The sequence below is a fragment of the Fundulus heteroclitus genome, chromosome 23 (assembly GCF_011125445.2).
Source record: "Fundulus heteroclitus isolate FHET01 chromosome 23, MU-UCD_Fhet_4.1, whole genome shotgun sequence".
NCBI lineage: Eukaryota > Metazoa > Chordata > Actinopteri > Cyprinodontiformes > Fundulidae > Fundulus > Fundulus heteroclitus.
The window spans coordinates 1,516,059-1,588,147 of NC_046383.1; positions in this window are offsets into that span (position 1 = coordinate 1,516,059).

The following is a 72,089-nucleotide window of genomic DNA, read 5'->3' on the forward strand; positions in this document are numbered from 1 at the left end:
AGCAGCCTTACTGATTCAAGTCGATGTCTTTGCCTCTCTGCTGAACCCAGGGTTGCCATGTCTCATTATCCCATACTCACTAATGGAAAGAGAAAACAAATAATTCATCTGCCCTGATGGTAACATGGGGCGTAACAGATCTTCTCTGCAAGGATCTGAGCAGCTGGTGTGTCAAAAGATGCAAACTTAGAAATCAAATTTGTCAACTGACAGTCAAACACAGGCTGCAGTTGTACAAGTTTTGTTTTACTGGCCAATTTTTGTTTTAGTCTTTACTATAAAGGAAAGTAAGATTTGCTGGACAGCCATTGCGGCATCGGAATAGTCTGGGAATCAATACAACTATGCAAACATAGGGCAACAGTTAGCAATGGTTGACTGGAAAATTATTTGCAGTATCATCAGCGCTAACTCACAGTTAGAGTGAGCTGAAACCGTAGGTGCTTTTTGACATGCGTGGTAAAGCCAGTTGCACAGGGAAGCATGAGATAATAGGCAGCCCTAAACCATTTTTGTATTGATTTTATAAGTGTATAGCCTCACTTTGTGAGGAGAACAAGGAGACGCGTGTTGTGAGGAACTGTCCTCCATTCTATCCCACCCCAGAATTTCCTTTATCATATTATTTGGTTGAAGGATAGAAGAAGCTACCGCCAGATTCCACATCCTCCGAATTGACTGTTTCGTTCACGTATGTACACTTCTGACCGACGGAGCAACTACGTTATTTTAATTAATGAGAACTGTTCCACATTCTCCATGACTACTCTGAAGGTCGCCGTCAGCGGACACGCTCTCCGTAGTTCACCTTCAAAATACGGAACAAGTCAAATTTTCTGCTCCGCTGTGGTCCGTTGGGCACTGGCTGGGTCAAGCTCCACAACTGCGATTATAGCAAACAGGAAATAGATCATAAAAACCTGGTTAGTCAAAGTTAAATGGTGTAAATAGAGATAGCTAAACACAAAATATTTTTTTAAAATATTCAAAATAAAATTAACAGTTTTATTTAAATATTGGATGCAAACCACTCTTTTTGTACTAAATACGGAAGCAGATTTGTCATTTAAAGGTATACTATGCAACCGGGGTTGATTTTCCAGCGAGGTTCCCCCCAGAGGGCGAAAGTAAAAGTGCACTGTTGTAAAGATGCTCAAGCCGTGGCCGCCGCCGCTGCTGCCGCCGCCGCCGCGGTAGCGTCTCGCCAACATAAAAAAAAAAAAATAAATAATAATAATAATAATAAAACTCGATATGCTTGCATGTTTATTTGACGTTAACACGCGGTTCTTTGTTGTTGCTTTCGCGCGTGCATATAGTGAATGGCAGGGCAAAAACACATGGAGTTCTCGCCGTAAAGCAAGACCGACTCTCGCGGTCTTGCAGGAGACTTCTGAGCCTGTGTGTGCGGGCCGAGGGCTCCTGCAATTGCAAGTACGGTATTTCCCCCACAGAGCACCAGGGCGGCCGAGAAAACCTTTGTTCGACATGAAATGACTCATTTAATCATCCAAAACGGTATGGAACACATTAATTAAATGAAAAATGTTGCATAGTATGCCTTTAAACATTTAATTTGAAATGTGGTAATCGTCTCCGAATAGATTTGCATACTGCTTGTAATGACGACGATCGCACATGCTCTCCTTGGGCTCCAAGAAACTTCGGAGCAGAGCTAGGCGGAGTGACCGCGGATGGAGTAGGCTATAAAGCAGGTGGGTTAGACCGAGGACACTATCAGAAATGCATGTGTCTGTGACTTCATTGAGCCTTGTATGTTGCCCTTAAATTTAGGTGGGGAGGATTACAGACTTTAGGACACAAAATTCAGAGTCAAAGTCATGATATGTCAACTCCAGCACATGTCATATGCATCAAGTGATTTATATGCTCGTAGCGCCTCTCTTGTGTACACACTAGGTTTTTCCAGCAAATATTTATAAATATCCAGTCACTGAAAATTAGACCACTTGCTTATATTGTGCTTCCATTTAGTACCTGTCTGGGGATCTGGAAGTCAGTTTCTATTTGTTAGAGTTAGTTTTTAATATATTCTTCATAATCTTTTGTGGATAATGCACTGACATACATTGATAACACTGGGCTAGCCACCATTGGTCCGTTGCCAGGCTGCACATGCAGCCATCTCTGTTTACAAACAGTAAATGGATCTATTGGAAGAATTAATTTTCCTTGTTCTTGTTAGCGAGGCTAAACATGTTTGGATAAATATTAAATAAATACAAATTAAATTCAGCTTAATTTACAAAAATAAATGTATTGACTGACATATTACCTGTTTTGACACAGTAGGAAAAAAGCTAATTACTTTAATTTGACAGTCTCTGCCTCTGGCAGAGGAGTTTAAGTATCCTGGTGTATTTTTCACAAGACATAAAAGGATGGAAAATGAGATGGACAGACAGATGGGGCTGAATCTGCAGCAATGTAAATAGTAAATATTTACTGGGAGTTTCACACATTGTGGCCTAAGCTGAGCACTCATGATTACCAACTCCCTGGTTTAGATATGAGGATCCAAGCAAGTGGAAGCGTTCTCCAACCACATGAACTCAGTAGACAGTATCATCAAGTTTACCAAAGAAAAAAACTGTTGCCATTTCTGGGCGGTGATGCGCAAAGTGAGTAAGATGGGAAAGTCAAATTTACTGGAAGCCTACACACAGTGGTGGGCACAATCACGCTTGTACAAAAACAGATAACTCTGGAACTAACTTGATGTGCGTCGGATTGGTTTTCACAATAAGTTAAGAAATTGTTTGCTTAACAGCGTCCATTTTATTGGGCTTGAATAATTATAAGTACGATAACATTCACAAGACATGCATTGCCATTTATGTTACTGTCCTGGCTCTTAATGCACATCTACACAGATTTCCCTAAGCAGTAGTAGTCAAGGCTCCACAAAAAAAAACATTACTAATAGCTGTGCTGTTTTCTGCTTGCCTTTCTTCTTCTTCTCATGATGCGGTCAGCTCCCATTGCTCAAAAACCGCATTAGGTTGAAGGAGACTGGACTCAGAGCTGAGCATGTACAAAATAGGAAAAACGTGTTTCTACACAGCATTCTGAAAAGCAGCCGGCGCCGGCATGTCAGTATTTAAATAAATCGTTGCTTGTGGATTATTTAAAGTGTTTTTGTATATCCAAAGTAAACAAAATAAGAGTATTAAGCTAATAACGAAGTCTCATCTTTAAAATATGCTGTCAGGCATTGAGATAAACAAACTTGATGATAAACCCTTACATCACTTGACATTATTAAAATGTCAACATGGTGAAGAGTTTGCTTTGACTCAATGGATGCGGTCCTCTCGGAGTCGATTTGAAGTGACCTGCAAAATAACGGTTCTGTAGGTTACAGCTCACATCTATCGTGTGCATGCTTTCCCTCACAAAAAATACCAACAGCGTATTTGGAATCCGACCGTTGTATTCACAAGCCATTAAAGTGTAAAACCACAAATCTTTACAAGCTTTGCTTTCTTGACCCTAACGTACGTTATCAGTGTAGTTTGTTGTTTCACCAGTTAGATGTTATCTCTTGAACATGTATCAAATGTAATGTCTTAGGACCAGCTGTTACCCAGGAAAAGAATAATGCTGAAACAAATAAATAATAAACTGAATGGAGAAAACACCAGCTGTGAATCTAATCCACAGATTGCTGTCCAATCAATTTCATTTTTTTTTTTTTTTACCAAGATAAATGTATAGGGATGCTTTTCTCTATAATATCTTGTATAGAAATGTTGCACTAATAGTGATCTGCTTTAGGGCCAAAGATGATCTTTCTGGTTGAGAAGAATTATTAAAAGCTGGATTAAATAGATTACAGAGATTGAAGAACTAAGATAAATTGTTTGACTGGTTTACAATCTATCTAGGCAATATGGATGAGAATTATGCAAAGGGATTAATGGAACTAAAATAATATCAACATTTTAAGAAGGGTTCAATATTAGGAATTAAAGTTAGAATAAATGTCTGCATCCTTTATATCCACTGATATGTAGGGGTCCAAGGCTTTGACTGGCCAATTTTAGTATGTGGATTTGTCTTGATCAAAACCATTTGAAAGTTGCTCTCTCTGTATGTTTAGGGTTGTTGTCTGTTAAAGGTTAACCTCCTACTTCCCCGCTGAGGAAAAGCAACCGCACAACCCCCCCCGCCGTCATGTTTTCCTGAGGGGTCACCCTTTTTCGTGAGGTGCAGTGTTAATATTCTGCCCTGCATAACGTTTTCAGTCGTTGTGTTTTTTTGTCATCTGACCCTTGCACTTTCTTCCACCTCCTTGCTGTGTCCCCACATGGCCTTTAACAAGCTAAAAATAAAACTGAGGGTTCCACAACCAGCAGATTCCCCCACCTGAGCAGTGGGACTCTGTAGCTCTTCTAGTTATCACTGATGCTCGAATATAAAATCTGGATGAATTTGTTGAGAAATTTTAAGAAGGGTCAGGTTATAAAACACTGTCTCATGTCTTGAACTGATAGACCGGGCGAGGAGAGCAGCAATCAGAGACGCTGCCAACAAGCCTAAAAGTGGCTTAAATCTAAAAATCCACCACTGTTCAATTATTTTCATTTGTAAAAAATAAATGGAAATGCAATTTACATTAAGCCACAATGTTTTATTAGATGACATTGAAGTTAGACATCTTCATTTATGTTTGTGGATTTTTAATTAAAAGTAATTTATCAATAGTTGTTCTAGCTGTTTTTTTTTTAGAATAATAACAAAAGGTTAGGTTCTCTTACAGAAGGGAAATGCAATTCATCAGCTGAGTAATCAGAGGTGAGCAGACACCTATGACTGTAAGTGGCTGACCTTTCAGTAAAAAAAATGTGTGGTGACAGCATTAGGCACCCAAGTCAAATATCAAACACTTGTGAACAAGGACTTATTCTATTTCTGCTTCTGAGCCATCCATGTGGGAAAACAGCGACTTGAAGGAAAGATACACACACCATCGCGCCTTTGCCTTCAGACTGAAATGTTCCACCGCAGAAGAAGCTAATTTATTTTCACAGCCTCAAAGACAATTGCTTCCTGAGCTCGGTGTTGGCTCCATTGTTCCGCCGTGTTTGTGTGTTCAATCATGTTTGTACACTTCATTGCCTGAGCTTAGTGTGCGCACTCTTGGGCAAATCATACAGTCTAATGAATGGAAATCCAAGTCCTGTTGTAAAAAGGCACTGAAATATGAGCTTTTCTCTCAATGTAATTCTGTGGCAGGTGATGAACTGGTATCAAAATTCATGAGTTTGATGATCCTTCGGCCCTCAAAGTAAAGATCCACAAGGAGTTTTTGACTGATGATTACAAAATGAAGTAAACCGTAAGCTTTCAAAGTGATAAAAAATGTGCATCAAAGCCTGTACCTCACAGAATGATAAAACAGTAATCAAACGGTCTTATGTGAGCTTAGATTATCAAAGCTGTCACTTTGGGCTACACATTTGCATAAAACAAAACTTAAATGAGAAGCAAAGACAAACAATTTTTTTTTTTTTTTGCAAGAACTTACCAACTTCACCTGCAGTCCTGGTATTAGCCTGATCTGGCATACTCCCCCTGTAGAGCATAGGTGTATAAAAAATATGTATTTTCAAAATAAAACTTTATAAATGACCTCTGGTTAGCACTGCCAACAAACACTATGTATGCACTTGAATCCTGTCATGAGCTCTTTTGTGTGTTTTTTTTTGTCTTCTGTTTTGTAACTGTGGTTTATCTTTGGTGGACTTTCTCTCTCACCCAGCAACAGTGGTTACAGCAAAAAGATAAGAACCTGTGTCTCTGCCACAACACCTCAGATTCAGTTTGCTGAATCAACCCCGAAACATGCTGTCAAGATCAGCTGAAGCCTGCCAAAGGAAACATTTACAACAGCCTGGAGGGACCATTGGGAACCACAACTCAATACTGAGAAGAAAGAAAAGTAAATTCATCTTTGTTACGACAAAAGTCTGACTGACTTGAAATCCAAGTGCATGAAACTTAATTCACTTCAGCTGACGACAGTTACATCGATTCTGTTTAGTTTATTTCAATAAAATAATGTTACTGCAAATACTGCTGCAAGATAAACAGTTCATACTCACACTCACCAGCCACTTTTTTGGTGTATCACTTGCTGCTGTAGCCCATTTACTCTAAGGTTCGACTTGTTCAGAGATAGCAGCTACCTTGGTTGCAACAACTGGTTATTTGAGCTACAGTTACCTTCCTTATAGAGTGCTTTTTATTCTGTGATATCAAGGTATTTTCATCCAAACCAACAGCTATGCCACATTCAGCCACTTTCTCACCCATTCTGATGCTTGTTTGAGTCTCATCAAGTCATCTAGAAGTCTATATGCATTGAGTTGCTGTAAAGTGATTGGCTGATTAGTTTGTTCACTATTTCTGTTGACAAGCAATTAACCAGGTATACCTAAAGTGACTAGTGAGTCTGTATACAAGTAAATACAAATATGAACTGTTAGTTGAGGGTGTAAAGTCGAACTTTCTAAACATCAGCAAAGAAGTCCCGCAGCATGTAAACAGCATTGAAATGGGTTTGGGATAATGGCACAGAAGGTGAGTGATGGCCTTTTCAGAACAATAGACCAGCTGTCTAATGGTGGTTAGCTGCGGTAGCTTATAGTAGAGGGGCGCACCAGGTTAGATGATGACTAACTAGCTATTGACGGTTGGCTTTGGTAGTTTATAACTGAGGGCTCAGGATGGCGGACCGAACTAGACAATAGGCTATCCCGCTAACAACAATTAGCTTCGGAAGCTGCTAGCTGAGGGACTTGCTTCAGTAGGCAGCAAGAGGATAATGGGGAGGCCTGAGTCAGGGCAATGGCTAACTGGCTAACCACAGTTAGCTTCAACACACCATGAGGGAAGGTGAAGGGGCGGACCAAGTCTGCAACATGGATAGCTCTCTTTTACTTTAGTTGACCCTCCTGTGGGAATCAGTCTGGATCAGTCCTCGTAAAGGAGTGTGACACAGCTGAGGCATGAGGCTGGCAGGGCTCCTCATCGTGTCCCACCCGGGCTTTAGTGGTGGGCGGACGACTGTGCATTGGCTCTTCTGGTCTGCACAGAACCAAAGGTTGTGGTAACAGTCTGTATGATTTGCTCGGTTAAAGCAAAAGGATGTTGCTTCGTCAATCGACTTAGGAAGGAGTAAGACTTCTTCGTCTTCTCCTTAAGTTTTAAATCCGGACCTCTCTGCTATAACAACAACAGACGGAAAAAGGGATACCTTGCTGATTAAGTCTGTGTAGCTCCAAGCTTAAAGCTCCTAAGCTCTCCTTCAAAGGGTAAAAGGGTGATGCAGTTACTTTGTCCAGCAAAGTTGCGCTATCATGGGGTCCACCGCATGGTCAGGCATGGAGCGCTCAGCTGAGATTGGGAGTTTCCTCCTACCTAAATTGTCCCCTACCAACAGTGGTTACAACCCCCGCTCTTCTCATCGACTTCTCCTCACTGTGCCGAGGTCCTTCACAGATCTGGGAAAAACTTCTTTCTCCATTACTGCCACCATGGGCATGGAACAATATTCAAATATATTTTAGGGAAAATATAAGATTCCCTAAAGCTTCAGGATTACATTTCCCTGAGTGCATTTAAAACTATTCTAAATAGGGGTTCGACTGAAGAGTGTAAGTGTTATTCTTGAGCTGAACTGTGAATTGTTTTATCTGTGTGTAGATGTTTTTATAGGAAATGTTTCTGGTGCCTCTTGGCCAGTTCTCTCTCAAAAAAGAGATTTTATCTCAAGGGATTTCTTGGTAAAATAAAGGTAAAATAAAATAAATAAATAAACCCACCAAGTCATAGACAGACTCAAGATCTCCTCAATTCAGAAAGCTTGGGTTCATGCAGTCCAATTCAGATTCTATTGCGTATACCACTAGATGGTGATGAGAGAAAAAGAGTGGGTGTGGTGGAAAAATTGGCCCACTATGCTGCTGGACTTGAACTACAAGTTGCGAATAAAACTGATAAAGGGAATTATTGCATAACTGCTGTTCCTTCTTTGTGCTGACTTCCCAAAATAACAGACTCAATCCAATAATAGCTCAAATAGATTATAATGTAATGAAATCCAAGAAAATAAGATCACAAAGCACCACGAGTAAAAGCTAGGCATGGAAAAGATCTGCAAAAAGGAAGCATTTCTTAACGAAGCACTATCTGGGTTGTGTTGCTGTGATTTATTTCCATATCATATGTATCCTAAAGGATAGAACATGAGTATACCAACATTATTAAACTATATTGTATCAAATTAGCAGACATAAGCCTCTAGCTGTGAAACTGCAGCGAGTGTGTCTACTGATGCCGTTCTGTGTCTTTCATGTATGCTTGGGTTCCCATTAGTGTGCCTCAGCTACACCAGGAACAGTGAAATGCACTGTGAGGCAAGGGATGCCAGAAGCTGTGCAGGCTTGTTAGGTAATAAAAGGTAATAAAGTTCATTTAGAAGTAGATGTTTGTGTGTTCTCCTACTGTCTCTGTAGACAACAGTGATGTGAGATCTTCAGAGCAGAGTTATACGAGAGAAGTCCAGGGTGTACATAACTGTCTTCTTTATTACAACCTCACAGCAGTTATTTACGTATCGATGTGTTATTGTTAAGAAAAGTGATAATCTGTAGAGTCTATTGAACATGTGCAATGCACTGGCAAATCTGTTCTGCAGCACAGTCAGGGCTGGGTTCAATAACCCTGTTGAGAGGTTTGCGCAGTCACCTCTCAGCCGGAAGGTGTCCGTTTTCAAATCTCAGCCAGGAAGTTTTTGTGGATGGTTTACATACTCTCCTTGAGCGTGTGTAGGTTTCCTCCAGGTGCTTCTGCTGTCTACGAACATGTACTTTAGGTTAAATGAAGATTTTATATTGGCATAGGTGACAATTTTACTGATGACAATAGTAGCTCCAAAAACCCACGACAAAGCAGTGACAGAACAAAAGGTTTCCTTTGGTTATTGTACTTCTTTGGTTAGAACTTGTTAGAACTGATCGGTCCCTCTGCTTTTGCTTTTGTTAAAATCTCATTTATTTGGACCCTTTTCAAATTAGTCTTAGTATGTCTGAGACATGGACTGCAGTACTAAGACTAACTATTTTAAACGGTTTATTCTTTTGTTTCTCTGTTTGAGTAAAGTTCCTTCATCCAGACAAGGGTCGTAGTGAATGTTCATGCTTAACAATAACTAGTTTATGTTCGGTTTTCACAAAATGAACCCGCATTTGTTCATGTTCATATTTCAGCACCAAAACATGTTGAGCTAAATCATGGTCCTAAGATGAACTAATTTTCATTCATTCATATTTTGTTGTGGGGTGGACTTTGCCATCTGTTTAATTCTCTACGTTTTTGTTTGCGCATATTGACTGCATTTTAAAATGTCTAATTACTTAATACTGTTGCTCTTATTGACATGTTTCTCACTTTAATTGACAGAAACCAGAAACAAAGTGCTGAATGATGACAGCTGAGCTGTGGGCATGTCAACTTTTTCAAGTTAAAAAGAGCATTGTGAAGCTCAAAATTCTTCATATCATTAACGCCACTCATTAACATGCATGTGCACAACACAGAGCAAAAGAAAGCAGAAAAGCTCAGAAAAGTCCATTCCATGCAAACATAGGGGAACCTCATCAAGATTCTAACATTTTAAAATACAAGGGAAGATTATTTTAACCTTAGGTAATGATACTCCGAAAATGGAGCTCTTGAAAATCATAAATTTTCAAGACGCTTCAGAAACCCAGTATCTGCGTTTATGAGAGATGCTAATGCAGTAGAAATGCCTCAATTTGAGCATTTGGTAACTGTGATTTTCTGCATATTTTCAATAACTTGCACCCTGTTTTAGGATTACCTTAACACCTGTTGCGCCTGTTCCATCTGCATCTGCTCACTGAATCGTATCTCTAAGAACAAGGAGCTGTGGTTAAATGTCACTTTCTGATGCATCATCTGCTCAGCCACAGATGTGTGAGGCATGCTTGTTTGAACATTTTGAGGTAATTATCCTCTTTGAACTGCTAGACGTTGTTATGGATATTAATAATTATCTATTAAGTGAGCACACCACTCATGAAAACAAATGATGCATCGTTTGTCTTTAAGTTATTTAATTCAAAGGCATGAGCGTTTGAATGTCTCTGTCCCCTAACGCAGTCAGGAAACAGAGCAATGAGAAAAAGAACACACTAACTTTTATACATTCTGGTTTAACAAAGAAAGTGGGAGTTATCGTCAGAGGAGTGCAGCCACTGGTACGATCCAGTTCCTATCTAACTCAACTCCTCTCTGTGTCCTTGGATGTGGAAACACAATAGTGAATCTGTGAGCATGAGAGCTTCTTTCACACGGGAAATATGCAGGTGCATCCAGACAAGATATGATCAGAGTTACATACATCAATAAAATTTTCACAACAATCCTCTCTTCTGATGCTGAAATCATCACATAATAAAGAAAATTTTCAAACACTGAGCCTGTAATAGTAAAAAAAAAAAAGGAAATTGTGTAAAAAAACATAAGCAAAGTTAAAGATAAAGAATATAAAATATTTAAAAAAATAATTAGAAGGAAAATGTTAAAACATACATCTTACTGAATTTTAAAATACTAGAATGCTGAACATCAGTATCAACTCCCCGTCTGGCTTAGAGTTATTACATCATTATAGCATTTTAAGTAATGTAAAATCCATCTTCATCAGTACTGTCATCATCTTTTAATTCAGAAACATCATACTTCTCCAAATTATGGTCAGTATAAACAGAAAGCATGTCTGCATCATTATTGATTTTCAGCATAGTGGCATAAGTCATTTTCATTACCGTTCTCTTAACAATTGGAATAATACAACATGAAAGAAAAATCAAAATCAAAAAGAAAATACATAGAATTCCTCCAATCTTTATTAACCAGGAGGTCCAACCACCAGAAACGAGCCAAGACACAGGATCCCAGGATGAACCAGTATTTTCTTCCTGCTGGATTGTCAGCAACTGTTGTAATTTATCATGGATATTGGTCATGTTGTTAGACACATCAGGAATAAAAGTGCAGCATTGTTTCCCAATTATGTGACAAACACCTCCTTTCTCAGCTAGTAGGTAATCTAGAGCCAGTCTGTTTTGCAAGGTCATTGTTCTGATAGCCTGTTGTTCCTTTGTCAGAGAGTAGAAACCTTTTTCAGTTAAAGCAGTGAGATTTTCTAACTCAACAGACAAGTCATTGATTCTATGTGCTGCATTAGCAACACCATAATGAGAAAATAAAATACCCAAGATCCGTTTTGCTGTTTAAGCCTCGCCTTCTGTTCCAGTAACAGGTAAATTGAATCATACATAGTAATGGCAGGTAGTAAATGAGCTAAAAAGTACACTCCAGACCAATCAGCAGGCAGATGCAAATATGATCTAATTCCACACATCCAAACCATGTTCTTAAGACATGAAAATACATCTCTGCTGGGAAAATTTTAAGTTACCTGTACCATGCAGTTTACTTCCATCTGGCAAAGCTGTAAGATTAAGGGTTAAAACATAGCGTGCTGGAAATGAAGATCATGGAATTGTATAAGGGTCAGATCTAAACACACATGACTTGGAGGAGTGACTTCTATGGGTCATTGAACATGAAGCAGGTATGATTACTTTACAATCTACTGTCATTCCCTGAAAATCAGGTGCGGATTCTTACTGCACTAAACAGATGTCTGGATCGCTTATGGGATTTCTACTACCTTGAAACCTGTAAAGAGTTTCTGTTATGGCACAAGTTAAATTAGTCACATCAAAAAACGTACGTATCCTTTCGGTCTTATGGTGTAATTTTTTACCCACTAAAAATGGTCTCCACCAACCTGTTAGATTGATGACTAGGGAAAAAGGTTGCTAGAATATAGGCAGTGTCAACAGAAACAGGTAACAACAATGGTTGTTTGTCAAGAGCATGTAGAATCAAAGATAAGCATAACAACTGTCATTTCTCGTTTTCCGTGCAGTCTGATGTATAAGTTGTCACTAGATGTTATGAGCATGATCATGAAAGTCACTGAAGTGATGGGTCTCTCTTTGAGTCAGCCGATGGGTATGATTGGTGTGATTACTTAGTTTAGTCACAAATTGTTCGTGTTGTACCTTTTCTTCAGTGAGCACAGGAGTGATAAAAATGAGTGTGATGCCAATCACCAGTTCTAAAAACTTCAGTCTTCCGTACCGCTGCATGTTGATCTTGGCTGTGGAGTGGATTGTCCTTTCTTCTGGTACTCAGTACTTTTTTTTTTTTTTTTTTTTTTTTTTTTTTTATAAACAGAAACGAAAAACTAAATAAAAATCCTGCTGCCTCTCCAGAGTGGCTCTGCGCTTCACGCTGCCCTGTTACCGGCCTGGCACAGGTGGGCGGTCGTTGGAACCCTTTGTAGGCAAAGGGTTCGGATCCAGACGCTGCTCAGGTGGTGTTCCTTTGAACACTTTGCACTGTGTGGCATGGATCCAGGTGTTCCTTCCTTGGACCTTTACGGCAGTGTGGGTCACCAGCAGGATCTGGAACGGACCAGTCCAACGCTTGTCTCTCCAGTGGCTCCTTCTGGTGTCTCGGATCAGCACCCACTGTCCTGGCTGGAATTGGTGCAGGATTTTATCAGCCACTGGGGTTAATGCAGCTCTCACGGCCTGATGGGAAAGAGAAAAAGAACGTGACAGAACCTTACAATATTCTAACATTGAATATTTAAAATGAGCAGTTATTATTGTGGATAAGTTAGTATTGGTTCCTCCTCCCCTGTGCTTGCAAAAAGGATTTCAAAGGACTTAGATTAGCTCTGGATCTATTTCTCATTAGCATGTACAAGTGAACAAGAGGGAGAGCTTTTGGCCAAGATAAATATGTGTCTTCACAACATTTAGCCAGTTTGCTTTTTATGGTGAACCTTTTTTTTTTTTCTACAGCTACTCCTGATTTGGATGATAAGCACAATATGTTTTTAATTAAGGTTGAGTGGTGACCTAGTGGTTAGGGCAGTGCGCCTGCACCCAGAGAAGGATGCAAGTACCCGGTTCGATACCCACAGCCTGCACTCTGGGTCCCTGAGGAAGACCCCCAACCCCAGCCTGCTCCCCAGGCGCCGCACAGTGGCAGCCCACAGCTCCCCAAGGGGATGGGTTAAGATGCAGAAGTGAATTTATCCACTGTGAGATCAATAATGTTCAATTATTATTATTATTATTAATTAGAAACTCAGAAGTTTGCTGATTTCCTGCAGAGATTTGTTTACTAAATATGTCCCATTATCACTGGAAATTAACTCCTGGACCCCCCAGCATGGAAAAGATCTCCATTAATAAGGCTTTAGCGACGGCACTGCTGTCTGCGTGTTTCATTGCAAAAGCTTCAACATACATGGAAAACATGTCCACGACCACTAGACAATATTTATTTCATTCAACGGGTGTCAGCTTAATCAAATCCATTATCAGATGTGGGAATGGAAATTGTAGAGGCGTATGTGCAGTTTGTGGCTGTGCAGGAACCCTAGACGGGTTGTAAGAAGCACAGATCAAATACTTTTTGCAGTAATTTTTCAGCTACCACTGAAAACCCATTTGTGTACCAATATTTTTTAACCATATCCAGCATCGCCTCTCTTGACGCATGATCCAATTCATGTGTCCATACCACAGTTTTTCCTTCCACCAACTTACAAGCCTCACTTAAAGCGATGAGTTGAGCTGTTTGAGCAGAATAGGAGTGCTGTAAAGGACCTGAATGTAAAACACCTGAGTCAGAACACACAGCAAACCCATCTCAGTTCAAACCTGGAGCAGAACGGGAGGAGGAGCCTTCAACATATAATACGAGGTCGGTGTTAGACAAAGGAATGTATTGTAAGTCAGGACGAGGGGTACAAACAACATTTAAGACAGCTGCGCATTCATGACTTTACTCATCCTCCTCTGTAGGCAGAAGTGTGGCTGTGTTTAAAATACTGCATCGTTTTACAGTGAGGTTAGGCATGTCCAATAAAATTTAGGAAAGTTTAAGCCACCTTGCTGCTGATAAATAAGAAGTCTTTTGTTCCAGGAGGATGATAGAAACAGAATGTGGAACAAAAACTGTCAGAGAGTTGTAGCCAACAATGTCACGTGACGCTAACACTGTTTTCTCAGCAATGTCACGCAAACAACCAGGTAAACCAGCTGCAACAGCGTGAAGTTTACTGGAAAAATAGGCCACAGCTCGCAATTTGTCACCATGAGATTGCAACAAAACAGATGACATGAAACCAGATTTTTATCCATCATTTAAATAAATGGTTTGTCAGAGTTTGGCAAAGCCAGCACCGGTGCAGAGGACAAGGTGCTTTCAGAGCAGAGAAAGCCAGTTCTGCCTCAGACGTCCATGTGATTCTACCAGCAGCTGCTAGTCCCCGTCCGTGTATTAAAGCAGCCAACGGAGATTCAAGCTTGGAGTAGTTTGAAATGTGAGCTCTGCAGTAACCTGTCATACCCAGAAATGAAATAATTTGTTTCTTTGTGATTTGTTTTAGGATTTTTAGAGCCACTTTGATCCGCTGAGGTGACTAATTTTTGCTTTTATGTTAAAGAACATGGCCCAAAAATGTGACTTTCTCCTGCACAAACTGCATTTAGATTTTGACACTTTATGGCCTTTTTTAAAGAGATGTTAAAGCTATTTCAACATGTCTGTCCTGCATTGATTAGCTGATTTGGTACAGATTAACAATTCATCAATGTATTAAATGAGAAACTTTCCACAAGTCAAAGTCAAGTCCGTCAGACACAAAGGAAGTACTATGTAAGTCATTTGAATCATTATGTCACTGTCAGGTGTCACAGCATTTACTGCTGAGACAAAATGTAAGGCACAGGAGCAGCTGGAAGCTTCCATTCGTATGCATACAAAGATTTATCTAGGGCCCAAAGTACTGCAGTAAAGTCAGAGTCCTGAGTGTGAACCGTCAGTCCGTCAGAGGTTGAAATGATAATGTACAAACTACACATCAAAGCTCTATCCATAAGATTTAAAAGGACACAGACGAGACACCAAAAAAAAAAAGAAAAAAATTGCTTCAGCTTCACTCCCTGCGGAGTGAAACACTTTAAAAGAAACAGAAAAACTTTTCCTAACTGAAGCTGAGACAGAATAAACATAACAGCCACTGAGCTTTGGCTGTTACTTGATACATTTAGCAGATAAGAGTGAGTTGCACCCGAGTCAACAACAAAATAAATTTCTTCACCTATTACTAGCGTAGAAAACGCTTTTTTTTTTTTTTTTTTTTTTTAAAGGAAGGGGTCTCTGTGTGGAGATGCGTGCCTGTTGTAACAGCTGTGGCACAATCTAAGTGTGTGATTGCCTCTGTGAGCAAACTATGTGGATCAGTAGAAGCAGGTACCATTTCAGCATTCAAACACAGGTGTAGCGGTGTGTGTGTGTGTGTGAAGCCTCACGCCCCTTGGCAGGTCCCTTCTCAACGAGGTTGGCCTCCGGATCCAGGGTCCGATCCCCCACCTGTCAGTTACCGGCACCAGGCTGCTGCGGTCCCTGCGGGCAGTCGTTCTTCCAATGTTCCAATTGTCCACAGTTGCGACATGCATCAGAACGAGACCACTGTCCACAACTACAGCCTCTGCCCTTGTGTGCATGGCCACATCCACGATGGTTAGATCTTCCTCGTTGAGATCCATCAGAAAACAGGATTAGGGCAACCTTGTGTCTCTTCTTTTTCTTTCCTCCACTGATGACATTACTGCTGAGCAGAGCACGTTTCTTTGAATCAGCCAGATGCAAAACTTGACTCCAGTCTCCAGACAAAGTTCACTTTCTGCAGCCACCTTTCTCCTTCCTCTCTGGGATTAGGGAGGAGGGCAGCGATGGCCTGGATGTCAGCTGCAGTCCCCGGTCTAAGCATGGGGTTCATTCGCTCCTGTCACCTCCAGCATGGAGAATTGATGAATCTGTCCTTGGTTTACTCGCTGTTTCCCATTTCTCTGGCATGTGAAAAACAGAGAGGTGCGAATAAAGTCCAGTTCTGGCTTTGAGATGACTCTTGTGTCTGCTCTGCCTTGGGAGTGACTGGGTCTGATGAGGGAGGGATCATCCCGTAGTTTTCCACCCGCTGCTCCGTCAGAGCCGCCCTGCTTGCTGAGCTCGCCTCGCTCTGCAGCCTTGCCTCGGTCCGCATGCTGTTGAACAGGTTGATGTCTTCTCGGAGGGGGACAGGAGTCCAGATCCGGGTCAGCCACCTGGAGGGCCTGCAGCTCCACCTGCAATGGAGCATATGGAAAGGAGGGTGAAGCACCACATGTCTATATGTCATTTTAAACAAGGGGTCATCAGCAGCACAACCAGTATTGTCATGTCTGTTACCATGTCACCAGAAAAATATTTTCCCCTGCCCTCTGTTTCAGTTCAGAATTTAGTTTTAGCATTCATTGCAGCACTTTATTCATTTTTCCCGCAGATCTAAATCCCTGTTTATATATATATATATATATATATATATACATACATATATATATATATATAGATATATATATATATACATATATATATATATATAGATAGATAGATAGATAGATAGATAGATAGATAGATAGATAGATAGATATATATATATATATATCATATACACATATATATATATATTATATAATATTTATTAATGATAGATGATATGCATAGATAGATGATAAGTACGATCGATAGCTAGATAGCTGATAGATAGATGATGAATGCTATTCATTCTCTACTCTCTATATATATCTATCTATTATATATTCTCTCTCTTCTATATTATATCTATCATCCTTATCTTCTATATATCTCAATATATATTATATAGATATTTTTATTTTACTTTTTACCTCGTCTCTCTCCCTCAACTGTTTAACCTTATTTGACTGATTTAACTTATAACTGACCTATAAACCTATTATACTTATAAACTTATAATAACTTATTATAACTTATCTTACCAAATTAAAGCACATTCAACACAATCATCTCCACTTTTCCCCCCATAATTTTATGTATTGGAGAGTCTGGAGGAGGGGGAGACACCCCCGAGGCCTTTGAGGTTCCGGAACCCATTTTTTACCACAGGCGGCACGTCTGCCTGTCCTGGCTTTCTCCTTTATGAGGTGTAGAAATGCTAAGACCACCCGCAAAACCCTTTGTCTTGCTTGGTCCTATTGTTACCAATAGACCGGGTCCTATTGTTGCCAATAGACCAGCCCTGTTCTCCAGACAGGGTCAGGCCCTCGCGCTGATGTTCCCACTCCACCAACTCTGCAAAATTAAACAAGTATTAGGAGATGATGGTTAATGTACAATAAAATGGTTTAGAGCAGTGTCTCACTCAGAAATTATGACAGAATTTTCTTTGATTCGGATCCGATCAGCCAGGAGCTGCAGGCAGGTTCCAGGACTCCCCTTTTTTTTTTTTCAATGTAGGTGGACTGAAGATAGGTCTTCAGGCTGGCCAAGCATCCTTATCCCTCACCATGCAGTCCTCCTGGCATGTCGGATCCTGCCGACAACGCCAAATTGTTATGGATATTAATAATTATCTATTAAGTGAGCACACCACTCATGAAAACAAATGATGCATCGTTTGTCTTTAAGTTATTTAATTCAAAGGCATGAGCGTTTGAATGTCTCTGTCCCCTAACGCAGTCAGGAAACAGAGCAATGAGAAAAAGAACACACTAACTTTTATACATTCTGGTTTAACAAAGAAAGTGGGAGTTATCGTCAGAGGAGTGCAGCCACTGGTACGATCCAGTTCCTATCTAACTCAACTCCTCTCTGTGTCCTTGGATGTGGAAACACAATAGTGAATCTGTGAGCATGAGAGCTTCTTTCACACGGGAAATATGCAGGTGCATCCAGACAAGATATGATCAGAGTTACATACATCAATAAAATTTTCACAACAACGTCTTGCTCCTTTGGCATATTTAGTTTAAAAATTATTCATAAATGACTTTAACCTGCTTTATATGTGTCCTTATTTGGATCCTCAAAGTTTTCATTTAAAATCATGCTGCATACCCAAGTTAAATAATGTTGAATCCTTATATCGCCTGAACTCATGGTAGAAAAAACAAAACATTGTGGCTGCCATGCAACATGTAAGATAAATTATCATTGCTTGGTTCCATTATTGAATCTGACTGTCATGTCATCAGGGATATGCTTAACATTTAAATCACTACATGTTTGTAAGAGTGCTGAAAGTAATTAAGTAAATAAGTTTACATTGAATGTACTAGGTGCTTATAAATAGGAAACTATCCAACTATTCAAAAGATAAATGAGCTTTGAAATATTACAAACAATTGAACACATTATGGCAGTAGATTTGACATATTACAAAATAAAAAAAACTTAGGTTTTGATCTGATGTTTTCCTTTGACCGTTTTTAAATCAGTTTTAATGTAAGTTCAGTTTTTCTTCTCTAAACAGATATTCTGAGTTGGGCATTAATCATGGGCCCCATCTGTGTTATAACTTCTGAAGCCCCATTTGGGACTGGAATTTGTTACACATGACTGCAGCGTTTCAGTCTGCATCATCTGTAAAAGAGAAAGTGTGTTAGTACTCAGGATATGTTGGCCCTGTATAGAGAGGCAACATTTGTTGACTGTAAGTGACACACCAAAAATAAAAAAAAATAAAAAATGCTGTTGCCAGCAGGACTTCATTCGCTGCATTTGGGTCTTGCAATTAAGGCTACTGATAGTCTCAAGTTTTTATCCGTGGACAGTTGAGGTTGTATGACACACAAAATGACTTGGTACAATTATGAAATACCGCATGACCTTTGATGGTAATATACAGTGTTGAAGCTCACCTGCATATGTGTTTTACTTTGTTTTATTTTGTTTTACTCCAGTTTTATGGAATCAATTTAAACTTGTATTTGTTGATTTTGAACCCATCACCCGAAAAGGTAAGAACAGACTAATTTGAATGGTAAGGATGTGCAGCAAAATTATAAGAATAAGTTGTGTAGTGCTCTCCCCACTATACAGAACTAGAATCACAATCAACACCAAAGCTATCCTTTCTTTCTCAAACTACCACCTATACCATAATTACATGTTGCCGCCTTGTGCTAGCAGAAACATTGTAACAAAGTGCAATACAGAAGGTACAAATGTTAATTAGTCCCTGTTGGTGTCAGCTTCATTAGACCTGATAGTCCCAAATAGTATCATATGTTGTGGTTATTCTTGGATTCTTGTAATTCTCTCAGCTGTTTTTGTATTATTATTATTTTTTTAATTTTTCTTTTTCCATTTGTTCTGTGCTTGCTGAAAAATATGTTGGTGAAGATTATCAGTCATCCAGGTCATGATCAATCCAAAAAAGGTTCAAGAAGCTATAAAGCTTTGTACTCCACACTACTCCAGATATTTAGAATTGAGAAAGCTTCCTGGATGGAAAGCGAAACGTCTTCAGCTTCAAAATAGAAGTCCAGTTGTTTTATTTTTGAACCTTTTTTTGGCTTGCAGAAAAAACTATTTGCCCCATGGCAATTATAAAGTTTGTCTTGGTATAAACTTATTAAAAATAAAAATGTCAATGTATAAGTATTTATAATAATAGATTTAGGGGACAACCTAAGGACAAGATGTTTTACTGCAGCAGCACACAACAATGGTGTTTACTATTTGGGGACATAGCTGAGCTACATTAACTTTAGAGATGTATTCAACCCTGATGTCGATTTGCATCATTAAAATCATTTGTGTCTGTAGTGCAATAAATATCACAAGCTTGTGACCCTCCAGCTGTCTTTGTCATAATCTCAGGCATCCACATGGTGGATCTTATGAAGCTGGTGTCAAGTTTCATTTAAGTTATTTTTTCAGACGATGAAGTGATAATGAAATATTGATTTCATGCAGCTTAGTTCTGATATTTCACAACTGAGACACATCCACAGTATAACAAATTTTCCTGTTTTAATATATATTATCTTTGCTAAAAACACAGTTGGGGATCTTTTAAATATGAAACAGGAGTCACTTGATTTTTTTTCTGTATCAGGAATCAGGAGTTCAGTTTCTGATATCGTCAATAAAAACACTAATACCTTGACTTTGTCAGCCTGTGAACAATAGTAAATAAACCCTTCACCTTGTCCCTTCTGATCTCTTTCCAGCAGCTTCTGCAATGGCTGTGCATATTTTGTTTAAATTAATGTTTTAATGTTTAAAACGTTCAAAGAATAAGGCAAGCAGCATGTGACTCCACCTCTGACAATGCGGTTATGTTTTCTGTACTTCCAGAATCATTACAGTTCTTAAACAATTTTAACCATTTGAAATCTGAATCTGTTTGTCAGCAGAAATGTCAGCATATCAACCTATGCTTTTTGGGCATATCACTTAAATTCTGGTCGGCACCTCATTAAGACATGCCTGTGGTCTGATAAAGGGATTGAATTCACTGGGATTTATAGATTAATACAGATTAGTATCATCAGGATAGCAGCAAAAAAATAAACCTATGCTATCTGATTATATATATATATATATATATATATATATATATATATATATATATATATATATATATATATATATATATATATATATATATATATACACACCTACAGCATGCTTGAGCCTTTTTAAGAGAATATTGTGTCCGTTTTTATCAAATGCACCACAAAGACCTAACAGGACAAGTTTGGACACAAGTCCATTATCTGAGACAATGGGAATGTGTGTGATTTTCATCAGAGCTGTTTGACTGCTATGACGAGCTCTGAAACCTGCCTGAAATGCTTGAAACTTTCATTTAAGGTAAATCTTATAGATAGAGTGGCTTAGATTATCCTGAGCTATCTCTTTAGTTATGCTGTCACACACTTAAAATTTAAACCTGCCTCATGCTGTTCCCTTAATCCCTGCAGCACATTCAAGTCTTTCTAAGAGAATATTGTGATTGACTGTATCAAATGCTGCACTGAGATCTAACAGGACAAGTACAGACACATGTCCATTATCTGAGGGCATGAGAATATCATTAGTGACCTTCACCAAAGCTGTTTCAGTGCTGTGATGAGCTCCAAAGTGTTTTTACTGTGTAAATGCACAAATAGTGGATTAGTAAAGGTTAAAATAGAATGTTAGATATAGGTGTATAAGTCATCTTGATCAAGAGAATGATTTCTTATACAGGTTTAATAACAGCTACCTTAAACGCCTGTGGTATATATCAACTTACTGTACTAAGGATAGGTTAATCACATCTAAAATAGGGTCCGTATTCAAAGGGAACACTTCCTTTAAATAATTTAGTTGGGACTGGGTCCAACACACAAGTTGAAGTTTTAGACGAAGGTAACATTGACTTTGGTATCTTTTTGTAACAATCTACTGAATTGACTTTTTTTGTAAAGTGCTTTCAGATGACATGCATTGAAGATGTACAGTTAAACTGAATTGAATTACATCTAACAATTTTGTTAAAGATCAGAAAAAGGCCTGTTATGAACAAATACAATTATTGTCAGTGCTTCTTAACAAAGCTTTAGAGCATCAAGAAGCACTATGTCATATTTGCACTTGTCTTATTCTTCTGTATTTACAAAAATAGAATTACACTGAAGCATTTAAGATGGTTGGTGGAAAATTAAACCCCACCTACCAAGAAGATCAGTAAGAGTTGAGCCAGTGTGAGACCAAAGCTGATCTTGGGTTCACATAGTAATACAAAGTAGAATATACCACATTTAGCTTGTTGGCATTAAATGGGATCTGTTTACAGTTAACACATCTCTCTTGTGCTAGACATTAAAGCAGTTTTTCAGAGATTTACTAGTATTCTACCAGTTTCACCAGGCATATGAAGGCATCTGTATTTTGGCTCACAATGATTTTGCTTTTTTCAGTGTTCAACCCACGCACATAGCCATCTGCGGTATCAGAACTCAGAACCAATAACACTGCTGGAAGCCCCAACCAGTGAACTGTAGTTATTGATTGTTCAGGGATCACCGCAGGCCTCGGGAAGGTAATTGCATGATGGCCTCTTATGCCTGCAGGGAGGGATAGGGGCCATGGTAGAAATGGTCACATTGTCTCCTTAATGAACACCAGCAGGATTCCTCACATGTCTAACAGTACACACTGGTGCAGTGTTAAACTTCCCTGCTTTGATAAGGCATTAAAAGTATATCCCAGCTGCTTACTGAAGCAAATTGAGAAAGACAGGGGTTTGTCTTTCAGTGCACAGAAAAACTTAAAGCTTGGGTCACTGCCCTCAAGAAGAGAGATCAGATTTGATTTATGATCAGCTGAAGGTTTTGTCGCTTCAGGGCTGCTGAGAGCTACAAAGATAATTGAATCTGGCATCTTCTCAAAGGTTGTAAAGCTACTGCCAAATATCTGAACACTGCAAACATAGGCTAAACTAACTCTGACTCATGTTTGATACATTTAGCAGAAATGTCGGTGCCAAGATAGAGGAGTCTGTACTGTGGAAGCACACAAACTATGAAAACACACAAATTCATCATATTAAGTCAAAGAACAAACACAGACATGGACACAAAACACGTACCAAGCTGTATCCTATGAGAGATTATCCATAAATTGGTTAAAAGGTTAATCAGTTTCTGATATAATATAATGGTAACCTTCATTCTCCATTATATTAAAAGGTAAATTACTTGAATTCAGAAATACCTCAAAGGGCCATAACAACAAATTAAAATCTTCAGAGGTTTTTGGGGTATAATATGATCTGTTGTGCACTGAGGATGATGTGTAAATGTCAAAATTGAATACCATAGGATCTGCTCAGGGGCGGTCATCTTTGTCTCTTTGCTCAAATACGGTCAGATCTGTAAACTGGTTATTTTTCTACGTAGGTTGTCTTTTTACGTAATTCATATTCTCCAATCAGAGCACACTATCAAGCAAACAGACCCCCCTCCCCTCCTTCCCCCCCGCTGATACACCAGCCTAGAGTCGCACTGGCAGGTCTGACTGCTCCACTTGAGAGGAGGAAGGCGGAGGAGTGACAGCCTCAGATTAGTCTCCCTGTATCGGCTTGAACAAGAGGCAGTCACCACAGAAGCCGCAGAGCGTGAATATCCCATATTCAACCTCATACTAACTTCACCGCGGTTACTAAAAAGGAGAGCTGACATGTCCGAGGGTCCTCAAAATGCATAAAGGTTCCTCATACTCCCAAAGGACGAGAGAATCACAGAAGAGTGGCTGAAGTTCATTTATGGGAACTTTACTGAACACTGTTTACAGTAAGGGAATTCAAGTTGGGGTTTTCAAAGTAAATGCATATAAAAAAAAAAAAAAAATGTCTACTAACACTGAAGGCTCCGACCACAATGCTGTCATTACCCGTACGTTTATTTCATTTCTAAATGCTGTAAAATGTAAGGAAGGTGTGTTTGCAACTGAAAAATCCAGCTGACTAACTGAAGCTAAACCGTTACCAGCTGCATGATCTTCCTGCTGCTGCCCGGGACAGTGAGCTCTGCCGCTGTCACCGCGGTGAAGAGTTGACAGTCAGCTGCATAACGTTTCTGTGCAGAAGCCTCCGACTGGTGGCACTATCTGTTGTATGGCAGTCTGATAAAGAGGATGCTCAGGGTTGTCTGTAATGTTCTTCATTTTATAAAACATCCTTTGTACAATAACGTCCAGAGGTTCTAGAGGAGTCCCGAGAACAGAACCAGCTTTCTTTATTAGCTTGTTGAGGTTTTTTAGGTTACTTGATTTGATACTCCTATCCTTGCAGATGATGACAGCAGAGATCACTCTCTGCACAACAAACTCTTAAATTGTATATAGCATCTTGCTGCAAACACTGAAGGACCTAATCTTCCTTAAAAAGTACAGTCTGCCAAAGAAAAAAGAGGGTAACTATTACCATTTAAATCAGAATTTGCAACTATTTGATTGAGTAATCCAGCCATACGGAACAATTTTGACACTTGGTGTGCTTTTGCTGTTTTGCCTTTTCCCTTTTTTTCTCTATCTGCTGTCACTTTCTCTGCTCTGTCCTTTTTCTCCTATCAAGCTCAGTGGTGCTCAGCTGCTTACAAAGCTCAGGCCCTCCCTCCATACTTAAACTCTTTTAAAAAAAACTTTAGTTTATGAAGACTTATCACTGAGAGGGTGAGTTCACCTGGCCCCTTTTACAAAGTTAGCGTCGATCAGGGTTTATGCTAAGCTGTCTCTGTAGTTATGCTGTTGTAGGCTTAAACTGTTGAAGGACATACATTTAGTCTCACTGGTATTTTCTCCTACTACTCTCAACTTACCAAAAATTCACTGGCCAGGTTTTTCAGTGCCTATCCATGTCTCTTTCATGAACACAATCTTTAATAAAGCTCCTGGAGCCATTAACTATGTTAACCTCTTTGGTATCGAGCCAATAGTACTACGGATGTTTCTCTGCTAGACAATCCCACTAATGAAGCTACTGCTGTCATTACTCTGTGTACTCGATATTTAGTCAGCATAGAAAGTACTGCTGGACAGTGCTTATGAGGGTATTCTTCTGCTCTGCATCTTTAACTATGAAGACGACACACTGCTCTACATCACCATATCACCAGGTGAACCCATTCAAGCGCTGAGTAAATGCTTGGAAAGTATAAGAAAGTAAAGCACATAAACCCAGTTCTAAAGTTCTTACACTGGCTCCTTGTAGCTCAGAGAATAGAGTTTAAAATACTTCTGTTACTCTATTAACACCTAAATACATCACAGACTTGTCAGAGTATCAACCCTCCAGACCACTAAGGACTTTTTTCTCCAGCCTACTCTGCATACCCAGAACCAGAACCAAACATGGAGAAGCAGCATTTAGTTCCTATGCTCCACTTATCTGGAACTAACTCCCAAAACACTGGAAAATTGTTGAAACCCTGAGTTCCTTCGAGGTTAAAATGCCATTTGTTTAGAGTTGCCTTTGAATGTTAAATTTGTAGTTTCAACTTGTCTTATATCTTGACCTTCTGCTTCTATTCCACTGCAATACAGTTTCCTTTAAAATGTTTAATTTTCTTATGTTCTGTTCATGTACAGCACTTTGAATTGTGTTGTTACTTGTTACTGTGCTATGCAATTAAAGTCATTGCCTTGCCTTTAACCCCTTTCCATACTAAGCTGAATTGTGGTTTGCTGTAGGGGTGAGGTGCTTTATAAGTAAAATTAACTGAGTATACTAGTAAACAATTAATAGCTTGACAAAATTACTGTATAACATATAGTTCCTATTTCTTATTTTAAAAATATATATATCGTTGCCTGGTCTTTCAGCTTATTTATATACAGTTCAATATTTATTCAGTTACCTGCACTCAGGCCGTGGGTTGATATTTTTTTCATGTTATACACATTAAAAGAGGACAGATGAAGAGAAAACTGCCTTCTCTGCATTAACTCTGCATATAGGAGAGAGTCTTGTGGCTTTTGCCCTGTGAAAATGCTGAGTGAGTTAATAAGAAGTGTGTTCCCAGAAGCTGAAGGTGGCCCACCCTGTCTCATGGATTTGGTAAGTGTAAGAGCTTGACATTTATGCAGACCTTGAAATATGCTTTTGGCTTGGTTATAATCACAGTCATTAAGGGAAGGCAAGATAATGATCCCTCTATAGTAAACCAAATCCCAGAATCTGCATGAAAGCCGACTTTGTTTTGCATGATCTGTCGAGGTGTCCTGCTTCCTTTTTGTTTTATTTCATCATAAAAATCCACTTCAAAGTGGTAAAGAAAACTGCAGAAGATGTGAGGATACAGCAATAGTTTGGTTATTGTTTAAAACACAGCATATACACTGAAAAGACAGACTTTAGGACACTGAATCGATGAGCCGTAGGGGGTGAGACAAGAAGCCGCAACATTAAAATATTGGCAAAACATCTCAAGGCCAAAATCAGACTGTCTGCTCTGCAGTTCATGCATGACTTTCTGTTGCATTTTTGTTTTCTTCCTTGATGTTCTGACAACATACTAAATGAAGCTTCATGCACCACGTGTCACCTACTGAGAAAGTACTTCTACATTTTAAGCCCTTAAATTTTTAACCCTTAAATAATGAAATTTATTGTTTTTAAATGATTGGTGCTGTAACTTACAGTATTATTGGCAATGGAAAACCTTGTGAAAAATGTTTATAGATGTAGGGAGAGTAATTCACCTAATTTAGTTGATGTTAAAAACCCAGTTGTTCTCTCTGGCATGTGTGCATTATTTACACACTTTGCTGTGTCTCTGACATCTTCCCTGTTGTTTGATTTAAAAAAAAAGATATAAGACCTGAGCTAAAAGCTGTCTAAATGTATTCAGAGATAAATGGAACGTAATGAGGTTTGCAAAACAAGTTTATTTATAAAGCACATTTCCATAACAAGACGATTCAAAGTGTTGTTGTACAACTAAACTATTAAATGTGCATTTTAAGCTGAGTGGGATCATGTGGCAGGTAAGAATTTGCAGCACCCAAACCACCAATAGGTTAAAATTACATTGATCTGGAAATCTGCACCACCCTTCAAATTAGTTTTTTAGAGAATCCATCCTTATTTGCTTGATCTTAACTAAAGTCCTTCCAGGTACATCCCATTGTTATTGTTTCAATCATATCCAAATTATTCATATACTCAAAGATAACAAATTAAACTCTTCGATTCAGGGGGATTCGAGTCATGGCAATTCCTGATCAACAATGTCTGTTCTGTAAGCGTGAAAAAAGCTAAATACTGAGCCACTACCCATTACAGCAAGGCTGATTCCAAAAATAATCAGTAAGATGCAGGACTTATATCAGGCTTAGTTCAGCGTGTCAAAGCATGTACAAAAATTAAATCAACAGCTGGACAGTTCTCCAACCAAGATGAAATAATTTCCAATTTGTCAGCTCACTTCACCTTAATTTGTGGATTTTGCTTCCATTCCTACAGAGATTTCATGACTACTACTCGGCATGACTTGTTTTTCACCAAAACTGTTGCTGTGAAATCAATCTTTCACAAACTGATGATCATAGAGTTGACTTGGACTGACAGGGGGGATGAAAATGTGACCTATGAACTCAAAAAAATGCTTGCCTAACAATGTAATCACCATATTACCTCAACGATGGGCTTGGACTCCTCCATCATTTTGTCATCGACCTTGACAGCACACTCCATCTGATGTTAGCGGGCTAGACAGATGGACTCTGAGAATATGGGGGGTTGTTTGACTGCAGTAAACTAACCTGTGATTTGGGATTTCATGGTTGAAAGGTCTTCTTAGCTTGAATCAGTCAAGGGAAAAGTTACAGGAGACATGAGGTGCAAGGGTAATAGTCAGGGAATATGCCAGTCCCTGAGTACTGAACCCCTGAGTTCCAATGAGACTTGCAGCAATAAACAGAAATATTTCAGATTTAATTCAAAACTGAATGTGTTATATCAGAATTGGTTAATTTATCTTTAAATACCCTATCTGGGCAGTAACCAATTTTTCAGCTGTATTCCATCAAAAATGAACAGTTTCTGTTTTAAACCAATCTAAACTCCATCAAAACAAGCAGATGTCCTGCTCCTTTGTTGACCTTTTAATCCCTATGGAGTTTATTGGAGATTGTTTTATACTATAATCCAAATTGTATTTTAAATATTAATCCAACCTCAACATAACTCTGCATGACAATGTTTAAGTACATTCTATGGAAATGTATTAAAAGTAGGTTAACTGAGTTTTATAGAAAATATCAAATATATTTTACATTTATTTCAATAATGTAATCACAGGATAAATGCTTGATAAATGCTTACCTGTGATTTAGAAACAGTGGCTGTCAAAAGTGTACACACCCCTGATAAAATTCCAGGTTTTATGACATAAAAACTGAGACATTAAATAATTTCTTGACTTTTTTCATCCCTGATTTGACATCGACCGTTTTTTTAGTTCAACACAACAATAATCAAATAATTTGGGCTAAAGTATAAAATAAAATGAAAACCCTAAAACTAGGACTAATAATGAAAGCAGTTTGAATTTCAGCATTCAGTCTTCTTAAATTCCCAGTGGACATCAAGGCAAGAGAATCTGGAGACATGATTTTCTAAAGATTTGTTCATTTGGACTTTTTAGGTAAGACATAGAGGTTGGTCACGATCATTATAAAAAAAACCCTAACACACAGCTCCCTTGGCTGACTTCATGGAAAATTAGAAGAATCGAGACCAGATGTTAGGAGGAAAAATGTGGACCTCAGAAGCCTGATACATGTGGTACTGTTTTTAAAAGCCAGAAGATCCCACAGATTTTTGTTGAAACAATTATATTCAAATATAAATAGCACGGGAAGGTCAAGCCATCACACTCTGCAGGTAGAAGAAGGGTTCTGTGTTCCAAGGGTGAACGTGTTTAGATGTAATGCATGTGCATTAAGATCAGATAAATAATAAAATATATTGTGGAGATGCAGGCTGAAGCTGGTGAGAGAGCATCATTATCCACAATGAATTAAGTCTTTTACCAACATGTGTTGAAAGGGCACTCAGAAAGCAGAACCATAATCAAACCACTAAATTAGTTAAAACGTGGTTTACAAACAGGTCTATGTTTTGGAGTGGCTCCGATTTCAGTTGCATTGAAGATTTGTATCTATGACACAATGTCTGGTTTAAACTTTCTTTAGGTCAGGGCAGTCAAAAGTAGCCGGTCACCAGCGGCAAATCGTCGTCTATAGCAGCTTTTTCCGCCGCCTACTTTCCCCCGAGCGTTCTGGTTGAGCGCGCAGGAACCAATCTGAGCTCAACTCTGAAAAACTCTTCTCGCGCGACGCTCGCGGAGAAACCGCCAAGTGAGCGCCCAGCACAGCTGGTGTTGAGCATGGAATGAGCAGGTCGAGCGCGCGAGCCGAGAAGGAACTGAGCGCGTGCGAGACCGGTTTTGAGCGCTCGTGTTGTCTCACTGCGCGCTCGGAAGTTAGTAAATTGTCATATATTCACCTAATCTGATCTGTTTTATGCAAATTTGTTCAAAACCTTGTTGAAACATGATGATAACATGTGAAAAAATGTTTTAAGAATAATAAAAAAAACAAAGGTTGTTTTTGAAGAATTGATCATTCACTTTTTTTTTGGCTTTTTATTCAATTTAAAACATGCACTCTGACTCTATTCTTTAAATAATCACCTGTCTTGAAAGCTTCCAAAATACATCAGGGAGACTCTATTTTTCAAAATTCTCCCCTTCGGGGCTCGGGCACCGGCATAAGTGCACCCTCCTACTTGATAGTGTGTGGCCTGCTACTGTAAAAAAGTTTGACTGCCCTGTTAGGTAGAATTTCACTTTTTGTCAAAGTGGATGAAAAGTAGGAAATACCAGTCAGTTTTGACCTAAAACCTTCAGGTGTCTGCTAGAAAGCTAAAGATGAATGATAGATATGGACTGGAGAACAAAACTGTATTTTTTTAAATATTGCCTAATGCAAATGTGCCAGTGGTGTGAAGGTTATCACATAACGGTTGCATGAACTGCCCCGAATATTCGAGTGAAGTAGACTGGCCCCATTCTGATTGGCTCTTAATGTGAGTCCCCTGCTAAAACGTCTGTCTAAATGACCGATCGTCATTTAGAGAGCTGTCTGCTGCACATAAGATACTGAAGGCTTATAGCAACCCTACAGAAACTTTGTTCATAACAAAATCAGTGAAATCACTTTAAAGTGGTATTACTGAAGAAAATGGATAGATGGAAGAAAATTATTGAAATCTTAAAAAGGGAAAAATATCTGTGTTGAAAAAACTCTAACTATTAAGAGAATTCATGCAAACCCTGCTAAATGTGTTATATAACGTATATGTGAGAGAGTTTTAAGGCGGTCGGCTAATATACTTCATAAAACCAAATGAGCCAACGTAACTGCTGCGTTGAGATGATCTCCATGTGAGATCCAGCCTCCAGTCAGAAGAGTCTATTATGTGCAGTTAAATGGTTTTGATAGATTCTCTCTCTCTCTCTTTCCACTCGTTGCAGAGATTTCGGCAGGTGTCGTTGCACACAAGCATGAACACACGAGCACTCATACAAGAACCGGGCACCAATATAATACAGACACATTCACCACAGCAAAGCTCTGAGCAAGAAAGTTCTGCCTTTTTCTGTTTCTAACAGAGTACACGTGAATCTTGTTTAACACATTGTTAAAAATGCATTTTGCTGTTTAATGTTGCAATTACAATGGCCCCCTTCTATCATTTTTGGGTAATTGTTTTTTTTGTTGTTGTTTCATTTCAGTATTAAAGGTTAAACTTACTTTGTTTTGGCTTGTTTTATGGAGCGGACACAGGCACTCGGTGCTTTCTGTTGAAGGGGTTGAATTACTAACATTGTGCGCACAAGGGGGTAAAATATTTTCTCTGCCAATTTAAAACTAAAGATACTTTCTAAAAGGTGTCATCAGAATTAACGTTGAGAGGATCTATATTTTTCACACATGGACTGAAGGGTCTTATGATAAAATGTTGGCTATAATGTCCCAGTGGCGATGTGTTTGCTGTTGTTTGGGGCTCCATCCTTGACACCTATGTGATTTTCTCTGCTAATACAGAAGGAATATCTAATAAATAATACCTAGCATACCGTTCAAGGCTTCTAATATGAAACAGCGTCTTGTTCAGATTCTTATAGTCCAGAGGTGTCTGCCCCTAATAAAGCAGCCCAGTATTTTAAAGTGCATTGCTGCCACTTATGCAACTTATTGCACATATGTTTCTCATCTCCTAGTTCACAAGGCTATAGAAAATGTGGCTGCTGAATAGGTTATTAGCAGAGCAGTACATCAGAGCTGTTCATGCAACCAGTGAGATTTCTGTTTTTTTTCCCCATTGATTCTTATCCTTCTGAATGCCTTGTTTGCACAACTTACTTCAAACCTCTTGAGAGCTCTTACATAATTGTTGGTGTTATGAGTAAATGCATCCCAGCATCCTTAGATGGTTGCTTGATTGTAGTTGGAGAAACTACAAAGAGGGTTCAGTCAGAAAGACCATTTGGATTTTTAGTCACAACATAATGCCTGGATCACAGACTAATTTTGGCTTCTGAGAGCTGAGCTTTACGGCAACCTTGAAGTGAATTTGAACTACACAGCGGGCACAATTATTAGGCAAGAGAGTATTTTTTTTATTTTACCATACTCTCATTTTACAGATCCATCCATCCATCCATCCATCCTCTGATGATTTATCTTCCACCTCAGCCACGGACCTTTCTGCTTCTGCATAATTGTTCTCAGCAGAAGATGGTGCTGCCCCCTTTGCCTCCCCCTTCCACTTTTCTGTGTCTAGAAATGAAGTGAAGAGGCAGCTGGAGAGACTGAACCAGAATACGGCTGCAGGTCCAGATGGTGTCTACCCCAGAGTCCTGAAGGCCTATGCCTGCAAACTGGACATCCTGAGGATGCTTAGGTCCTTTAGGGTTTGCAGCAAGATGCTGCAGACCTTCTATAAGTCTGTGATCTCCTCTGCCAACATTTGTTGGGCTAGCAGCATCAGACAACTTAGTGAAGAAACCATGTAACATGAGTTACAACATAATTTAATTTCCCCTGGGGAATAATAACGCATCTTTAATTGACTTGACATATTTTGTTGCAAATAATCAACCAGGTTGGAAGAAATGTGAATAGGAAAAAACATTTGCAAATTAACTACCAAGAGATCCAATGTGTAGCTACCCAGAACACGTCCTTCTCCCCTGCTGCCAAACGCCAGAACTGCAAGCTGCCCAGAGAGCTCAGGAGTGTGTTGAGTTTAAAAACTCGCAGTGTTCGTTATTATGAGAGCAGATGACAAAATGACTTCACTCCGTTGAGAACTTATTAAGGACTCATGGTTGGGTTTCTCTTTTCAATTCACTGCACACACTTTGGTGCATAAAATATCCCAGAGAAACGTCCAGACATGTTTTATACTACGGATGACTTAAAACAAAATTGCAATAAATTGTTACAAAACAATTGTATGGGGGATCCGTGGTTAAGACTTTAGACATACCAAGACAGATTTTATAATGGTTTAATGGACTCATATGACGACGAGAGAGTAACTGTTGGCAGACCAGATGGGCCTGTAGCTGGATTAGAAACAGGCACACAGCTCCAGTTTAACTCAGACACCACCAGAGTGGAAGTGGGTTTTCAGGCTGAAGAGGAACCTAAACATAACTCCCAAATCTGCTGCCAGTTTTTGAAAGACAGTTCAAGCTGTGTGACTAAAAAAAGGAAGAAAGAGACTTTTAAGAAGACAATGGTTTTAATACACAAACATGGTCCATTGTAAGCATCAATGTAGATGCATACAAGTTCAAACATTGAAGGCCTTAAATGTGAAAGAAAAATGACATTGCCCCTTTCCTCACCTGATCTTAATATCGATAACTTGTGGGCCATTTTTGAATGGGAGATTTAAAGTGAAAACAGGATTTAAAGTGAAATTAGGGTTGCTGCCTGCTACACAAAAACGTTCATCCCGTATGAGTGGCTATATTGATCACTGTTTTCCCAATGACACAAATGTTTGTTTGAAAAATGTGAAATATTTATGTATTATTGTTATTGTTATTGTTATTATTATTATTATTATTATTATTATTATTATTATTATTATTATTATTATTATTATTATTATTATTATTATTATCCGTCCATCCATCCATCCACCCATTTTCTAACATGTCGATCCCTTATGGGGTCGCAAGGGGTGCTGGTGTCTACCTCCAGCTGTCAATGGTCATTTACAATTAAATCAAGTCTTTCAATGAAAGTCAACATGTAATGCTAGAGACAGAGGTCCCGAAATATCAGCCAAACCTCATAAGCGTTTCAAAAGGCTTATTAAGATAAACTTACTGGTGAAAAACTGGAAACTGGCACGAGCCCTCACTGGAACCACCGCAGGGGAGAGAATGAGGTTAGTGGATGCTGAGGATTCAGAGAATGATGTAAAGTTCAAAATAAACGCCACTAGCCTTCTCAGGGTCCTGGTGGAGAAATTGGTTCTGAACTGTGGTCCTTGAGGCTCCATTTGGATCCAGGTAATGACAGTCAGATGATAACGTCACACCAGGCTTAGTTTGCAGGCAGCTTTAAGTTCAACACGGGGCTGAGTGGCTGAGGCTTGAGACGGACCTTGAAAAGCAGTCCAGAGTCTTACACATGAAGGAAGAATTGGGCAGACAAATCCAAGGTGCTAAGCAAGAGGCGTGAGTCGTGGGGCATATGTTTGGTCCCCTGTACTCGGTCGGCAATGTATTAATGGGGTCACAGGCTGGAAAAACAGCAGGCTAGGTTGGTAGCTTGCCCCAAAGGGGAATTTGTGCACCTCAGCACCCATCCCCTTCTCCCTATGTGCAACACCACACATCAGTAAAGTCTTGATAAGAGGGAGGATGGACCTTGCAGGATTAGGGGGAGAACCCCTTTTGGTGTTCTTTGTGTGGGTGCTACAATCCTGTCCTGGTGTGGTGGGGTCCCATCTGGTGGCCCATGGGTCCGGGGATATGCCAGTTCAACATTAAGCTGCGAGGCCCCCCTCTGCTTGGAAAGCCTTCGAACCTGAACTGAAAAGGCCAGAACATGTGTCACTGAAAGCTTTCCTCTTTTTCTTAAGAAACCGGCAATGGCATTCCTATCTGGTAGTGTCTGTGATTTAAATTTTAAAGTGTTACTGTTTTGAATGTTATATTGTTACTGTAACAATAACTCCTGCATTTTACTCGTCAGATTGCTCATACTTTATACATTTAATGTTTTTCTTTTGCTTTTTGTTGTCTATCTTGTCTATAGTGACTTGTACAGCTGAGTGACTTATACTGCTGCATTTTTTGGCCAGGTTGCCCTTGTGAAAGAGATCTTGATCTCAATTGTCTCTTATCTGGTTAAAAAAAAAGATTTAATGAATAATAAAATGATAAAAAAATACATTCACTACCAAAAAACACACTTTAGTCTGTACACTCAGCCAACACACACTAATGCGCACTAATACACAAATGATTCAAACTGTTGAAGGTCATACAAACACAGGTTTCTATTACATCAATGTGGCCTGTCTACATTGATGCTAGATTCCATCTTGACTGAAATCACGCAAAAAGGATGATGTCTTCCCATATCCTAATAGTTGAGCAAAACTGCCCTGGGACACGTAGACAACCAGCTAGTCTAAATAGCATCCATGAATCCATGAGAGAAAAAAGGGGTAAATGTATGCTTTAGATTTAACCCTTAATTTTTTAGAGAAAATCTCCCTCTATCAAATCCCTTCATTCTTGCATTGTCTCTTACTCTTAACTTGTCTCAGTTATCTAAGGCTGTGTATTTTCCATTGCGGGTAAAATGAGGAAATCCTGAAACAATGCATTTTATCGAGCCATAAAACAAAAAAAGTTGAAAATAATAGTGTCTATAATCTGTAATGACCACCCTAAATATACATGCAGTGCCTTGTATATATACATATATACGGAATGTGTGACTGTAGTCTGAAAAAAGTTTAATTTTAGACTGGTGACTTCCACGTTCTTGTTGGGTCTCCTACATTTCTCTTGGGTCAATTTGAGCTGGACTACCTAAAGCTTTCTTTCAACAATCACTTTCCTCTTGCCACTCTTCTATAATGTCTAAATTTGTGGAGTATGCAATTAATAGCTTTCTTGTCAACAGATTTTTCCATATGAGCAGCAACTCTCCGCAGCTCCTCCAGAGTTACAGTGGGCCTTTTGACTGCATCTCCCATGTGGGCCTTTTGACTGCATCTCCCATGTCTGCCTGCCATAGTTTCCCACATCTGCCTTTCAGAGATTTTCCTATGTCTGCCTTGCAGATATTTTCATATGTCTGCCTGCCAGAGGTTCCTATGTCTGCGCCTGTCTGCCGCCTCCATGTACCCTCTCTGCTGTGCTGCTGGTTCTGCTGCTGCTCAGGAGCTCCAAGTACCCTCTCATCCTCGCCAGAAGGGCTCGCGTCCTGACTTCCCGCTGCTGACCGCATTCCTCCCTGGCAGCCCTGTTGGATTCCGCTCCAAAGCGCTGCCAGCTTGGATCCCGCTCCAAGCCCAGCTCGGGTCCCGTCCCGAAGCTCACCTGCCGGCCTTGGGTTCCGTCCCAAGGTGCAGACTCGGACCCTGTCCCGAAGCTCTTCGGCCAGCCCTGGGTTCCGCCCCAAGGCTCATCTGCGGTCCTCCAGCTCCCTCCCGTCTGCCTGCTCCTGCCTTCTACATCCACCTGCTCCATCCTGGTAACAGACTCTGGTTCTCTTCATCTACAACCCATCTCTCTTCAATAAAACTCACAAACGAAGCTCCGTGTGTGGTGTGTGTGCTCAAGTCATCTCGACAACTAAAGTTTGAGGTTGTAATAGGACAAAGTATGTATTGCTTTGCTGTTTATGAATAGTTTTGCAAGGTACTGTGGTTCAGAAAGGCCCATTACCTTCCAATCCTACAAGCAAATAACTTGCAAAAGTATTCATGTGAAAGACTTGTTATCAAAGCACTATCTAAGCATAATGGTGTCTGTACAAACAGACAGGCAAAACTTACTACATCTGTTTTCCTTGATAGTTATCTTGGGGAGGGAGGCTTTGTTCTCTGCCAACATACCCATCTCTCTTGTTATTGTCATTATAACAATGACCCAACACTAGATCGAACAATCCAAGGGATGAATGAATCTCTTCCTAAAAGCATTTGCAGGAGTTCATTCAATTTTTCCTTTAGTCAAGCTGCCATCTGGTGAACTGTTGTTTTTTTAGATGCTACTTGGCGGCTGTGCAGATCACAACCTTCATCTGAGAATCCCAGCTGAATCCTCTGTGCACCTGTAACCCATACATATACTGTGGCTTGTTTTTGCAGCCTGCTGTGAATAGATGGCATGAGCAGAGGGGATTTCTTCACCTCATTACATGATCTGTTTAAAAACCAGAGAGCAGATGCTCCACCGGGCTGATTAAATGATGGCTGAAATCCTCTGCCAACGTGGCTCGTCTCTGATAAGAAGGCTCCAGTGCCACTGAGAAACTTTCTGCTTAACTTTCCTTATGTGCAGGACAGTTTTAGCAGCGTCGCTGGGAAATGATGGATCAAGCTGTGCAGACCCATCTGTCTGTCAGTGTGGTCCCTCAGACGCAAATGTCATTCAGAATAGATATGAGCGCGACAGGCGAAGGAAGAATTTGTTTCTTCTGAAAGGGAGTTGTATGTGGAAGTGCTGTCAAATTCCAGTTTATGCAGAATACCAGTACCAGTCCACTCTGCAATTTTGTTTTTATTGCTGGTTGGTTATTTGCATTGATTCAAGCACAAATCTAAGGGAAGGAGTTTCGTATCCTAAACATATTGAGGGATCTTGTTATAATATTGCACTCTCCATTATACTATAAAAATAATATCAGAAAGACAGTGTTAGATTTTATCTTTAACATCCTTTTACAGTATCCTGTAACTGTGCTAGCACCAATTCTCCTAACCCTCTACAGCGCAGATATCTCCATCAACTCCCCACACCGACATCCACCAAAGTTCTCCGATGACCCTCCTATGGTCGGTCTCATTGCAGGTGAGGATGCCTCAGGGTGCAGTGGACACAGGACATTGTGAACTGGTGCCAGTGGAACAAACTCCCGGTCAACGCGGGGAAAACAAAGGAGCTAGTGGAGGATTACCACAGGCGCACACCCACCACACCGATACCACTGAATAGCCAGAGAACTGACACTGGGCTCTTAAGAAGTACCTGGGTGTTCACCTGAACAATAACAATAATGGACTGAGGTCAAAACAGTAGCTACGTTTACATGGACAAAAGTAATCATGTGCTTCTGCACATGTAAACAAGCCAGTTGGAATGTTATGATCAGATTAAGCTCAATCAGAATGATATTGTAATCTGAATGAGAGGGGTGGTTTACGCTGATTGATAATCCGATCAACGTGCATATAAATGCTTGTCAGGCTCAAGTTATTCTTAATGTGGCAAACTGACCCGAGTACGCATTGCATCCAACGTAAACGTGACGTATTTCTGTGTTGTTGAGTCGCGGACATACATCGGGAAGCAAAACTGTCTGGGGCTCCCAATAAAACCTTCCGGTTCGAATAAATAAAAGCTCAAAGTTGTTGCTCACTCAGGAACATTTCAACCGTAATTAGAACCTGGTGCAAGTCCAGCCTCGGTGCTCGGAAGACAAGTGAACTTGTATAATACTGCTTTGTTTGCTATTTTTTGTTGTTTAGCAAAGTTGGAAGAAGAAGTACTTCTTCTTCTGTGGATTTTTTTAGGGGAATTTTATAACTGTGCATGTCAGAGTGGTTCTATTCTGAATAAAGCCAGGTCCATATACACGCACATTATGATTGGATTAATTGATTGAGTGACCATATAAACGGTACAATCCGATTATTTAATCCAAATACATTTTAATCCGATCGTGAAATTTTGTGCATGTAAACATAGCTGCTGTTGCTGTTTGCAGAAAGGGTCAGAGCAGACTCTACTTCTTTTTGGGTGCATTGGTCGCTCCTGAAGACCTTTTTTGACTCCATGGTGGCATCCGACATCTTTATTTATCTTTATTGGAGCAGCAACTTTTCTACAGCAGAGAGTGATTAGTTAAGCTCATCAGGAGGGCCACCTATGTCCTAGGATACCCCCCAGCACAGTGCAGATGATGGGAGAGAGAGAAACTCTGGCAATAATAACCTCACTGTTGAAAACTGTTTCTCACCCCATTGCTGCAGAGCTGGAAAGCTCCTTCAGTGACTGGAGCATCCTAAATACATAAAGGAGCATTGTCACAGGTCCTTCCTCCCAGCAGCTGTCGGACGTCATAACCTCACTGCTACTAACAAACATCACTGCAATCTCTGACCAGATTTCTAATTACTTGTATATAGTCTAAAGTCGTTTTTTAAGCACAAATAAACACGCACATATACTTTATTTTATTTATCCTGCTCAGTTGTACATTCCTTCAAATCTGAGTATGCTATTTTTTATTAAATTGCACATTATTGTTTTTCTCATGCTATACATTTGCCCTTACGATACAGTCTGTTATTCTTACTTTCTATTCTATTCTATAAATCTGGAGCTTTCCAAACTTAGAATGACTGTCATTAGTGAATCAATCACAAAAAGATCAGATTTCCACCATATTGTTGACGAACATTGTGAATGGACACTGTTAAAAACTTTTTATATATTTTACAGGGACTTGCCCTGATTTTTAAAAAAGTTTATCAAGCAGAGGACTCAAAGTGTCATCTGCACATGGGCTAGCACTAAAGCCACCATCCAGTAAAATACAGAATCATGCCAAATGTCAAACGTAAAAGATATTAAATTGATGCTAAGTGTTCTTTGTTCTGTACTTTTAAGAGTGCTTTTTTATATATTGCTGACTCAAACGAGACTGTCTTGCACAGGCTGGCTGCTATGGTTTAAATCTATCCCCGATTGGTTGTAAGTTATAGTTTATATCGCCTATAGCCATTCAGAAGTGTTGTCTGTTTTAAAAGCATTGCCAGCTTATGCCCTGCAGCAGAGCTTTTGGAGAAAGCTACCCCATCTCATGAGCATTGTTCACCAGAAAAAGAACAAACAGTAATGATTACCAAAGCTATAAAAGGAGATAGAAAAACTACTATCCAGGGCTGGGGTGTTTTGGGCAGAATGTACACAAGGCACACAGTAAGGTCTGGCCACAGATGAATCCTGGACAACATATTGACGTTAAACAACGCAGCGGCAGAGTCCAATGAAAAATGAGAAGGAATAAAAGGAAAATGTAATGCAAGTCATTTGCATGGTGTACGTCTGATAAGTGTTTAGTCATCTTCTCTAACAGAAGTACTTTGAACTGCTTTTATCTTTTTACCATGCATAAAACGATTTGCATTTAAAGTGACAGAACATTAACCATGCAAGATTATACCAAAAATCAGGTAACCCATAAAATAGGGAAACATGGTGTTGGTAATTGGGGAAATAAATTCTACAGAGACTGTGAAAATCAAAAAGATGTCCTTACTGCAAAGAAAGCGAGCCAGAAAAGATTGCTACACAAAACATGAGACAAGATAACGATAATCTACTACAATCAGAAATTAACCCACGTTACAAAAGCATCAGGAGAATTTGGTTTTATTGGCATCTTTTGGGATAGAAGTGTAACATTAAGTAAGAAAATCCCTTATTAAAATTATATTACATTTTTTATAATATTACATGAAATTTACCGTCATTCTAAATCTCACCCTTTCATAGGCCTCTATACATGTTTATTATAAAGCTTGTTGAAATTGTTGCATTTTCATTATATTATTATTATTATTATTAATATATCATTATTGTCAACTTAACACCCAAAATAAACAGAAGACGGGAGTTATTTGTCTCTGTTGTTGAAAGTTGTCAACCTTATCTGGTGATGATTGTGTTAACCCAACTTTTTGTTAAAAATAAGGAAAAAGCTGTGCTTTTTTTGTCCAACGTTGTAAATATGTGAATAGCTTACCTCAGATAGATGGACTGAACTTATATCGCACTTTTCCAGTCATACTGACCACTCAAGGCGCTGTACACTAGAGCCACATTCATCCAATCACACATTTATACACCAATACACAGCTCGGTAGACAACTTGGGGTTAAGTGCCTTGCCCAGGGGCACATCAACATGTGACATAGAGAAGCTGGAATTGAACCCATAACCTTCCGATTGCAAGTCAACTACTCAACCCATCAAACCACAGTCGCCCCAGATGTCACAAAGATTGTCCAACATATTGCATCTTTAGGTCTCGTCTTTAACAAAGAAGCATTAATGTTGTGATCAGTGGTCATCACGTTGTTTCTCTAACTTTTTCATTTGGTGGGCCTGTTCTGAATGTTTTTGTCTTATTTGTGTCTTCTCATGAATTAAAATTTGTGTTTCCCTAATAATGAGTTTGCATAGTTACATAACTTTTGGTTTATGAAGGAAAATCCACCAGTGGGCCAAAATATGGATTATTTTAATTACATAATGTCAACAGATCCTTTTTAACAATAAAACACTGTAAAATACATTGTTTATTGTTGTTTGTTGTTAGCAAGATCCCCACTAGCTGTCACCAAAAGTGGGACGATCTAGTCTTCCTGGGGTCCACAAGACAAAACAAAAATCACTTAATCAAACATTGTAGACATTATTGTAGATATCATCAAAAATCCTTTAAAAAAAGTTATTACATTCATATTTATTATATTAATTCTCACTTTCATACAGTAAATATCTTAATTCACCACTCACAAATTTAAATAGTGCATTCTCAAGTAATAATTAAAAGATACTTTACTATTCAGTTCATGTTTATTCAGTGGTCAATTATTCCAAAAGCTGATGGCACGATAAATAACTGTTCTCTTTAAGGCATTTGATTTTGGACATGGTAACATCATCTGACATATTGTGACATACATAACCAAGCACTGTCAAAAACTTAGGAAGTCTTGTATGCACTTTTTATTTCACACCAATAATCCGTTAAGGTTTAAATAAAAACTGTAAATTTGTTAGGGTTTGGACTCAAGTGAGCTTATGTACCACCTGCAGAGAAACAGAGTGGTTTACTGATTGCAAAAGCCAACTCCACTTTTTTAATTTATATTTTTATTCAAAGTCAAAGAGGACCACGGAGGAGCACAGTTAAGTGCTCAATTTTAATCACTTTGGTCATTAAAGCAACCATCTCTATCTGCGCTGCAATTTGCAGTTTCTACAGCATTGCAGGATGCAATGCTTCTTCAAGAAGCTTTTCATGGAGTAAAACCTAATTATTATTGTCATAACGGACACCAAAGCAAGAGCTTCCTTGAGGTAATTATTGCCTTTTCTGAACAGTTTTTAATGGACTGACCTGCCCTCTCCTCACAGCAACTCCTAAAAACATGATGGGAACAAGTTTTGGTGACAAACTCAATTAATCACCCTCTATCTTCCTCTCCTCGGGTTTAGTCCAGAGACGCTATGCCTAGGTGCTCACCAACACTAACTTCTTGATGTATGAAATAGAAATGGTTCTTCTAAATGTTTAGGCCTTTGTTTATGACTAACATCCTTTCAGCCATTCATCATGTTAATTGACTCTCTCGCTGCAGATCTTTATTTTTAAACAAACATTTTTCATGTTGGACCTGACAAACTTTATTAATATTCTAAATTTGGTCTGTCATCAGAGTGCAGTGTTTTGATGAAGAGCTAGATGAACAAAACACCGAAAAAGAACTCTCAGTGGGTAGTGGGCATCTTATTTACTGCTTTATTAATGAAATAATGTAGATTGGACATAGATACAGTGAACCATAATGGCTGCCTAAGAGTCTGTTTGTTCTTTTTAAAAGTTAATCAATGGATAAAGTTCTTGGAAGTGTTCAAAAGTCTGAAAAAGTATGCAAAAAGAAAAGTGAGGGCTAGAGATATATTAGTTTAGAGTAATAGAGTCAGATTTTATTTCTTATCTTATTACCTAAAACAAATAAAGCCAATCTCTTTTTTGAGTTATTGACTGAGATCTTGCAGAAATTTCTTTTTTTGAACAAAAAAAAAAAAAGGCATTTTCACTTGTATTTTTTGTTCTTTAGAAACTCTTAGATGAAGTTTTTTTTATTTTTATTTATTTATTTTTTAGTTTGTTTTTTTAGATAAAGGTTTTTAACTTGGCCTTTAGTTCTTAAACTGGGTCTGGTTTAGATGACAAACAATGCATTGAAACAGCTGAGGGTTAAGGATTTTGAAATAGATCTGTTTTTACATAGAAAAGAAAATCGACCAAGTAATATAGAAGTTTGAAATAGTAAACATCTAGGGACCCTACATGGAAATGGATGAGGTGCAAATGCTAAATTAGAGAAATAAAATTTATTTTCCCCATCATCTTAAATTGCTCACTTCTATGTTTATTACATTGAATATGTATAACTTGAACTTAGTTCAGAAAATCTCAAAAGGCTGCAAACATTTCCAGACCCAGCAGGTTCCAAATCAGGGGAGTTAGCTTCAGGTCTTTTTACTCCTTTCCTTTTACAGCATCTCCAGTGCATATGTAAACCGAGGTCATTTGGGAAAGAGCTCTCCTTCTGGTACTAAACAACAACACCAAAAACAACCAAATTCTGAAAACAACTGGCACCTGCTATAGTCTAGCTCTCTGGTGCAGTCTGCATGTAAAGAGGGACAAAAGATTCATTATAAAAAGGTTTCCTAAAACTTTTTACTTCCTCTGATTTATAATCTTAAACATCAGTCTTACTGAAAACAGTAGAAGTGACAACTTTCAAATTGAAAACTGCTGTTAGACCTTTTGGCGTTTAGGTTTCCACTGATCAGACAGAGAGCTCAGATTTCTGAGCGTCCTGCTGGACAAGCAGACGATTATCCAAGTCTACTCACTCTGTTACTCAGGCCATCTTGTGTTAAATCAAATATATTGTAAATAAATTCATCACAAATGTTGTGAGGAAAATAATTTAACATTCCTGACAAGCAAAAAGAGCTAAAAACAATGAAAAGGCAAGAAAAAAAAACTCTCATTTAAATATTTTAGTAGACCAGGCTCATGGACTCATGGTGATCATGGACAACATGTGCTTGAACACCAGTAAAACAAGGTGGACACCACCTCACCTACAGGTGAACATCCAGGGGATGGACATTGAGTCAGTGGACAGTTTCAAGTGCCTGGGTGTTCATCTCAATAATAAACTGGATTGGTCCCATAATACTGACACCCTATACAGGAAGGGCCAGAGTCACCTCTATCTTCTGAGGAGACTGAGGTCCTTCTGAGGGTGCAGGCCTTTGCTCAGGACCTTTTTATGACTCTGAGGTAGCCTCTGCTATCCTTTATGCTGTCGTCTGCTGTGCCCCAGGCAGTACAGAGCGAGACAGGTAGAGACCGAAAAAGCTGGTTTAGGAGTGCCAGCTCTGTCCTTTGCTGCCCACTGGACTCTGTGGAGGAGGTGGGGGAGAGGAGGATGTTAGCCAAGCTCACAACCACCATAGACATCATTGCTCACCCACTGCACTGGACTGTAGAGGAGCTTAGCAGCTCTTCAGTGGCCAACTGAGATAAACGCAGGTCCTTCATCCTCACCGCTGTCAGATTGTTCAGTTCTGCTGTATAATAATTTGAATCGACATACATACAATCAGTGTCACTCTAGCACAATCACGTCCACTAGCAGTATGAATATCAATAACCAATTTGATTGCGTTGACAAGTACTCTTGTGCGTTTGTGTGTGTGTGTAAATATATATATATATATATATATATATATATATATATATATATATATATATATATATATATATATATATATATATATATATATATACGTATAGTTTTTTTTTTGGAATTTGCTTTGTTTGATTCCAATTATTCATATTTAAATATCTATATATATGTTTGTTTATCCTATATTTCTTAACTATTTTCCTGTATGTTAGCAAGAGCTGCTGAAATGAGTGAATTTCAGTAAAGGTTTTCTAATCTTAATAACCTCTCAATCAAAAATGCAAATTATTTCAAAATATTATAAAACCCTTTTTCTCTCACAGGTTTCTGACTGGGATTTGACCAGTTATATTTTTTTAAGGTGCACTGGGTTTGATCAATAAAGACTTTTCCTTCTGTTCTTCTGCACTATTGCGCTTATATGAGCCTCGCTGTCTCCCGTTTGTTCCTGATGTATTCAGAAAGCTGCAGCGTGGAAACGCAGGTGTGACAGGATCACAGCTGTGTGTCTGTGGAAGCAGCTGGACAAATTCACAAAGAGAGAGGCTGAAATGCACCCCAAAAAAATATAAAAAGACAAGCTCCACTGGGAGACAGATGCACTTTATTTAACGACTTGCCCATTCAGTGGAATGTGAGGGAAGACCCAATGTAGTTAACCATTCAGTTTCGGAATCCCTGTTTTCATTTTAAATGAGGATGCCAAAAGCATCTTCAGCATCAAGCTAAATACAGCATAAAGCACTGACACCCACACTGCACTGAAAATTATATATCTTAGCTAGCGATCATGATTCAACATTGTCTGATTCTTCCTATAAACATGTACAAAACGTTAAAATTTCACACTATAAACACCTTTTTAATGTGTCTGCCTGATAATTACTGTCCGTGCGACCCAGATCAGTGATTTAAGCAATTAAAGCCTCCAGATATGAATTGTCAGCGCTTATCCAGCTAAATATAATCAAGTTCAACCATTAAAGCACATGGCCGTGGTGCATTTCTTTGCCACGTTTGCTAGTGTGAATTTCACATATCCTGTCTGGTGTGGAATTTGAGAAAAAGGATGGAAAACCGCTGTTTTCAGTTTTTAATACGACCAGCGTTAAATCATTTCTTCATTTGAGCTGCCTCTGATCCAGTTTCCGAAACCATCAGTAGTGATGCAAGTGAAATATGTTCACTTTCTTATAAGCTGTCAAACATCCTGAATTTTTCAAATATTACAGTTGAAAATGAGGAATTATCCACATTTTTATGTCTGTCCAACAACCAACGCTGTTATTTTTCGCACGCTTTAATTCGCTTGCACTTCTGACATCTTTAAAATACATAGCACCTGATACATATGAAATCATGTGACCCTCTGGTCTTGGCAGAAACCACAGCTACTCCTTTGTGCAAAACCCCAGAGAAGCTTGTTAGATTGGCTTTGTGTAAAACCATCAGGCTGTAACGTGAGAACAGGCCGTAACGTTATTCTCGTTTCACAGCTAGACTCTGCTCCACCTTGTTTTTGCTGTGCTGCTTGCTTGCGCCAGCCTTGAATAATTAAAAGCTCTAAGTGTGTCAGCACTCATTTGGGACTCAACCCACACGTTTGACCTGTCTCACTGGGTCAGAAGGAGAACAGTGGTCCACTTTCAGTGTATCATTGAGAAATCTCTGTTTAAAAGGGACATGAGAGCAAAATTAAGGTCAGAAATTTGGCAGTCCTGGTACGTTCCACCTGCAAAATAATTACACCTGTTTTCAGGAAAAGAAAAAATTCAAACTGATTTGTGGCTAAAATCACCCTTTTAGGCATTTATTGTGCTTTAAATATCTACATAACACACTCTAAAATCTGATATTGTATTCATGTTGCCGTATTTGTTTAGGCAGAGGTTAGAAATGTAGTGGCTAGAGTTGTGCATCTCTAGTTGATATGATAAGTATCTCGACACACAATGTGTCTATCTGTTTTATCAAATCTGCAGTCGATTACCCTCGGGTAGGTTTAAATGCAACTAAAAGAATTTTAACCAGTGCAAACAGAAGACCCTATTTTAATCCAGGCTCAGAATCCTTGCAGTGTTTTATGGCTATGATTAATTTGTGCTAATGCTCTCCAGTATATCTCAAATCTGAAACCCTCGAGATCCTCTTGGTAAAAGTTGCTTTGGGTCCCATGGAGCGGCTGTACCGCTCGGGAGGACTGATGTTTCCCGTTGGTAGAACTGCTGATAGCTTTTCCTCTATTCGCTGCATGCATTCCACTGACTCTTTAAAAATGCAGCTGAAAGTAGTTCTTTATAGATGAACATTCAGTTAGATTCATGCTTTTAATGCATCCTGCATTTCACCGTTTTATGTTCGTCCGGTGTGGTTAACGAATCTCCTTCTCTAATAATCACAAGCGTTTTCTCTGTTGTTTTTAGTAATTTTACTGCAATTTGCTTCGTGAAAAATGTTCTATCATTGACCTATTCGCATACTTGCAAGTGGTTGTTTTTAGTTCTCTCAGGTCACATTGATATTTAAAGCTTTACAATTGATTAGATAAAGGGGCAAACTCGTTCCTATTGCTCACATCTCAGCACCCAGCATCAAAAGTCGCAAAATAAATTTCAAACGACAGCGATATAGGATTTGGAAATGAGTCCTGTGAACAAATAATTTTAAAATAGAACTATTTGGCCCCAGTGAGCAAAGCTATGTCTAGATAAAAGTGGGTGGAAGTTTTCTGGAAAAGAACATTTCTCCATTTGCAAATCGAGGCTGTGAACAATCATTCTTTGGAGTTGAGTCGCAGCCAGAGAGAGGCATGGGCAGCAGCTCACTGGCAGGGGAAGGATTGGATGCAAATATCTAGGCTAATTGTGGAATAAGAAGACATGCCAAGAATAAGAATCTAAAGATGAAAAGAGGATGGCCTTTACCGGAAGACAATAATCCGTCTCATGAGCAATAACATTTTGAGAAAGTTTTGCATGTCTGTATGTTGCAGCACAATTTCTAGATAGATAAAAACATTTTATACTGTTGGAAAAATAATGAATGTCTGTTTGCACTTAAAATCACTCCTAAAGTAAGGGTTAAAGTAACAAGTCTTATTCTTGCTGTTCATTCTCCTAACAGAAACTTTTTTTTAAATCCAAGTGCCCCCCCCCCCCCCCCCCCCTCCTGTGGTACAGAGTGTACTGTCATTTTCATAGCACCTGGTCCCACTCATAATGATGAGTTAAGTTTCCAGTTTCATCATCCTTCCGTGTTAAGAGGACCCTTGATTCAGCAGAGGATTGCACTTGAACGTTGAAATGCAGCGACGACTCTGACCCACTCCAGCTGATTTAATGCTGCAGCTGGATCAATCCACAGATCTTACTGTGGAGATATTCTCTGACCATTAAATTGTTCTAAAGCGGCGCTCAGGGGAGGGGACCAGAAGCTACAGCGGGAGGTGAAAAGGGGAGTTTCCTCTTATCTTAAAGGGACAAGCCTTCATTTGCTGACTTGGAGGCAAACAGTTGTGTTGTCTGACTGTTACTTTCTCATAAGAAATTGACTGGAAACGTTATATTCTGACTCAGACTTCACCGTCTTCTGTGGTGCTCAGCGTGACCTTAAATTTGTTTTATTGCACATGATTTTCTTTTCTCTGTGGAAAAGTCAGAGCTGTGGATTTGTTGTAATGAATTGAGAACAGACGTGGTGGGAGAAATTAACACATTTGTTCTGAGGGCACATCAGTGAATGCACTGAAGCTTTAAAGATAAATTCTTCTAATTAAACAAGCTAGTTTAAGCCTCCTCAAGGAAGCAAATATTTATAGTAGATATGTGCAGTTGAAACCAGATATTTACATGCGGTTTTCCAAGATTCATAACCTTTCTGTGCCTCACTATTTAACAATACATCAAACTAAACAAACTGAAATTGTTTGTATTTGTCAAATGCCACAATAATTAAAAGGGGCGATAAGCTGTGATGGGTGTCAAGCCACACCTCTCTGTAACTCGCTCCAGCACCCGGCACTCATTTCCCCTTCGCCCCGATCGGTACTATGAGCCTATTTGAAAAGGATAATTTTAGAGTAGAACAGCAGCAACCTTCAGAGGAACATCAATAGTGAAGAAGGACGTAACTCATAACTTTATAATGCTGTTAGCAAGAGAACATTTTAATCTGATGGCCATGCTCGTCGCCATTTTGTGTCTGGTGGTGGAATTTAATGGGCAGGGAGTGAATAAGCCCTGAGTGGCAGCTGTTCACGTGCACGTACATGCACACGCGGCCAGCCCAGCTATGTAAACAAGAGATTGAAGAACAACACAAAGAGATAGTATGCAACGTTTAACCATAGTCCTTCCAAAAAGATACCTTTAGTTCTTTACAAAACAATTTTTTAGTTCTTTCTATCTAAAGCAATGACATTTCGCTTACTGCTCCTTTAAACATATTTCTATATATTTGTTTTTTATTCTGATGTTTAAATATTTTAAGATCAATGTGATTTTTAGAAATTTAAGAAAGTCCAGATGATGATGATGTCATAGCCTGGTTAGCTTCAGACAGGTTAATTCAAAGCCTGTGAGGTAATTGGATTTATTCAAGGCTGCACATTAAACATGCTGCTTCCTTGTGAATCTCCAACTTGTTGAGAAAGCAGCAGCTCACCTTTTAACTCACACTCCCAGATGGGAACACACTAAACCTGTTTTATTTTCACTGCATTGGCTTCCCGTCCATTTTGAATGGAGTTTAAACTTTTATTTGTTTCTAAAGCTTTTAACAGCCTTGGCCCCCTTATTTATCACAGCTCTCTATTCACACCAGGTCCTCGAGGTCAGACAGTCAACATTTAATCACGGTTCCACGGACTAAGTACAAACATTGGGGTGACCGAGCTTTTTTTGTGGCTCCACCAGCTACCACTAAAGCTTCGATCTATAAGTGAACTTGGCCTTTTTAAATCAAAGCTCAAGACTTTTTATTCAGGCGGACTTTTAATATGTAAAAATCTAGTTGCATCAAACTTGCTTCATCTATTTTGTTTCGCCTACTTTATTTTTGACCTGCTTTGTATGTTTTTCTTTATTTCCTGGTTTGTTTTTATTGTTACATATAATGATTTTGTTTAGCACTTCGGTGACCATTTGTTGTTGATGTGGAAAGGGCTATGCTATGCAAATAAATGATTGATTGGCCGATATTATTGTAGAATAATTTAAAACATCAGCTAAGATATCAGGAAGGGAATATTTGACCTCCATAAATCTAGCTCATCATTGGGTACAACTTACATTTGGCTGAATGTGCTTTAAGGCCGGGTAAAATAAGAATACACCAGTATGAAACCAGTGGGGATTTCCTTATTTCTACTGTTCAGTAAAGTGTCGGTTCTGTGTACTAAAGATGAATGTGTTGTTAGTCTGATATCATTGATTTTTATAAGCACCCTCAAATTCTATTGCTGCTGATGGTTAGATGGAGTGTCAATTATCCAAACTGGCCAGTGGACTCCTGTGAAACTGCTTGGCTCATATAAGCGCAATAGTGCAGAAGCATAGAAGGAAAAGTATTTATTGATCAAACCCAGTGCAGCTAAAAAAGGATTGGTCAAATCCCAGTCAGAAATCTGTGAGAAAAAAAAGTGTTTTATAATATTTAGAAATAATTAGCATTTATAATGTCTGGCAGGATTACTTGAACGCTGTTACCACAGGACAGAGGAATGTTTTGGTTTTTTTTTTTTGTACAGTACTGTGGCTCTTATTTTGTCATCTTTCACATCTTGAGAGAATAACGGCAGGCGAGAAAAAGACTTTTTCACTGCTGAGGAGTTGCTGGCTATGTTGGCATCTGTTAGTGGAGCCTTTCTGTTTCCTGTCGATTCTTCCTTAGTCAAGGAGGACTTACTTTATATGGACTGGGACACCAGAGATCCTGTTTATGAAATTTCACCATCAGAAAGGTCTATAATCAATTTTGCTAAACCCATGCTCCCACTCTGTTTATAATTATGCTTTGATCTACCTAATTACTATGAATTTCATAGATATAGCTTGTGCTCAAACTTATTCAAACTGTTTTGAATGTTGAGTTCCCAAGGACAGAGCTTTTTCCCAGGTATGTTGTCTGTTTTCCTTGTCCATATCCGTATTTTTTTTCTAAACTGATTAAATAAATGTATTTTCCCTACATGTATTATTTTATAACATCACTTTTCTTCAAATGAATGAGGATAGTGTGGCTTTGTTATTTTTGTTTTGTTTTTTTTGCACATTTGTTGGAATTAATTTGTCATTGAATTCTGAGCAAATCTACATCAGTTTTTGCCTGTGTATATTACTTTTTATGGCAGATTGGTGTTAATTGCATTTTCACTATTCTACACTTCCATGTTAAATGTGATTTTTGATAAATGTGCTCCATGTGGAGTCAAATATTAACGCCTCTGTATGTTTGTTTTGACTGTGTAACCATAATTGTTATTAGATGGAATGAGGTGAGATACGACAGCGGAAACAAACGAACCTAAGAAAAAAACATGAGACATTTCAAGTGGCAAACATGTTAGCAAAATGTGCATAAATGGCTAAAATTGGAAGGTTTGTCTAGATTTTGATCAACTAACACCTCCTTAAAACGTGTATGCTTCACTCTTTTTCATGAAATTTGGTAAAGCTAACGATTAGCTTATGTACTGTGGTTTGCAAGACATTTTGATTGCAACTACATACCTAATAATCAGAATATAAAGTGCAGTTTATTTACCTAAAAAAATATATATTTTTTTTATTCCCATTGTGGGCCATACCAGTTTACTCATACTCAGTGACTTAAGCATTGATTTTTAGACATCTAAAATACTGGAGTGTAACCATTTATTGTGAAACTTGTATGAATCTGTGTAGTTCCAAAGATATATGCGGGGAAAAAAAGGTCTGTTTAATGGATTACGGTTTGGTGGTAAATGCGTCTTCTAAATGCACGATGGGACAAATTAGTTACAAAGTGGCTTAAGGGCCATAAAGTCAATGTTCTTGAGTGGCCATCGAGCAAGGCATCCTGACTTAGTTACTCCAGTTCTGTCAGGAGGAACAGAAGAGCAAGGAGTTGTGAGAAGCTTGTAGAAGGATATCTAAAACATTTGATCAAAGTAATTCAACGCAATTCTACCAAATACCAAGAAAACGGATGCAATCTTCTGAATCTGAAGAAAGTTTGGGACATTTCCATGTCGTTATTTTACGATTTAGCGTTTAGAAATGTTTTTGTCAATCCTAAGTGATTTAAACATGAAATATTTAGGCTGATTTAATGTCAGATAATGAGAAATAAATATGTTTTGTGTCCTTTTATACAGAGCTGTAATATCTGTTGTTAGCTGCTTTCGGTTTTAGGGTGGATTATGTAAATTTAATTGATGTACATATAAGTAAAATGTGCTTGTATTTTGGCAGTTTTTATTAATACAGGCTTGAAAATGCTGGAGTAATTATTTGGACCCTTTTTCACTGTGGCTAAATCCTTATTCGACTGGACTTCTCTACTAATTCTCTTTACAGAGTTGAAATCAATTTATTCGCCTTGTAATCCCAACAAAATACACAAAGACAATAATCCCCATACTCAGGTAATAAGAAAATCCATTATCTGGTCTTCTGTTTTTCCAGAGAACATTTAAGGTGAGCACAACGAAGCAATCACAAACCTAGTTCGAATTGTAAAACATTTCCGCTCTCTCTCAGGTCAAACAGAAACACAGATATATGGGGAGTTTACTCAAAGGCAATGACCCAGCCTTATAAAATGCATGGGTTGTTTATGGTCATAGAACACCATTCTAATAGTTGCTGAACATTATTGTTAAAAACTGACACTTAAAATAATCATAAACGTCCCTGAAATGTTAAAATATTTGCTAAACAACAAAACATACTGTCTCAGGTCAGGCGTTTACTGGTAATTGAATATCAGGGAGCAGCATGGGTCAGAGTTTCCTCGGCAGTGTGGTTTATTTTGATTGGTTTATTTTTTATTTCCACGTATTAGGAAATACTCACTGTCAGTTATATAACCTCTCTTAAATGGTTAAATATCTGCTTTAACTTTTACCTATTAGTTGCACTAGGGCTGGACGATAATTCAATAACAATATATATCGATCAATAGACCTATCGATAATAGGAAGAAAAGGGTAAAAAAAAAAGTTCAGCAGAAGAACAATTTTTCTTCTTTTTGCATTCTTGCCATGTAGGTTAATATTACAGTCATTACATCCTCCCAACCAATTACAGCGCAGATCCAGCCCCCTACAAAGAGTTCAGAGCGCACATATTCTTTTTTAAAAACTTGCAGTTCTGGTAAAAAGTTTGTTTAATAAAGTGTTACGTTTGAATTCACTGTTTGTGTGTTCTTTATCTAAAAATAGGTTGCTAAGCAACAGTATAAAATGGCCAGGGCTGCATTTAAAATGTTTTAAATCTGTTGATAATTATCAATATCGATCAATATGATTTCTATTGTATCAATATGATTTTTTTCTATATCGTCCAGCCCTGAGTTTCACAATAATCATGTCTAAAGCCATTGAAAACTGCACTCAGGTGTCGTGTGTTTTATCCAAGGCCGCAAACAAGGGGTGGAAGCAAAGAGGTCTGGAAAGAAATGGGGCCCCAAAAATTATACTGTGACTATTAGATTATAGGCAAGAATAATTTTTTCAAAACATTATTTATGTGAAAAACATTAAGTATTGAAATTATTAAAACCTGTACATCCATACATCTTTTTGTGAGATATTTGGAGATGAACTGAGCTGTTTTTACATCAGAAGGAGCAGTGATATGAGAGAGAGAGAGAGAGAGAGAGAGAGAGAGAGAGAGAGAGAGAGAGAGAGAGAGAGAGAGAGAGAGAGAGAGAGAGAGATTTAGTGCGCTCTTCTCTAATTACTTATGGTTGGATTTGTTGAATTGTGTCATAATTTTTCCAAGCCCTATCAATGTGCACAATGTAAGTGAATACACCTGGAAGACTGAGTCATTTTGGGATGTCATAAAATACAGTCTATAAATGTCGTAGGGTCATTTTTGCTCTGCTGGAAGAGGTTTTGTCACTATGGATGAAAGATAATGAAGAAAACTTCCAAACACCAGTCACTTGTGGCTCAACAACTACAGCTGTGTGCTAGAAAGCTAGAACAATGACGTCATGAAAATTAAAGGTTTAGAATGGCCTAGTCAAAGTACTGAACTGCAAAACAGAAAATCACTTAAACAGAACTGTGGACAAGAGATGTCCATTATACAACATGACAGATTTGGAGAACGTTTGCAACCCTCCTACCAAAGGGGATTATGTCCTGAGATTGAATAAAGCCTGGTCTGATTGCACTTTAACACACTTGATTGTTAGTGATCACAGTAGAAGACAAAACAAGACTACAATCCAGTGATTATTATTATGACTTGATTTGAACATCCCAAGGAGTTAATCACAAGTTTCGATTCTTAAAAAGCTGACCTATAAATAGAGTTGAATGTGTCAAAATCAGAATTGGCCTAGAGAGACAAGTCTGTTTGCGAAGCAACACGTCACATAGTAACTGATAGGACCCAATCAGGAATAAAATTATCTAAATCATAACTTCAAAAACTCTTCAGTTATAAAATGTCAATTAGTCAACTCTGACCACAAAACTGGCTGAAATATTTATATGCAGAGTCCTGTAGCTCCCTAACCTAACTCTCGCCAGATGGATGTCGCTCCGCCTAGCTTCCCTCACATACATCTCGTACATCTCCCATAGAGAGTGATTTATCCAACCAAATTTATTGTCTAGCCAATCAGGACGCAGGGCTGGAGTTTCATAGATGTGACGTACTGGAGAAGCGACCGTGAGACTGTTTTGATTTAGACAGCAATGGCGGCTCGCATCGAGGAAGCAAGCGTTAACATTGATGCTGCTATTTCTACCATGTTGTCCAATCTACCTAATATTGTTTCATTAAAAGAACATCAGAGAACGGCTCTGAAGGCTTTTCTTGGTGGAAACGATGTTTTCGCCCTTCTCCCGACCGGATTTGGCAAGCGGACGCGCCCCGGAGCAGTTAGTGGTTAGCGCAAACCATGTTAGGAGGCCTTTAGTCCTCGACGTGGTCGGTCCGGGATCGACTCCGACCGCGGTGCTTTGCCGCCTGTCTTACGCCCCCTTTCCCCCTCTTCCTGTCAGCTCACTATCAATAAAACGCGTGCCACTAGAGACGCAAACACATAAAAAAAAAAAAAAGGCCCAGCCTTCAAAAATGACAATTCCTATGGAGAGATCCCAGATGGATGTGAGTGAAGCTAAGTAGCTCCTTAGTTTACACCAAAAACTGAATATCTGAAATAATACACACGTAAGGTTATGGTTTAATTACTGTAAAGGAAAAGCTTGTCTGTGTAGTAAAAAAAAGGCCCTTACTGCCAACGTGTACAAAAGATTTTTTTGCCAGCAGCTCTGTTGTACACAAAGCTGCTTCTAGCAGTGCAAACATTACTGAATACATTTCATTTTAACACTAATGGATGATCCGCTTCATGTCTTATGTTTCACAGTGCAGGAAGGTAAGTAAACAAGAGCTTTGATCAAGCTCATCTTTCATCTACGTGGCCCTAAATAAGAACGGAAAATTACCAAAATCAGGGATGAAACAAAACGACCAAAAACAAAATTTAGCTACTAACATCACTAACGCATATAATCTAATAAGCTACCCCGGCAACAGCATAATGACTTTTCTATGCCATCAGAAATCCTTGGCTCATTAAAATTATGACGTGGAAGTAATATGGTATTGATCATCTTGTTGCAGCCTTCTGCGTCCTTCTCAGCACCAGTTAATTTATTACAGTTTGCTGGAACAGAGAGCTTTATTGATAAGTGTTCCCAATTAAAATGATTCAGTAATGTATCTGTTTTGTAATTCAGCACGTCACATATAAGGCTCGTGGTGTAAATTGTCCCGAGTAATTCAATAATGTGATTTTGCGACAAAGCTCCCACCACACACTGACAGTATAATTTCAACTCAGTCTCAGGAGGTTAATATATTTTCGAATGCTGAATATTTCATTCCAGTAAAAGACTTGAGTCTTTTTGTTCTGTTCTCTATAATAATTACATGAAAAGGATCACACATCCTAAACCACAATGTTTTATTTCCATTATTTGGTTCTAAATCAGGACAGTGTTGCAAAACTGGATGCTTTTTTTTTTTTTGCAAAGAAATCCTATTTCCCAGTTAGAATTAAAGAGACACGAGCCTGGTGTGTGAGACCGCCCCCTGAAAAAATAATCTTTGCTGGAAGGTGCGGTGCTGCACAGTGCACACCTGTGTGCAATTTCCTCATTAATCTGCTCTGGATATTAAGAGCTGCACGATAACCACTCCAGCCTGACCAGTTTTGTTGGAAAAGTTGAGGGTTTGTGTATTTTTCCTTGTGGCAATTCCTTGAGTTTCTCACTGAGAGAAATTAATCCTGTAACCAGGACCATAGACTCAGAAACCTGCCTCAGTGTGCACATTTACATTATAAACCATGTTACTTTTTTTTTATTTGCCTTCTGTGGTGGATTCTGTATATGGGTAAATATACCTAGATGTGACAGAGACTTTAAAGCTTTCAAGGCCACAAACTGTTTGACAAGACTGGTTTTAATTGCCTCAGACAAGTCAGAGACAGTGCAAGATTTTCTCTGGTTCCATCTAGTACAAAGTCACACCGAACATACCTCATCTGTTGCTACATGCGGCCAGCCATCTGTGCATCATCACAGAGCGGTCCGTCTCCAAAATGTTTCCCCTTATTAACAAAACCAAGACAAAGCTGTTTTGCAACCAGAGGACCTGAGAAACCATTCCAAGGACAGCTGTTTTGACACAAGTGCTTTTCAACAAGTCACAAAGGACAGGGTACAGGAGGGCACGCCTTATCTTTTCCCGAAGTAACTGAAAACATTTGAGTGGATCTATTTTCATATATATATGTGAACATGTTTTCTAAAGGTTTTGGTATTTTTATTCTTTGTAGAATTCAACCTCAGTATAACTTTTATCCGGGTGAAGGTGGTCCTTGCTGTGAGAGACTTGAAAGTCGCCAGCGTGTCTTCTTGCCAAAACGATCAGATTACATGATCCCAGGGTGCTTGGATCAAAATGCTAGATGATTGGAGTCAGAAGCCAGTATTGGCCTAAGGTTCATGCCGAGCGTTCATCTTTCCTATGGATAACCGGTAGGAAGGAAAAGGGAATGGACAGGATTTAACTCTGGGGCGTGCTTCATACTAAAATCTGCTCCTTATCATCAATCTGTCATTTGGAGAAATGTATCTTCTGAGAACTCCCTCAACTTGGATGGTGATGGAGTCTGATGTCAACCATTTTCAAATCTGCTCTAACAGGGTTTGGAGGCCTACAGAGAGTTTAGCGATGTATATATATTTTTTTTTTTCAAGAGAGGTCAGATTTGTTACATCCTATGGAAGTGCAGAAAATGACCCATAACTGGAAAGCAAACAATTCAATGACATTTTTTCCATATATGAAAGGGATTTTTTGAGGCTGGAGGTTCGGTCAAGGGGGGATATTTCTTTTGAAACAACCTCCAATATGAACTTGTACTCCAAGCAACCCTCATAAACACACATGTAACAAAGGCATTGTTCCTCCAAGGTTGCCAGTGTTCCATGGCCCTTTCTTTGTGTGCACACCCAGCCAATGACAGAGCCTTCCCCACAGCCGTCCGTTATCTATTCTGCTTGTTTGGGTTTGGGGTGCAGCGCTAATGTTATCAGCAGGAAAGCCGCTTGTAGTCTGGCAGAATTTGCTCCAGCTTCCCTGGCATCAGTGGGAGAACTTTAAGCCCTGGCACGTTGCGATATCTTGGGCTGACTTTCAAACATTTACAACCCGCACAAACCTCTCTTTATAATTCATCAAACTGGAGGTTTATGTGTCGCTTTCAGAAACATGGTAAGAAATAATCCATTAAGCAATCGTATGTTATGTTTACCTCTCTATTCTTTCTGCTCTGAGCCATACCATAAAACACAAGTGAAACAACGAGAAACTGCAGGGAAAGTTGGAAATGAATACAAAAGAAGCTGCTTTTGTTTTTTTTTCCCAAAACGGGGAGAGAAATGATTATCCAATCTCAACGTTGCAAAACAAGCTGACGTTAACCGCCTGAATGATAAATCTGTTTACGGTTTTATTTTGTGCTGTCCCTTCTACCCTCTTTTCTTCCTTATGTTCACCTTGATGCTTTGTAACATGACCTAATTTTCTCCTCCCCCCCCCCCCCCCCCAAATACACAAGGGCTTCCAGACTATGTGTCGCCTATAGCCAAACAAATGTCCTGAATGATTCACTGAATAAGCTGAGTGTTTTTTTCTTTGACAGGCCAATTTAAAACGAAAATCTCTCTTATGATCAACTGCAAGTACCTTTCCTTTTACCCCCAGGGAGCGTGTTATTTACTAAGCACTTGTATGCAAACAGAAAGCAGCAAAACGCTGTTACATTTTTAATTGGCAACAGCTGAGCATTAACCAGTCACTGCTCTGCAAAAAAGGCACGCTCCTAATATAAGATCTACTCCCCATCGGTTGATGAGCAATTTTGAAGTATTTTCTTCTGTACATCTCCAATAAATTGGTATCTAGCTTTTACAGAAAATTGTTTAGGCTGAATCCTATACAATGTGCCACACAATTGAAACCTAGATAGAGGAGAAATACGTATATATTATGTGTATAATCTGATTGAATTTGACTTTGGAAAGTGCCTGGAGGTGACATGTATCATGAATTGGCGCTCTATAAATAAAAATGAATTGAAAATTGAATATATAATTAGATTTATTGTGAGATAAGTTTCATTGCATTTAGAATTTGTGACAGCCAGCTGATGTTTATAAGGTAGTTTTCTATATTCTGCTGTGGAGCTGGGTGAAACTCCAGGCCTTCAGAGACTGTATCCTGCTACTTTTAGACATGTCCATGAACCAACACACCTCAATCAAATGGCTGGATTGCCTCATCAGCCTTCAGCCAAAGTCTACAGAGTTCTGCCAATGAGAAAAAATATTGTAAGTTGTGGGACACCAGCTCCCGAGAACTGGAGTATGACTATCTTTGGTCGATTGCAGTAAAAGTGATCATACGTCTCAATTAATTCATATGCAACATCAGGAGGAAGGAAACTGAGTGTTATTTTCGGTTAATGTTAAGATTTTAATAACATGTTAAATAACATGTTCAAGAATCAGAACAACTATCCATGGAAATAGGGGATCTTTTTATGTTCTTTTTATGATTATGTGGTTTAGGAAAACCCTAAATGCAGGAATAAAGGGAAGGCAGGTAGAGTGCAACAAAATGTTTTAATAAAAATTTAAATAAAAAACAAGTATTGTGGTGACTATGCAGAAACTAGTTAAAACCAATTCAAAGACTGGCCACAGGAAGAAATGGCAATTATTATAATAATTTTCTTAACCTGTCCTGTCTGGCAGTGTAGCATTAAGCAATAAGAATCGCTGTCTTAATACTTTTACAAGTGGAGCAGTGCTGCTTTGGTAATGGCAATTAACTTTATCTATCTATCGATCGATCGATCGATCGATCGATCGATCGATAGATAGATATAGATATATATATATATATATATAATCTACTGGAGAAGCTGCTTAGTGGCATAAAAACAGGCGAGTGCAATCAGCAGGTTATAGATGAGTAGCTGGAGACACAAACTGAGGGAACCGAGGGAACTGAGGAAAGGGGGGTTAGATGACCTGGAGCAATCACACGTGTTGCTCAGTTTTAATGACAAATTCACTTCCCAAAACCATGCTGACGATCTTTGGACATTTCAAGACCTCTCACTTTGCTGCATTTTCAGTCTTCAAACATTTTCTCCGTTCGTTTTTATTTACTTTTATACTTAATGGCGTTAAATAATCCTGCAAAAGGGAATTTCTTTCAACTTTTTGACACAAAATAGTAAACCAATTATTTAAATTTTCGGTGGAGTCAATAATTTATATGACAATTGAAGTATGAAACAAAAAAACAGCAGGAGAAGCTGCTGTTGGTGAATCTTTCGCGCCGAGGCACAGGGTAATAGAATTTGGTGATACAGAAATAATTCAGCTAAGTTCAAGAGTTCAGTGCCTCGAGTTGTTTAAATCTAACTCGTCTGCATAATTCTGCCATCAAGTACCCCACTGTAGCATAAATTATTATATAGCCGTTTAGAAGTGGTTGATTACAGAAAACTTTTCTTCCAAGCTTTAAATCTGATGCACTAGTATGGTTTCTGCAAGAAATAAAAAAAAGAAAAGAAAAAAAACCTACAGGAGCTGCTTTAATAACCTGAATGTGACAAGAGCCGAGGAAGATAAACTGAAAACACTCGGCTTTTTTGTTTGACCTGCCGTGCATGTGTGTGCCTCCGATAAGAGTTGTGTTGAAAGCCTGTTCCCAGCGTACTGCAAAGCACCTCTGACAGTACCAACACACCTACGAAGAAGTGCCATCACAGACAGAACATACCTCAAAGGAACACTAAACATCCTCTCAAAGGGAAGTTCGAAATGGGGGAAAATATTTTCAGCAAACTTCAAATTTCCTGTCCGTGTGCACATTTCCTGCAGTACGGCGGAAAATAAAACTTATCACCGACCAATTTTCCACTAGGTTATGGTGAAAACACATCGTAAGGTGTCGCATCTTGCTGGCAAGATGATTAAGAATAAACTGACGACAAGTATATTTAGAAACACAAAGAAATGGGGGGGAAAAAAAGCACCAGCTTCACTTTATCAGTGCATATTTTTTGGATTAATGCGAAAAATATTTGCCCAACAAGCTTTTAATAGATCACTTTAATAGGATGTTTCCTCGGAGTCCTTGAAGCGGCCCTTGAACACGTTCGGATTTCAGGCTTTCATTCAGATTGTCAGTGCTCTGCGACATCCTGCACACCATCACATAAACACACACGTTTAATCCAAGGCTAGAATGAAAGCATTCTGACAGCCTAAATGCTGGAATATGAAAATGAGTTAGAAAAAAAAAATGCATTCCTACCCCGGGTAAAGTAGCAAGAAGATACATTTTCCTCAGAAGTGCAGAGATTTTGGCAGAGGTACCTGTGTTCCTTCGCTTTGCCTTCAGGGGAGGATTAGTGCATAACAGGATCTAAGTTCTCAAAGCTCCCGTTCTGTAGTTGCGATTTAAATCATCCCTTCATACAGGAAGCACTTCCTGTATGTGTGAAGGGTAGCTGTTTATTTTGCACCTTTTACACTGCAGATGAGAGTAAAACGAGCAGGTACCTGATGCAGTGGCAATCAGAAAAGAGATTTTCTTGTCACTATTCCACTTATCCGACTGTGCTTTTACTTCCCGAACGACGCGTTCAGAGATTAACCAGATTTTTAACATGTGGCAAATCTTCTGCCTATCTATGCCAAATGCTGTTAGTAAGTTTATTGAACCTGGATAAAACCTTGAGAAGGAAATAACACAATGAAAAAAGGTCTTGGTTTAGACAAGGATGACAAATTTGGAGGGGGGGGGGGGGTTACTAAGATGTTTACAAATACATGTCTGAATCAAAGTCAGACATGTATGAGCCTTGTCAGAGCTCCACTAATATCAGTGCAGTCTGTCTATGAAGAGACAATAGAGAATATACTGAATATACTGTAGAGCCAGTCTCATCATCTGTGATCACATTCATGCCCTGCAGAGCCTTTTCATCCTCATGCCCTTAGGTCTGAAGCTTAAAACATCAGGACTGATGGAAAGTAGGAAACATCATTAGTAATTTGATCAGCTATGGAGGGGAGGCAGGTGCACGGCTTTCGTATGGATGGCAAAGCCTACAGAACTCAAGTTACTGCTTTAAGAGACGTGAGAGAAACATCTGAGACTGACTAGACCAGACTGTTTGCTGCGAGTTTGTTTCTCCCAGGACCTGCAGCCTCAGTAAAAATGTTATACGTAAAGTAATACTTAAAGATTCTAACACTAAATCCTGAGATCCTCACAAATAGCTTTCGTTTCATATCGATGTCCAACATATGCAAATTGTTGCTTAAACATAAGAAATAACTTATTCTATTCATCTAGAGTAAGAGGGCTTTACTCCCATTATTTTAGAGAGTGTCCTTTTACGGGTACATTTCTTTTACACAATCTACCATTGCTCGATCTCCATATTTACATCTAGCTTTCGGTTGTATTTATACAATAATTTAACACTGACATTCCACTTTTTGCCATTTGTTTAGATGGTTGTCAAGCATATTTGTTCATGCCTGTGATGTATGGCATTTCTTACAGTCAAACAAAGCAAATACGAACAAGGCAAAGAAAGAAAAAGTCTTCATGGCTCAATGTTTCAGCTGGTCTTCACATGAGATTCATTCAGTCACGAGTTTTAACCTTTTACTCTCGATCAGTTCTGCAAATAACCATAGGAAGTTAGAGGTTAGAGTGATTATTGCTACTGGTCTTTTTGCATTGCATGATAATTATCAAAAGATACTAATAAATACAAATAAACTATGTTAAAGTCTGAAGTACTTAGATTTCAACTTTTTGCAGCAGAATCCTTTAGAACTAAAGTTCCTGTTTTCTTGTTAACAAAGATTTTATCTTTTCATTTAAATGTTTACATGCAACAATTTACCGTCTTGGTGGCGTCATGTTTTTCTTTACTAATGTTTTTATTAATTTAGAGCTGATTTATGAATCTTTTTGTATGCTCGAACAAATGTTGTGCTCATGCCTGCTGAAGCTGCAGAGGATTTTTCTCATTTATTTCCCCAGCCACAGAGTTTCCTACACCCACTGAACCCACTTGACCTCTTTGCTGCCACTTGCTCACTCTGTTTTCATAGTAACTGGCTGATAAATGTTATCAGCTCTTGCTTGCCCTTCATCCACCAACATCTCTCCCCCTTTCTTTTCCACCTATTATCATCAGCCAGATAACTGGGCCAATTAAATAAACTGCAAACACTAAGCTGTTGTAATGAGACTGCATTGAGCTAGAATGGTATCATTTCCTGATGAAACTTGTTAAATTCAGTTTATCCATTGATTTTTTAATTTTTTTTTTTTGCGTAATAAGAACTGAGGGTATTTATATCAGAAATTAAAATCCAATAACCCTGAATAATTTTTTTCTAAACAATCTTATTAACGTTTATATTCACTCCATTATAGACGATAGTCAGGTTCAGTCCAATTAAAATGCAGCATTACACAATCCGATTCATCCCAATTATGAAAATCTGTCTAAATAAACCATCAGATTGCATAAAGTATGTGCTTTTATGTAATGTCTTATCCTGAACAAGCATTCTAAAACCTGATTAATCAATATGGGGTGACAGAAAAGATAAAACAGTTGCTGAACTGCAATTTACACTAAGGAATGCACTGAAATTTAATGATTCCTCACCCAACACAAAGCTGGGCTGCGATATTTAGTCTTTGTATTTATTAACAATGTTGTAAATTAGGCAATATAAGTTCTTGAGTCTAAGGATGTAGTCATTATAAATGAAATATAATTCTTACAACTGTTTCTTTGCTTCTGTTTGTTTTTTCCTAAACAAACAAAAGATTAACTTCAAAGATTTAGAGTATGTGGTTTAAGAGTAAATTGATTTGCATCAGTCGAAATAAGATTTTTATTTTTTTTAGTTCTCCACAAATTAAGTTTGTTGAGAACTTGTGGACTTTAGATGCCCTGGCAGATTAGAGGAAATAAATCTTTTCTAGACATTATACTATTTTATAGATCTACTGCATACATTATTTAGCTCTGCTGTGGTTACATATTGATGAAGCCATTGTTTCAACTGGTTTGCTCAAAATTGCATTGAGCTGCAGATTCGATCAATCTCATTAACTGGTACGAGTCTGATTGTTTAAAATTGCATTTTAATTGGAATGAACTTGACTATTTTTGTTGAGTGTTTGTGGACTGCGCTGGTTGGCAGAAAGAAGGGTAGAGGATATCAGTGCTAAAAAGAAACTTTAAACAAATGTTGCTTTGTTCCTTTTCCATCAAATGTTTAACCATTTAACCATTAGATGTGCTCAGATCCACATTCAGACACGAGTAAATGCTGGACAGGTGTGGTCAGCAAGTGGAAAAAAGTCATACCACTGGCAGATTGAGTTTTAAAGTAATATTTCCATTTTACCAGGAAGTTTTTTAGTTTTTCTTTTGTACAAAAGCAATTTTAGCATTTTGTGGTGGCTCATCCAGAGTCCTGAACTGAATCCGCTGGAGAAGCTGTAAAACTAGCTAAAAATTAGGGTAATTTTAAATAGTAAACCTTGATACAGAGGAAATCTGCTTGTATTTAGCAGTTGGCTGCAGAAGAACATGGTACAGAGGGTATACATTTCACCTTCTTTGTTACAGTGGGACCAGCATTTTGCAATACATATTCTGTGTTAATAATAAACAATACATATGCTTCTATAAACAACTTTCACTCCACTTTTTTGAGGAAGCGGAAGTTGTGTTTGGAAGAACTATTTCCAGCTGTTCTCTGCAGCATGTGAATCTCCCTGAAACTCTTGAATTGGCTTTTGTAGAGGTTTGTTGTTAAACCCCCAAACAGGACGAAGACCAGCTGTCATCAAGAGGACTGTATGAAAAATGGCAACAGGCTGCAGCAGTTGAACAGAGCTCTGATTTTTTTGTTTCTTTTAATTGTCAAGAATATATTTAATACAACAGGTCTCACCAGTTACAGTTTTTAGCACCTATGACACATCAGCAGTTTAGGCAGGGATACAGGTTTTGTTTTTGAAACCCCACAACATAGAGTAAACTTTCAAATACTCTATAATCCTGCTTAAATAGATACAGAAATGACCACTGATCAAATAGAGTTTCTGTCACGATTTGTCTACGGATGAACTCAGAACCACACACAAGGGACTAAAATTGAGAGTCTTTATTGCAAGGTTGATGGATGGAGGTTTGATGAGGCCAGAGGAACAGGTAACACAGAACCGGAGTGAAGGTGATGGCAGGAGCTGACGGGCCGGAGTGAAAAAGGGTCACGACTTTCCAGGCAGCCGGGAATGCTCATTACTGCTCGGCTAGCAGGCCCCGTAGCCACAACAGGTTAGCAGTTTGTTGCAGACACCAGGGCACAGAGCTGAGCTTCTCCAGGGCGGCTAGTCAGGTTAGCAGAACTTGGGAGACACCAGGGCACAGAGCTGAGCTTCTCGAGGGCGGCTATTCAGGTTAGCAGAACTTAAACAAGAAAACAAATCTTCCGAGGCAAAAAACCGGGGACTGGCATGGAGAGATGTGGAATGATGACGGACCGGCAAGGAGTGACAGCAGAGTGAGGCTTAAGTAGGGAGGCTGGCAGGTGAAGTGAGTCTGGCTAATTAGTGGCTGGCAGGTGTGACTAACTGCAGAGGAGGTGAAGTGAAGATGACAGAAAATAACTAATGACAATGAAAACTAACAATAAATAAAGTCAAACCAAACCCACATGAGATGAAAAATAAAAATAACAGAAAAAACAAGTCGAACCAAAACTCAACCATGACAGTTTCGCCTGAACTGTCCATTTACTAATAAAAATATATACCTTTTATTTGTTTTACAATTTATATGAGAAAGCAGTTGCTAGTCAAGTATGTGAACATTTACAAAGTAATGACCTATTTGAAGTTTCAGTCAGGCTTCAGAGCTCATCATAACACTGAAACGGCTCTGGTGAAGGTCACTAATGATATTCTCATGACCTCAGATAATGGACTTTTCTATACTTATCCTGTTAGATCTCAGCGCTGCATTTTATATAGTTGATTACAATGTTCTCATAGAAAGACTTATTGTAGGAATTAAGGGAAAAGCATTAGGATGGTTTAAATCTTATCTGTCTCACAGATTTAATAGTACTTATAATAGTAATTGTTCTTCAAACTGTAGGGTAACTTATGGAATACCACAAGGTTCAGTCCTTGGGCAAATTCTCTTTACTATATATATATATATATATATATATATATATATATATATATATATATATATATAAATGCTTCCGATTGGTACAATTACCAGACAACATGGGATTTCACTGTTATGCTGATGACACTCAGCTATATTTAACAATAAATACTGATGAATTGAATCAATTACTTCGACTACAGGCATGTCTTGATGATATCAAAACCTGGATGACCTTAATTTATTTGTTTTTAAACTCTGACAAGACAGAAGTAGTCAACTTTGGTGGGTTTTTTTGTTCTTGTTTCTATCTCTGCTTTGTCTTCTCTAACCCCCAGTCGGTCGAGGCAGATGACCGACTTCTCTAACCCTAACCCTACCCCTAGTTTTCCTATTAACTTAAAAATTGCTGTTTGTGATACGTAAAAACATAATTTCTTTGGAAATTGTATATTCTTTGTTATATTTTTCATTCATGGTCATGGAGTTCACCATTTTTTCACCTGTGCAATGTATGCTGGGTTGATGACGCAACTGGGTCCTACTGGACTGGGACCTACAGAGTTAACACAGGAAAGTTAAAATTACCCAAGTTGTTTATCGTATTATGTTTGACTGGTTTAGATTTAGACAGTGCCACATGGTGTTGCTGTAGGCTGTAATTTCAAAACAAAAAAAACAAACAGCAGAAAAAGTAAGGTGAGTCTTCGTGGCTTACCACATGAAAAAAAGAAGAGCACCATTGGAAGAGCACAACTTAAGAAGGACTACATTTGTGTTCTCCACTCTTCTTTCCTGAAGACTGAGTCATTTTTACCAACAAAATTAACAACAACAGGTCGGCATTACCTTCACAAGGTAAAACCAACTACTATGCCAGCTATTTTTATCCATAAAATGGCTAAAATCCGTTTTTAGCTGTTCTTGATGTATCGTCGGTGTACTGAAAGATTTTACTGATGTTTCCAAGTGGTGATTCTGCGCCTTGAATATTACCATCTTGTTTCATTAAGATGGTCAGGGGCTCGGCCACCAGGGTGTAGAGCAGGGAGGACAGCGGACACCCCTGTCTGACTGACCTGTGTAGATGCAAATAACCTGTAAAGAGACCATTACATTTGACTTTGCTTTATTTCAAACAAATTCAAAATTAATTTCAAACTGCGCATAAAAAAACTGGGCTTTACTCTGTCAAAAGCTTTGCTGAAACCTACACTGAGAAAGATGCCCTGGGTGTTTGACATTGTCGGTATTGTATAATTGATGGAGTGAATGAGATCAGAAATGCTCCTTTAAGGAATACCATTAGCTTGGGATGGACAATGATACTACCTGCTACCTGTTTTACTATGTTTGCTAATATTTTTGCATAAATTTTATAATTGTGTTTAATTAGCTGGGTCTGCAATTTTCCAAATAATTTGATGTCCTTTATTTTTGTAGAGAATAGTGATAACGCCCTGTGCACCCTGTTCACTCCCTTTCTATAAAAACCCAAAGTAGAATTGGGCTGATCTGGTATTTGAAACGTTTGTAAAATTATGCAGAGATGCCCTCATTTTCTGGACTTTTATTTAGATTCATGGTGTTGATGGCATGCTGGATTTCTTCAGCTGTTATTGGAGCATCACAGCAGAGACGATCCTCCGTAGAGAGTGAGGATTTGACGATGCTCTACAAGCGGTTACGGTTTTTCAGATTCAGATTCTCGAAACCTCTGATGTTTCCATTACGTGTGGACCCATCTGGCTGCCCTCATCCGGCTCATGTGTGGTTATGAGCGTTTGAATGTGGGGGCAGTAGGGTGGGAACATGTGAATGCAACTGCAAACCCGTATTTATTTTTTGTTTTTTTGTCAGGTTGGGTTTTGGGTTGCCCCCTCTCCCAGGACATCTGATGTTTCCACTAAGTGTGGAGCCCCCTCTGTTAGTTGACATCTTTACCCACTTATCTCTCCAGTCCCCAGGGGCTTCTGCACTGTGGCTCCTGGGGGGTTTCCTGGGCCTCTCCTCTGCTCTTCTGTGGGATGGGGGAGGTAGCTATCCCTGTGTTGGTCCTTCTTGGGCTCCACTGCTGTGGGGGCCCTTTGGGACGTCTGAGGTTGGTTTCCCCTGGTGGCTGCGCTGTGCTCTGGGGGCGGGTCTTTGGCCATTCAAAACCACTACTCAGCATTTTTCTTATGGATAAACCTTCCATATACAACTACACTCTCACAAACACCTACAGGTGCTTGGATCCAGGTGTTTACAGATTCACTTCTATACAGATAAACCCTATAGTTAGCTTTAGCTGCCACTAAATACATCTTGGACTAAACAACTTTTTAGTTGTTTTTTTCAGAGGTTATCAAAGGCATTGGTTGTTTGTAACTGTGATACTTTTTCTCTTCCTTTCTTTCTGTTTATGTTTCCGTTTCTGTGTCCATTGAACTTAAAATCAAAATAATATACAATAAAAGATATATATTTTGCATATATATCAAGTAGAGCACTACACCGAAAGCAGTAATGCTCCACTTGTGAAAGTAAATCTGTTGGGGTCTCTTTGGCATTAAGACAGCAATTCTTAGTTCTACACTTTCAGACAGGACACATTAAAAAGATTAATAAACAAAATATCGGGGCATACAAGCTTACAAATAATAACTACAATGTACGCGCTTTTCTTTTTTCCAGAGATTTTCTGTGAGGTGGGCTGTGCTTATACGTCATGTTAAGCAAAGGATTGTGGGATTCCTTATTGCTGCTTAGCACCAGTAAGAAACATTATGAGCTTCCTATGCTGAAGAAGACAGAAATCATACAGGCTCCTTTTCCTACCTCCTTCTTTACTGAGTGCATTATTCAGGTAGTACTTATCATGGCAAATGCTGACACACTTCGGCCACAGAGTTCAATTAGACCTTTTTGGATGCAGCCTAGGCTGTCATGTGCACTCCTTGCCTTCAGGAAGTTGACCTCAAACAGAGAGAAAAAGATTGGTGGTCTTCAAAATAAAGGAAAAACAAACTTTTTGTCAGCAGGTGTGTACTTCACCTTAATGAGGGAGATGCTTTTCAGCACCTTTGCTTCACAATCATCTCAAGGCTGTGGTTATCCCTCATTATTTTGCACCTTTACCACGTTTTTTCCTTCCACTAAACTTTTCAGTATGCTGCTTGGATACAGCACGCTGTGATCATTAAGCTTCTTTAGCAATGAAGTACTCTTGCTTACCAACTTTATAGACAGCATCACTAACCATTTGTTAGACAGCTTTCAACACAGCAGTATTTATACTGTAGGCTGAGATTTCCTTGTTAAAAATAACCTTTAAAATTATTTTAATGAATCTAATTTGATAAACAAACAATTGTTTTACTAACTGCCAGCCATATTGTTGACAGTTACTAGAAAAAAGACTTGAAATATATCACTCTGTCCTTCCTAAATCTATATATGTAGGTCTTACTTCTAGAACGGAGTTAAAGAAACAACTGTTCAAGTATCTGTAAGGATATATAACTTACAGAGATACACATTTAGGTTCACATTGCAAACATTATATACAGGCTAAAACTACCAGGGCTAATAATTACTCACCAGGACATCAGACAACATTGAAAACTGGCTGACTGAATGCTGAATTATATTATATACCCCTATTTAAGCAATTAATGACACACTTCATGCCCCCAACATGCTCCACACACTGCGATGACTGAAATGCTTTACTAAGCAGAGTAGGTGGGCAGACAGGAAGCGGACATGGCCTTCAGAAAGGAGCATATGTATGTTCCACAACAAGCGCTAGATATATGCATAGGACTTATGAGAGTTGATGCAAAAATTAAGCAGCATCATGAAAACAAGCAAATGAAATTGGCAAAGCAGATAGCACATGATGGTAATCTGAAGGCTTACACACTTTTCCATCTCACTGACGCCTCAACGTCTCTACCAATCGAGTTCTTAAATTTTTTTTTCTTCAGGGGGAAAAAATATCACTTAATTTCTTATTAGGTTTTTGTGTGTAAACATGTGATGAACAACTAGGCGTTCCAATTGTTCACTTCACACTGTGGCTCCTCACAGCTTTGGGGCTGTTTAGCCACCCAAAGGGAGAGTCTAAGGGTGAACCAGGAAATGGTGGCGTCACGCTGAAACTGTTCTGGTCCACCTGAAAACAGTTTCTCTAAAGGTAAATTCTTTCCACCGTGTGCCTCCATTGTGATGCTAAATAAGTTACAACTTGCAAGCACTGATTTTTTTTTTTTTTTTTTTCAGGAAAACATCAATAGATGCACAAAAGCAATGTCACCTCATTTGCTTTAGAGCCTTTAAAAAGGAAATGAGATACTTCCATGGCCTCATCCATTGGCTTTTAAAGAGATGGAAGGAGATTTCTGTTTTTCCATTATCGTCTTGAGTTGTTTTGTTTTGTTTTTTTCCCCCTTAGCCTGTAACAGATTTCTTTTTCCACAAATTTCAATTAGCTGAAAATCACTCACCTCCACCGGCTTTAAATGTATTGTTGGGTGAACAGAAGTTTATGGCATTAAGGACACCTTGAAAAGCCTCTTACTCTCTCCTGCTTTTGCTTTTAGTGCACAGAGTATAAATAACACTGTGACCGTGTTATTCTACGGTTTACAGTCTGCCACCGTGGTGATATGAGATACAATAATGTGATAGAGGTGTTTCCATTAGTCAAGATGCATCTGTGGTGAAGAGCGTGATACACTGAGCCCACTTTACTTAGAGTGGGGAGACAGTCTCGTCTGTGCTGTACCTTGACCCCACAGCAAAGGACAATGTGAGATATAATGTAATCACTCAAATAGATCTGCAACAGCAGGGAGAGCCATCACTCTTTCAGTCTGCAGATTTTTAGAGCCGAGCCTGCCTGCAATGATTCACTTTCCCTTTTCATCTACAGGCGTTCAGGCTTCAGTACACAACCCGTTTCAGCAGCTTCTCAAAGTCACTGCCGTTATGGTCGGCTCACATCGAATGTAGCTGGATCCTAAATGTGTTATGGTCTGAAGGGGGCCTGCGGTTGTTTGGCTTGTAAAGGGAGAGCCGAGAGCCTTTGTTTAAAGAATTCGGAGGTGCAGTAAATGGGTGGAAAGCAAAAATATGTACAGGATAGGTGTTCACTTTTATAACATCCTGTGATGGTTTCCAGCCGGCGGAAGGAAAATAGCTCCATCAGGGCACAATCGAAGAACTCCTGCCAGCTGGAACATGCAGAGCAGCCGCGATGGGAAGCAACAAAGTGGAACAATGTCAACTGAAGCGTTTACTCACAGAGATGTGGCTTAGCTCCGGATTCAGCCAGGACATATTAGCCAGACTGAAAAGGTTTTGGATTGTCATAAAGGTGTATTTATCCATTAGGTCAATAAGTTTGGACAACTTTTAGGGTGGCAGCACAGGTGAAACTAATTTACACACACAGGTGTACATTATGACAAGTGATGGGAAAAGTTCACAATCTCATTGCAGTGGGATTTTTCAGATTTCAGTAAATCAGTGTACACTCATTAAATAAATGTGCATTTTGGTTAATTGTTTATTTCAGTAACTTAAATCACTAAATGAAAACCATTATATAGATACATTAAACACAGACTGGTTGTTTTAAAGCTTTTTTTCCCTTACTTACACCTAATGAAAACAAGATTCTAATATCACATATGGCCAAGGGAAAAAAAACACAGAATTGTGGGCTTAATGAAAAGTATGTTTAATATCTGCACAAAGGTTTTTCTTTTTCAAAAGGTACTTTTAATCTGACGACTGAGCCTCATTCTGAGGTATATTCTTGTTTGTTGAATATTAAAAAACCCTTTCACCGAGAGATTTTCTATGAATAATTAGAGTTTTGTTATTGAAAAATTTGGGTGTAACACAGAAACACAAAGTTTGTGCGTGAATTTGTCTTTCCTTATCTATTTTGCTTTTATTCAAACTCAAAAGAATATGAGACAACAAAAATCCAGGCATACTTGGGTGCATCCTTTCATTAAACTTGTCAAAATACAGCAAGCTGTTTTTTAAAAAAGTGACCCATATTCTGTTCCTCTTGATGAGAATAGACTAAATTGTTTTTCTAGACAAGCGAAATAGAAAACATTCAGCCAAGAAAAAAAAAAACATATATTTTAAGACCTTTTTTTTCCCCTAATCTACGATTTTTCCTCAGAGATAGCAATAATAGGACTTTAACTAAGCCATTCCATCACATTCAAATGTTTTCCCTTAAACCACTCAAGTGTTGCTTTAGCGCTATGCTTCAGGTTATTGTCCTGCTGGAAGGTGAACCTTTGTCCCAGTCTTAAATCACTGGCAGACTGACACAGGTTCTGTATTTAGCACAATCCATCTTTCCATTAAATTGGACCAGATCACCTTCATTCGTTAATTTGGGGAGTCACCCATATTCCTTTTGGCAGACTCAAAACATGCCATCCTATGTTTTACGTTAAGTAATGGATTTTTTCCTGGCCGCTCTTCCACAAAGCCCAGCTCTATGGAGTGCACGACTTATTGTGGTCCAAAGGAAATACTCTCCGGTCTCTGCTGAGGAGCTCGGCAACTCCTTCAGGGTTACCTTTGGTCTCTGTGCTGACTCTCTGATTATTGCCCTCCTGGCCCAGTCAGTGAGTTTTGGTGGTAAGCGCTCTCTTGGCTAGACCGACTAAATTGCATCCAGGTGGACAACACTGGTCTAAGCCATTCCATTGGAGCTCGAGCTTGAATATGAATCTGTGCCCAGCTCTCAATTCGTTTGCTCTGTATTTAGCAGACAACCATTCTCATCAATTCAGACCATCTTCCTTATCTCTGCTGAAGAGAAGCATCAGCACAGCAGATGGGGGTATGTGTTAGTTACCCCCCCCCACATTTAGCATTTTGCACCTTAACCAAAATGTTGTTTTTGGGTTGTGCATAATCAGACCACGTTCTTCCACGTTTGTGGTGCGCTGTATGTAGTTTGTGGCAAGCAGAACTTCTTGTTGCTTTTCTTGGCAGACCAGATTTGTGGAGTATATAACTAATAGTTTTTGCACCTTCAGAATCTCTCTTGATCTCTGCTGCTCCTTCGGCGTTACCACGAGCTGCTTCACTGACCAATGCTCGACTTGCACACCTTGACCGTTTAGACAAACTGCCATGTCGTTTCCATTTCAGATGATTCAGGAGACAATGCTCTGTATGGAGTAACTCAACCCTACTCTAAATTTCTCCCAAATTTTAATCCTGTTAGCTGTGTTACTTGGTCTGCATTGTGTTGTTTTTCATTGATGTTCTCCTGCAAACCTCCGATGCTTCAGAAAAAAAAGTTGTCTTTATGCTGAGATTGAATACACAGAGGTGGACACTTTTTACTTATAATGTAACTCCTGAGGGCAATTGATTCGACAAATTTTTATTTCTACAGTGTCAGAACAAAAGGGTCTTAATAGAAATTCATGTCACACATCTCAGATTTGCATTTGTGAATCATTTTGAAGGCCGTATATAATTTCCTTTCCATTTCACAATTATGCACTACCTGGTGTTAGTCTATCGCACATATAGAAAATAGATTGCGGCTCATAGCTGTAATGTGACAAAATGTAAATAATCTGAAGAGGCATGAATACTTTTGCGA